This window comes from Capra hircus, chromosome 13 (genome assembly GCF_001704415.2).
Source record: "Capra hircus breed San Clemente chromosome 13, ASM170441v1, whole genome shotgun sequence".
Classification (NCBI taxonomy): domain Eukaryota; kingdom Metazoa; phylum Chordata; class Mammalia; order Artiodactyla; family Bovidae; genus Capra; species Capra hircus.
In genome coordinates, this window is record NC_030820.1 from 18567981 (window position 1) to 18640069 (window position 72089).

Consider the following 72089-nt stretch of genomic DNA (forward strand, 5'->3'; position numbering starts at 1 on the left):
TCTACGGCTAAATGGAAGCATCTATACCAAGTCACTTGAAGGGCAACAGGATCTCCATACAGCTCCAGGGAACACCACTCAATTTGTTGTGCAGTGCGGAACATATACAACTGTACACAGCAACCCTGCTTACACCAATGTTAACTCCAGCTTAGTTCTCTGAGAGGACGTGAGCTTCTGTTTTTCAAGATAAAGATATTGTGCCTTATCATAGAAAATATATTTTTTGGTTTGGCTTCAGCCCCCGATTTCTGGGACAGAGGTTTTAAAACTCTTGTAATTTCCTAAGTGATAAGAGCACCAGGATCACCTTTTGTTCTAATGTTTGGTCCTTGACACCAGTTCCTAACACTGAGCTCCTAAATCCCTGGGGATTTCCTGGGTGATAGGAGTGTTTTTTGTTCCACTGGGGCTATTCTAGGTAGACTCCTGACTCAGGGGGCAGTCACCAAAAAGATCAAATCATGATGAGAGGCTTGGAATTTTTAGCCCTACCCCCGTCCTCCAGAGGGGAGAGAAGCTGGAGAGGGAGAGCATAGTGAACTGTATGTGATGGAACCTCCACAATATCCCAAAGGTGTGGAGTTCTGGGAGTATCTAGGTTGATGAACACATCCACGGACCAGGGGGTGACACAGCCCAAGTCCACGGGCCTGAAGAGCCCGCCCTCTGGGCCCTTGCAGAACCGCGCCGTGAATCTGCGCATCTGGCTCTTCTTCAGCATCCTTTTCTCTATCGTTTTGGTGGTTGTTTAGTCGCTCAGTCGTGTCTGACTCTGTGACCCCATGGGTCGTAGCCCACCAGCTTCCCCTGTCCATGGGATTTCCCAGGCAAGAATACTGGAGTGGGTTGCCATTTCCTTCTCCAGGGGATCTTCCCGCCCCAGGGATCGAACTCACATCTCTTGCGTTGGCAGGAGGATTCTTTACTGAGCCACCGGGGAAGCCCGCTCCATCCTTTAATAAACTGCGAATATAAGTTCTGTTTCCCTGAGTTCTGTGACCTACTCTGGCAATTTAATAGAACCCGAGGAGGACATTGTGGGAACCTCTGAATTGTAGCCAAGTCAGATGGAAGTTGCAGATAATCTGGGGACCTGCTCTTTGTGACTGGCATCCCAAGTGGGGCTGAGCCCTTAACCTGTGAGATGTGGTGCTACCTCCAGGTAAATAGTATCAGAATTGAGTTAAATCGTAAAGAATCCACCTGCCAATGCAGGAGACACAAGAGATGCAGGTTTGATCCCTGGGTCGGGAAGATCTCCTGAAGGAGGAAATGGCAGTCCACTCCAGTATTCTTGCCTGGAGAACCCCACAGACAGAGGAGCCTGGCAGGCTGCAGTCCATAGGGTGCAATGAGTTGGACACAAATAAGCCTGGAGCATGTATTGAATCAAATTCTAGGACACGCTGCTGGTGTCACAGAGTTGCCCGGTGTGGGGGAAACACCCACACATGGGGTCTGGAGTAGTCCTTTCCACGGACTGTATAGTCCATTGAATTCTCCAGGCCAGAATACTGGAGAGAGTAGCCTTTCTCTTCTCCAGGGGACCTTCCCAACTCAGGGATCGAACCCAGGTCTCCTGCATTGCAGGTGGATTCTTTACCAGCTGAGCCACAAGCGAAGCCCAAGAATATTGGAGTGGGTATCTTATCCCTTCTCCAGCAGATCTTCCCGCCCCAGGAATCAAACTGGGGTTGCCTGCTTTGCAGGTGGACTCTTTACCAGCTGAGCCACCAGGGAAGCCGTGGCTACAGCAGTTTATTAAACAGTTAGCCGTAGCTCACCAGGTCACTTTGCTGGCTCCTGAGACGCCAGTACAGCAGCAGATGACAGAGGCAGCCCACACGTATTTAGGGGATCCTGCCCTGTCCTCTCCCAAGGGACTCAAGGGACTTTAGCCAAAGGTAAAAAGCCAGCCTTAGGAAGAGATGGGCATCTTGGTTTCCTGGAAACTAGTCACAAGGCAGTATAATCTTCTTCAATTCCATGACAATAATTTGCAGAACATTTTCCTGTTTTTTTAGATTAAGTTAAAATGATAGTACAAATTCAGTTCTTTCCTGTAATAATAAGACTGTTATTTCAAAATGCAGCCAACATGGTTAGACTAGTTCCAGAGTCATTGATTGCTATTTCCATTAAAGAAAGAGTACAACTGAAATAATTATTATTTTTTCTGTTAAAATGAAAATTGGTTACCTATAAGAAAAGAGACTGATCTTTCAACTCTGAAGCCTATTACAAGGGGTTGGTACAAGACACATGTAAAGAACTTGGTCACTGATAGTCTTAAACTGAGCAGAAAGGTAGATAACAAAATTGATCAGAAGACTTTAATTCGTAAGAAAAATATAAAAAATTATTTTGAGGTGTCGGAATGGTGTGATTGCAGTATCATTTGGAAGAGGCAAGCCAGCTCCACCAGGCATGCTAAAATTATTTTACCAAAATGATTTTAAAATCTTCCATGTATTTTAAATGGCCTAAGTTTTATTAACTTCATTCACAGATATAATAAAGGCAATACAAACAATGTTAAGAGATGTTATGTGGCAAGAAATGATATAATACAGATAAGGAAAATGAAATTATGGTCTTGTAAGATTCGATCCCCGGTACCTCAGAGAATTGGCTCTCGGACTGGTTATCAGGCCTAAGAAAGGATGAAATTGCTTTTAAGGGGTTGTACTGCATGGAAACCAAAATGACATCAAGCTTCCATAATTCAATTCCAGGGAAGGCTGAGTGGGATGGCTTTGTTTCCAATAGGGCGCGAGAGAGTTCTGGTCAGTGTCTTAATTGCTGTTTTAGAGTAATGAAGAGAACTGAAACATTTCTCCTCCTATTTGTCCAAAAAAAGCAAAGTCGAATGTAAGTATTTGACAACTGACACAAGGATGCTTTGTTCGGGAAAAACATCAGAACATAGGCTAATAAGAGCTGGAATAATACCAAAGGGCTTCATAGAAAGAGAAATCACGAGAAATAAATAGGTAGAATTGAACTGAGACCAGATAGTGCCAAGGTGTGCCAGACACAATGGTCCTTTTCTTCCCCTGGGGCATTTGAGATTCTAATGAGGAGAACAAGTCCATCCGGCTTATAGCACAGCACGGTCTGGAACATGACTCCAGGGAGAATGTGCAATGGCAGGGAATCTTCCGCAAAGAAGTTGCGTGGGCAGTGCCTTCCATGCTGCTGAGAGTCCCAAGATCCACGGGGAAGGTCTGCTTCTGAGCAGGAAAACCTCAGCTCCTGTTTGCAGCCTCTAATGCTCCCTCTCCCAACGACTCCAATAGACTGAAGGGAAGACAGTAAGTCTTGAAGCATGTTTCCCAAAGCCTCAGGCATTGCCTCCCCTATTAACGACATCTGGAGTGGTTTGATTTTTAGACTGAATTTGACTACACTGTTAAAATGTCTAGCAGATACAGCTCCATTGTGACTTTGGAAACACGGGATCTTCTGAGCCCAGGCTCTAACCCTCTGTCTGGGATTAAAGGGGTTGTGGAGTAAGGGAGGCGTGGAGTGAGGAGACTTCTGATCAGCAGCTGTTTCTTGAGCTCAGGCCATGCATTCGGTTCCGTGGCACAGACAACATAGAAGTATGGTACTTATTTTCAGGAAGTTTGTCACCGGGTAGAATTAGCCTTGCTTTATTGTTCTGGGAAGCATGTTGCCGGCCAAATGGTTGGAATGTTCATGTCAGAAATTTAACCACAAGATCCACCACCCGCTTCAATGGAAAGTATAAATGGATGGTTGATGTCCTAACATTCTTTGAATCCTTAGTCTGAAAACCCTCACCTCACTCTTCATTTATCTGGACTGCTGTACTGTAATCCTAACTTGATTTGAATCAGGGCTCAGCTTTTGTAAAACTTACCTTTGAAACTAAACTTCAAATCCTCAGTAGGATCCAATCTTCTCTTTTTCTTCCCAAGATGCTTCCAGAACTGTTTGGAGGTGGTACTGTCCATCAAGGCAATAAGTACCAAACTCATCTTTGTCTCATAAGATGTGTTGGCAACTGGATAGACTCACAAATAAATGGCAGCTAGGCGGTAGGACCAGAATTTCACCCCTGTGAACACTGGTGTGTCTGATTTGAACACTCATTCCCTTAACAGCTACACACAGTGCTTCTTCTGAGTGGGGTTGGGACTCCGATTTCTCTGGGATGGATTTGAACAGAAAGGAAACTTTGGGACCAAAAAGCAAATGGAAACCCCCAAGAGTCAAACCAACACCTGAAAGTTATTCCACCCAGGCAATTTTCTGTTGCATTAGACACAAGTCTGTGTGATTATATAACAGAAAATTGACTCTGCAAAATAACTGTAATTGTACCATCTGACAAGTAAACGACATGAGAGAATAGCGAATTCCTTTTAAATGAATACCTTGTCAAGGGATAGAGGGAACAACTATGTCCATATAGGCCCCACTTCTGTGCTTTTTTTTTTTTTTTTGCTGACAAATACCCTTTGTCAATATTCTCTGACCAGCTATTCATTTTACAAGGCGTTGCTGTTCTCTTTGTTTGTGTCCTGTTTGCCGTCTGGTACAATTACAGAGTAAATTAAGCTGGGTACCATAATATGCATTATGCTCGTCACTCTAGTGGAAGCTGTAGTTAGGTTTGTAAGAAATTTCTATTGTAACCCCAAGTTTCAGTCCATTGAAACTTTCCAAAACATTATCCTTTGGGGTTAAATTCTTCCTTGCTTCTTTCTTTAGGCCAATTTTTTTTTTCTTTTCTTTTTGAAACATAAGAGAAAGATTGCCTGCAGCTGCTTCTGAGTTATTGGTGAATTAAATCAAAATGGCTATTTCCATTGTAAAATACTTTGTTTTATAATCTCTGCAAAACTCAACAAAGAAAGTTACCTGAACAGAAATCCTCATAACACTCTAAGAGTTATGTAAAAGGCACATTTATTACTATTTGTTGGTCAGTCTGATTTCCAGGTTAAAAACAAAACAAAACAATCCTACCTCAGTAAGATAATAAAGTAAATGACCAATTCAGTAAATTCAAACACTTGGCTTATGTTAAAAAGGCAGCATTCTTCTCTTACTGACAAATATTAACTAAGTGCTTACTTTGCACTAAACACATTTAATTTCTCCAACAACCCCTATGGGCCAGATACTGTTTTGCAGCTGAAAATACAGAAGCATAGAGTGATATAAATTAGAAAAACAAGATAAAATGAATATTTAGTAGATTAATGGAAATTAATGTTATTCATTCAATGAGCATTTATTGAGCACCTGCTCTGCGCCATTGGCACTGCAAAGGTAAGGAAGACAGACATGGTTTCTGCCCTCATAGACCTTGTCCCACGTAGTGATTTTAATTCTTGGGCTTGTTAAGAGAATTCCATAAAGCAACCGACATTTAAAAAAAAACATTTGATCTGTAGGGGGCGAAATATCTATAAACTGAAAAACATAGTGTATCTCGTTCTATGCTTGGTTCTATGGAAGATACAGTTTTACTAGGGCAACTCAGGGAATGGACACCTTACATGATACAGTGAAAGAACAAGTAACATTGTGATGGGAGCAGTAGTTATAATCTGCACCAAAATTCACATTCGAAATATCTTGAAACAGTCATTTTGGAGAGACATGACCGTGATAAGGCTGAGACTGACCTTGGAATCAATGATGTTAACTTTAGAGCTAGGCGTGATTGCAGACATAGATAGTCTAGTTTTCTCATTTTCAAACTACTTCTAGATGTTCACATAGACCCTTCCCAAAGTTGCACATAATGGGAAAGAGTGTAGACAGAGGAAAGGAAAGCGTGTAGACAGAAGAAAGGAAAGCAGGGGCAAGATGGAGAAGGTTCTGTACTCTGTTTCAATAAGAACAATTCTATGATCTTTTTATATATGCATTTATAATACTGTTGGAATAAAGGACACTACTGCAAAAAAAAAAAAAAAAAGAGGATGCAATTTAAAAATCACTTATCTGATCTAAATACCTCCCAGACAGACCCTTCTAACTACTCTATTGTTTCCTTCTGTTTTAGGTTGACGACAAAAATGAGAATAATTTGATTAGTGAACGGTCAAGACAAGAATTTCAGATGTGATCATAATTAATGCAAATTGTCCTCCTACAGATCTTACTTAAGAATTCATTTCAATATTGAAGAAGCCAAGAGGATCCTACAGATCAAGAGCCGAAGGTTTATTCACATCATTCACAAGGAATTTCAAATTAGAGATGGATCTGTAAGATAAAACTTCATTTAGGGAAGGCCTGGGAAGAAAGAAACTCCCTACTACAAAGGAGGGTCTCCCACACATGCGAATCACTGGACCCAGGATAATCATCTGTCTTGTTCAAAAACATCAAAGGAAACCAACCAGATCACCTTTCTCCATTTTCCAGAGAAAATCATCCACCCATTCTGGTTCAGAAGCCCCTCTGCTGCCAGATAAAAAGATGTTATCAAACCTGCGTATAAAATAACAAAGACCAAGGGACAATTTATCAAAATTAGGAATGTTCTTTAATCATCCAAACCCAGATGCTTAGAAGAATCCACACTCTTCAAGAAACACCAGCCCTTCTGGCAACAGAGGAAGTAGTACTTTCTGCAGCACTCTTTGCAGCTCTGGAAATGAGCACTAACTCTTTATCAGCTTCATCCATGCTTGCTTACTGTTACCTAGTCCAAGCCCATAGTGCTCGCCACACAACAGACTGATAAATTGAGAGATGAGGAGTTTGGGCAAGGAATAGTGACTTTATTTGAAAAGCCAGCAGACAGAGAAAATGGTGGACTAGAGCCACAAATTACTATTTTATCTGAGCTAGAATTCAGGCTTCTTTTCTAGTCAAAGGGGAGGGGCTGTGGCTGGTTCTTGCAAACTTCTCCATGCTAGAATCCTTTGTTCTTGCACCTGTCCAGATAGATCTGTTCACGTTTCTGTGAACCTCCAAGACGGCAATAGTTATTCTCTGTTCTGCAATTTTTAAACTTCTATCTGAATGGAAAAGTGTTGTACCTTTAAAGGCCAGAACCTCAAGGATGGGCTTTCCTGGTTGTGGGCAACATTCTTTTAGGAAAGGTGCAGAGCCAGCATGGCTAAGCTCAGGCAACAGAGTACAGAGTTAGAGCTAAAGGAATACATCCAATATGGAGTCAGGTTTGTTCTTCTCTGTTGCACTATGCCTAGCAGAGACCTATTGAGCTAGTTCTGGGTAACATGCTCTATGTCTGATCTGTACCAACCAAGGCAATCAGGAGTAAGAGATTAGAACCCTTGGGAAGTCTATGTCTTCCTCACTGTCCCGTGTTCATGATGCTGAACACATAGGAAATAAATACTTATTAATAAATCAGTGAACACATAGGAGTATTACAGACCCAGGAAGTTTGAGACACAAGATGAAGGCTGTGGTGGGGAAGGACAGAACAGATAGGGGAGCAGAGGCTCATGCAGTGCACTGAACGCAAGAAACTGGAAGATGAGATAAAGTTCATCTCCCTTGGGCAGTCACACTACACAGTGCGGGACAGGGGTGGGAGGAGCCTTAACAGGCTTCCCGGGTCTTCGCCAACCCAGGCCAGAGGATTCAGAGGCTGTCTTGATGCAGCACTTCCCTGCATTACCAAACTGTCCCCAGTACGAAATAAATCCCCTGTTTGGGGCCACTCAATTAACCTAAACTCTCACTCTACTCTGGTGATGATTTATAGAGTTTTTATCTGGGATACTATTTAAGTCATGCAGTGAAGAGTCATGGGTTAAGAGACTGTACTTGGATTTGGGAAAGCAATATATATTAAAAAAAGGCTGAGTAACACTTAGAAGAAATATGGTCTTGAAGTTAGCCAGGTGAACAGGTGATGGGAATAGAGGTGGACGAGAAGGACGCCTTTATAAAACAATCTCTCCCCTATCTTTGGTCACATATTCTGAAAGTTCATACCTAAGCAGTGTGGTAAAGTGGTGTGAGCACTGGATTTGGCATTCAACTTACCTGATTCCAAATCCTGGATTTGCCACTGATGAGAGGTTGCCATTGGACAAATTCCTCACCTCTCCAAGGCTTCATTTGGAACATCTGAGAATGATTCCTCTTCAGTAGGGTTATTGTGAAGTTTAAGCAACAGCGTGTGTGAAGCCCCTGACCCATGGTAGAAACTCCAGACTTTTTGATACTGTTGTTATTAATTCATTGCCTTGAATTATGATGACAATTTGGTCCATAAAGGCCAAAGTTGAAGAGAGATCAGTGCTTGAACCTTGGTTGGCACCTTGGCCAAGATTAGTCTTTAGTAACTAGGAAGAAGATGTGCCATGGAACCAGGGGTGGGAATGGGGAGCTAAGAAAGACGTTGCTCTTTGCTGTTTATGGGTTTCCTCTATTATTTTCCTCCGCTTTGCAGGAGCCAGCCCCTTCTCTAGGCCAATTTGCATCCTCCAAGGCAGCAAGGCATTGCGCAGATTACATGGGAAGACACTGCCTCTGGCTCTCAAGCTGCCCTTCCCTCTGCTCGGTGTGTTCCTGTGAAAATATGGCCACCAGGGTCTGTGCACACCTCAGGGGCTGCAGTTCTCTTCATGGGAATCTCTGAAACATGACTGGATCTCCTAGACCCGAATGAACTTCATTTCCATTTCAGCATTTACAAAACGTAATAGAAATTCTGAACAACCTCCTAGTTTTTCTAGGGGAATTAGAGTGTACAAAAGCTCTGCTAATAACACGGGGTAAATAAAAATAGAACGGTCATATGTTTCCATTGTGCTAATCACAGGAAAAGCCTGTTTTGCTCCCTATTCCCCTAATATCAATATCTTATCAAGACTTCCTCTTCTGTAAGTTTGGGATACGAACTCTGTAAACCTCCTCAGGAGTCATGCCAGCTCTTTAAGACTGTAAACACGTTCTGAGAGCACGTTTCCTGACAGTGTTACTCTGTAGAAATCCGACTAGATAGGACTCCTGAAATGCTGGTCAGAAAGCTCCTAGAGTTTTCATGTGAGGTGGCTGCCACCTCAAATGCGAACTCAGGAATCTTCTATGACTAATTAAATACAAGATGAGTCAAGTACTACAAACAGTGATCTTGCTTACATGTTCTACATCAGAAAAAAAAAAAATTCCGTAATGAAATAAATATTACTTTTCTTGCATGGACTCTGTCCAAAGAATTTTGACTCTGTTTGGAGAAATGTTTGAAGTACAATCTGATCATTATGCTTAAGGAGAAGCTGAAATTTTATCTCAGGACCCTAAATGTAATTTATAGCCTTATCTTACTTAAAAATAATGTAAAATAGGATAATCTTAGAGTACAGATTTTCTGAATAGCTATTAGAGGATGGAACTGGAGGGAATATATCTAAGTAATATCTAAGATAAACCATATCTTTTCTGAGTTTTTGAATTTATAAAAGTAAATGACATTTATAAAATTCCATAGGAATGATATACCAAAAATAGATAGCTTATCCTTTAATTAAACTGTGGAAATGTTAGAAATGAAGATTAATAAGGCAGATCTCTGGACATTTTTCAGTTGCTGGTTCGATATTTCCATGTGTACTTTTATCACGCATTGTGTGCCGTGCGAGACTATGAATAAATTTATGAATATCTTCAATTTAATAGCTTTTATATCTGTTTATATTTTCACCTGAGAATTGTTTTACCAAGAATGATTGTGATTAATTGAGACTGGAAGTTAACAATGACTATGCGGTTGTCTACATTCTGTTCCATCATTTTATTGTATAAATGTTCATTATTTCATTAGAGGCTTACGAAGAGTAATGATGTATCATTTTATAGTGTGGCTTTTTAAAATTTATATTTGTTTGATTTCAGAAATGGTCTTTTCCACAAGGCTATTTTTTGAGCAGGTGTTCATTTAAGTGGGCTTCATTGTTTTTTGGGTGGTTTTTTTTGCATAAAATTAAACTGCCAAAGCAATAGACTCTAAAAATGTTTGGCCTCAACATCCTATTTTGAATTATACCTTTTAAATAGGTTTAGATGCAGTTAGCTCACATTTGACCAAAACAAATGTTTAAAGAATAAACATTAACTCAAACTCTGAAAGTCCCCATACCAGTTTCTACTGGAAATTAAAATCCTCCCAAAGCCCAAGTAAGATGCTTGCTTGCTTAGTCGCTCAGTCGTGCCTGCCTCTTTGCGACCCCATGGACTGTAGCCAACCAGGCTCCTCTGTCCGTGGAATGTTTCAGGCAAGAATATTGGAGTGGGTTGCCATTTCCTCCTCCAGGGGGCTTTCCTGACCCAGGGATCGAGCCCGCATTCATTGCATCTCCTGCACTGGCAGCCGGATTATTTGCCCAGTGGCCCACTGGGGAAGAGCCCTTGTGTGTGAACAAAGAAATAACATTTCCTACTATTTACGGAGAGAAAGCGATTTCTTTTAAAAGTAAGGTCTTCGAAAGGGATTCTTTGTTTGGTCTTTGAATCAAAATTTTATATCCACAAAGTCTAACTGCAGTGTATCTCCAACCATATCACAGTGATGTCTTTATAACATTGACAGTAAAACGAGAAGTTCAGAATGTTTGATTAATCCTTGAGGGCTCTCATAATCCATTTTCTGTATGTGCTTCTTGAGCCTGCAAATCCTTTAATCCACTCATCAGACTTGCCTATAAATGTGAAAGTTGGGTCTCAGTGAGGTCTGATTATTCTAGAAGGTAACTGGGTATTTGCCTCTTGACCTGAGAAATACACTTGCTTTTTGTGGTGGGTGACCTGTAGCTCCTTCGTCTCAGGCTAGAATGCCTTCCAGGAATTTGATTGACCTGTTTTCGAGAAATGACCCAACTTAAGAGTTGATCTCTGTCTCATACTGGTAAGAGAATCAGAAGGTTTATTGCAATGGTGTTTGTCACAGTGTAAACATTTCCTTGAACTTCTATGAAACACATTTTAACATCTGCAAGTCATTTGTAACCAAGCGATCAGCATCAGGATTTCATGTATCTTCTGCCATTCTTTAACCCATGACAAATACATTGATTTACCGTGACAAACTTCCAAAAAAGTTTCTCCCTTTGGCAATGATTTACAATAAGTTCAACTAACAAAATGCATTCTTGCGGCTCTCAGCTTGAGAGGGGAAAGAAAAAGTTCTTCTCCATCTTTCTGTCCCATGGAATACGGTTCAAGTAGGGACCTAAAAAGTTATGTTAACAGGAATAAATACTAAACAATTTGCCAAATTAGAAAGATCCCTTTTCAATGGTCTTCAGTTAATGGTTTATTATGTTCTTACTTATATCTTTCACTACTCTGTTTAAAAAAAAAACACAAAAAATTGTGGGGTTTATTTTTCATTCTAATAACTTAAAATTTTCTCTTAAGTGTATGTCTAACCAACTTTGTGGTTTGGGAGTGAGAATAAACTAATCAAATCGGGTAAAATGGTAGAAACCAGATGCTTTTCCAAACAATCCTTTGGGAAGTGTAAGCCTGGAGGTTGAAGCTTTTGCCACACAGTTGGGCAATTTTCTTTGAAGCAATGCTCTTCACACAACCTGTATCCAAGTGCATCATGGTTTTCAATGTAGTTCTAGAGTTAAAGATCCCAGAAGATGAGAAAAAACATGGAAAATATGCACTTCTATATATATGCAGTCAAGTTCAGTCGCTTAGTCGTTTCCAACTCTACAACCTCATGGACTGCAGCACTCCAGGCCTCCCTGTCCATCACCAACTCCTGGAGTTTACTCAAACCCATGCCCATTGAGTCGGTGATGCCATCCAACCATCTCAACCTCTGTCGTCCCCTTCTCCTCCTGCCTTCAATCTTGCCCAGCATTAAGGTCTTTCCCAATGAGTCGGTTCTTCACATCAGGTAGCCAAAGTATTGGAGTTTCAGCATCAGCATCAGTCCTTACAATGAATATTCAGGATTGATTTCCTTTAGGACGGACTGGTTGGATCTCCTTGCTGTCCGAGGGACTCTCAAGAGTCTTCTCCAACACCACAGTTCAAAAGCATCAATTCTTTGGTGCTCAGCTTTCTTTATAGTCAAACTCTCACATCCATACACGACTATTGGAAAAACCATCACTTTGACTAGATGGACCTTTGTTGCAAAGTAAGGTCTCTGCTTGTTAAGATGCTGTCTAGGTTGGTCATAACTTTTCTTTCAAGGAGCAAGTGTCTTTTAATTTTATGGCTGAAATCACCATCTGCAGTGATTTTGGAGCCCCCCAAAATAAAGTTTGTCACTATTTTCACTGTTTCCCCATCTATTTGCTATGAAGTGATGAGACCAGATGCCATGATCTTAGTTTTCTGAATGGTGAGTTTTAAGCCAATTTTTTCCACTCTCATCTTTCACTTTCATCAAGAGGCTTTTTAGTTCTTCTTCACTTTCTGCCATAAGGGTGGTGTCATCTGCATATCTGAGGTTACTGATATTTCTCCCGGCAATCTCGATTTCAGCTTGTGCTTCATCTAGCCCAGCATTTCTCATGATGGTCTCCGCATATAAGTTATATAAGCAGGGTGACAATATACAGCCTTGACGTATTCCTTTCCTGATTTGGAACCAATCTGTTGTTCCGTGTCCAATTCTAACTGTTGCTTTCTGACTTGCATACAGATTTCTCAAGAGGAAGGTCAGGTGGTCTGGTATTCCCATCTCTTGAAGAATTTTCCACAGCTTGTGGCGATCCACACAACCATAAGTTTTGGCATTTTAGGAATCAGCAAATTAAAATGTACTGGAATGGGTGAATTTAACTCAGATGACCATTATATCTACTTCTGTGGGCAAGAATCCCTTAGAAGAAATGGAGTAGCCATCACAGTCAACAAGAGTCCAAAAAGCAGTACTTGGATGCAATCTCAAAAATGACAGAATGATCTCTGTTCATTTCCAAGGCAAACCATTTGATATCACAGTAGTCCAAGTCTATGCCCTGACCAGTAATGCTGAAGAAGCTGAAGCTGAACAGTTCTATGAAGACTTACAAGACCTTCTAGAACTAATACCCCCAAAAGATGTCATTTTCACTATAGGGGACTGGAATGCAAAAATAGAAAGTCAAGAAATACCTGGAGTAACAGGGAAATTTGGCCTTGGAGTACAGAATGAAGCAGGGCAAAGGCTAATAGAGTTTTGCCAAGAGAATACACTGATCATAGCAAACACTCTCTTCCAACAACACAAGAGAAGTCTCTACACATGGACATCACCAGATGGTCAATAACAAAATCAGATTGATTATATTCTTTGCAGTCAAAGATGGAGAAGCTCTATACTATATATATAGAATAGATAACTAATAAAGACCCACTTATAGCACAGGAAACCTTATTCAGTACTCTGTATTCACCTATATGGAAAATAATCTGAAAAAGAATGGATATATGTATGTGAAAGTGTTAGTTTCTCAGTCATGTCCAACACTTTGCAATCCCATGGACTATAGCTGTGACCCACTAGGTTCCTCTGTCCATGGAATTTTTCAGGCAAGAATAATGGAATGGGTAGCCATTCCCTTCTCCAGGGGTTTTCCAGACCCATGGGTTAAACTCAGGTCTCCTGCATATCAGGCAGATTCTTTACTATCTGAGCCACCGTATGTATGACTGATTTGCTCTCTGTACATCTGAAACTTACTCAACACTGGAAATCAACTATACTCCAGTAAAAAAAAAAAAAAAAAAGGAAAATAGGTAACAGAGAAGGAAAGCACTGACAAGTAAATAATTATAGCTGAAGCTGAGCAAGTAAGGCAACAAAAGAACTGTGAATTTCTTTGCAGGGGAGTGAACTTAAAAAGTTCAAGTATCTAAGGTGATACGTCTTTTTATACAGGGTTTTGAAAAGGCCAAGCATTAATTGGTGAGAAAAACATAAAGGGAGACACTTAAATCAGAGATGAAGTTTGGTCAAAATAAATCAATGGTTAATGTCCAGAATAATGAGAAGGATTCATCTAACTTTGAATGTGAGGAGGGAGGAGACCTCGTGTTTGGTGGGATGGTGAGACATCTAAGGTGTCACATGGGAACCAGGTGGTCCAAACCTGGAGGCAACAGGAAACTGGGGATCTACATGGGGGTTTAGATGGGAATGTAAAACAGAGGCCCCAGTTCTTAGTCATATTATATATCTAAGTTGCACCTCTGATATGCCCCCAAAGACTTTGCTTTTTGCTGAACAATTTCATCCATTGCTCTCAGGACCTCTAAAGTGGATTAATGTTCTTAACTTCCTTCATCTCCCTTTTCCATTTGGCTTTAGACAGAGGAAAATTAAGCCAAGGCAGTAAAAGGCAGGGGTTCCAAGTGCAGATCATGAGTATCTTTTGAAGCTGCCCATGATAAAGAACATATTTAGGCCTACAACTAGCCAGTTTCATCTCTTGAATGTTTGAATACATTATAAGTGAATTTTCCCTGTGATTAATATCTCACCTCAATTTTCGTGGTCATCCCAACTACAAATAAACTACAAATAAACAGAGTCTCACTGCTGATAGTAATTTTAGAGGTTTTTATTGGAGGATTGTAAATATACTATTTTTCAAATGCCCTGAACTAAACTGGAATTTTGCAAATATTTACATCGAGAAATTGTCATTTTTAACTACTCTAAGAATATGATGACTAAAAGCATAATCTTATGCATGAAAAGCCCCAAACTCATGAATTAAATTATAAAAATGTTTTCTCCCCTCTCTCTCACTATGTCAATAGATATCTCTATATACATATATATATATATATATATATATATGTAAACCAAATTTTTTCTCCAGTTGATTGGACCACACCAGTAGTATAAAAAATTCCAGCCAAGAAATAGTCACAGCATTTTTGTTAATAATTCCAAATGTTCTTGCCCAAGGGAGGGAAGAATGCTCTCCAGCCATAAATCTTTCTACTGTACAGTGAAGCTGAAATTGTTCCTTTTGTCATGACAGTACCAAATGCAAGGAGTCTGATTTCATCCATCTTGACAAAATAAAGGTGCTGCATCTACTTCTTTTATGTTTTTTGAAGTAATCTATTTCAGTGGGTCAGTGTTATCTACAGGGGTGTGAAAAAAAGTCGTGCAGTGGTGCCATGATTTCTAATGGTTTCACATCCTGTTGAAAAATGTGTGGACCACCCCCTACCCCCAAGCTCTTAGAATGAACAAGGGCTCTTTGGATATGACCCCGACATTTATTGCTTCTCTGTGGTCTCCAAAAGAGAGGAAGTGTGAGGATTAGAGAGGATTTGTAAACTATATATTACAGGAATCCACTTGGAATCTCCTATCTAAACTTGAGAGAACTAACGCAACATTTTTCTATGGGTCAGATTTTTGTACATTAAACCTAATACATCAAGAATTATTCTGACCGTCTCTGATATCTCAGTTCATTTCCAGTGTCTCTATTTAGGTACAAAGAAAGATAGCAGGTGGTGTTCACATGTAGTGTGTGAAAATTTCTGCAACCAAAACAGTCAAGACTTACCTTCTGCCCATTCCATCAAACGATCGTTAATCAAATTTCCCTCTTATCTGTGCCAGAATTTGCTGATCTTTGCTTATGATTCTGGCCAAACTGAAACCTGGATTGTCGTGTTGCCCAGACTCATCAGAGGTCAAAGCTAAATTCCAATTCTTGCCACTGGTTGTTGATTGAATAAGTAGGCATGAATTCACCCCAGCCAAGACACTCAGAGATGAAGAAGGGAGGAGAGCATAGGAGGGAAAGCAGAAGTGGAAACGATTATGAAACTTCCTTTCAGTGTGAAGTTATCCACACCTTGCCATTTTTGGAAAGTACAGGTTTATTTTGTAAACCACTCTCAGTGTGTGTTTATGTGATGTTTCCTTGTGAATAGATTCAAGTTATGAATTTTTGGTAGTAATACTACAAAAAATGAAGCCATATCTTTCTTAGTGCATCACATGGGGAGACGTGTATCCATGGTCCCATGCTTGGTGATGTTAACTTGGGTTACTTGGTCTTGGAGATGGCTACCAGATCTCTACTTGCTGTTTCCTAGGGGGTCTTAATTACCAAATGTAAAATTTAAAGATATAACCAAGGAAATTGACACCAAACCCGATTGAAACTTTACATGAAAAAAACAAAATTGTTGCATGATGGTTCCATTTCTCTTTAATTCTTTAGTGCAAATACTGATCTAAGGTTATAATAAAAACATTCTGATCTTCCATGGTTACTTTATAATGACTTTTCAAACATTTACTTAAACAAAACATACAGTTGGTATTGCCATTTTATTTGAGAAAAATGATGAGTTGGAAGGAATTGTTCCAAGGAGTTTGCTGTTTAAGTTTATTCAACTGTGGTTTCCTTTGGCCAGATTGTACTCATGCATGCTTAGGTAATAATGTGTGTCCCACCAGCTGAGGGAGTTTCCCAGTGGAGGAACGAAGGGGCCCTTCCATGCAAGATTTTTTTCTTTTAGCTTAGTATGTGAGTATTTTAAATCATCCCAAGATTTCTAGGGATGGAAAGCACTCAAGAGGTCTGAAGCTTGTTGCCATATTTTAGGTAAGGATTATACTCAAATCATCTGAAGAAGATCCCAGCTTATCCTTAAAATAAAAAGTGTAGAGCAATCTAGCATTACTCACCGTCCCTTTGCTGCTCAGCTCTTGTTGCTGACCAAATAAACAAGAACTGGATTCCTTCCTCAAATTTCTCTCTGGCCAAGAACAGCCACAGGCAGGGATACAGAGTCAGACTTGGCCTTGGCAACTTACTGATGGGGGAGAGATTCTCTGAAACACATCTTTTCTGTAGGGAGGCATTTGCTGAGACCATCCAGGGAATTCTAGAGCTCAGGCAATATAGAGCAGTATTTGATTTTATAATCTGAGTTCTGCCTCTCCTCATGGGCGTATTGGTCCTTGCCGGTTGATCTGGATATTCTTGGTGGTCAAGTAAAAACCTGAATGTCCTTGACATGCTATTTGTGAATTCTGATTGCTGCTAAGTCGCTTCAGTCGCGTTCGACTCTGTGCAGCCCCATAGATGGCAGCCCACCAGGCTGCCCCATCCCTAGGATTCTCCAGGCAAGAATACTGGAGTGGGTTGCCATTTCCTTCTCCAATACTAATTGGTGGTCTGAAATAGATTTCTCTATTTCTTGGGGGAAGGAAAAGACAAAGTATTGAATATCTGCTCTGTACCAGGAACAGTCATCTCATTTAATTCTTAACCCAAGCCTGTAAAGTAGATTTCTTAAATTCCTCCATTGATCCATTAATTGAAGTGTTTAGTGAGTACTTACTATGTGCTGGGCATTGTGAAAAGTGCTGGAACTCAGTGTTCCATGCCTTCTAGGACCTTCTAATACTGTGTATTTCATTTATATGACATGAATCAATTTTTAATTTAACTTGGTGATTAAAATATTTCTGTAATAATTAACATACAGGAAGATAATAAAAATATGTAGCAAGTAGGGTGGAATAAGAAGAGCAAATGACCTGTTTTCTCCACGTTTTTATATGACAAAGGAAGGGAATGTGAACAAAAGAACAGAAACCCACTTCCCTGATTTATTTTTAAAATTTTACTCATTTTCTGAAACGAAATACATTTCACATACATAGCAACTTCTCTGATTTTTTAACTGCTCACAGTAGGCCTGGCAGTCACCTCTGTTACCTGATAATCCTTGGCTTCTGAGATTTTCCCTTAATCATACTCCAATGAACTTTATTTCAAGAGCAGCCTATCTGTTTCACAGGACTGATCTCCTTCCAGACTTCAGATGGGAAATGTCAGCCCTCCTGTCAACATCCCTAAGGTTTAAATTCCTGGGATACCAGAGATACTCAGAGAGAACAGTCCAGAGTCGGCTATGGGCACACACCACTCTCCCCAATGCCACTGGTAAGAGCCGAGGAGAGGTCTTCTCAACTGTTTTTTTAATAGAAAAATAGGCCAATAAAGAGATTCTACAAACCTGGAACCACTGATCAGGGGAGATTCTTTGGAACACATCATTTCTATATAGGGAGGCATTTGCTGAGACCATCCAGGGGTAGGGGGGTGGTTCTAGAGCTGAGGCAATGGAGGGCAGTATCTGGTTTTATAATCTGAGTTCCACCTCTCCTCATGGGCATATTGGGCCTTGTCTACTGACCTGGATATTCTTGGTGGACCAGTCGAGTAGTGATCTGAACATCCTTGACCTGCTATTTGTGAAACTGAATGGCGGTTTCCTTGCTGAAAAGTTTAGTGGGCATATATGAAAAAGAAAGAAGTAAGGTTGATAATTCATTTGATAATTTTTATTGATAACTTATCAATATTGTAAAATACTTACAGAAACAGTCATTGCACTGTTTTTCAATCCAAAAGCTTAAGGAAGACCTCTTTGTGGTCACACATGGGAGGGATTGACTGGGCATTCTGGGCCTCTTCATCAAAAGGACATCAAATTTACTCCTAGGACACAGTTACCTGAGTGGGGGTGTTTTGAGATGGACTAAGCTCCAAAGAACCATTTCCACAGAAGCACATCCTTCAGCCTGGCCTATGGGGCAGCTAGCATACCAGCCTGACTTTCAAATCAAATGATCCTCCCCATCATTAGGTTTGAACGTGTGAACTTGCCCTGTGATTTCACATGCCTGAGCACCCCACAGCTGACTCAGAAGAAATTCTCGAGGTTGTTTGCTGTGTCTGAAGAATTATCCCCACTCTGGCCAGCAAGCAGATGCTTTGATCTGATGACAGGACTTACTGTAATTGGTGGAGCGCTAAAATTAAGCCTGGCAGCCACCTACAGGGGCAGCAGGATATGTCTTGTGGACCAAGAAGCTGCCCAGAGACACACTGACAGGCAGGAAGCAGGTGAAGCAGAATATGAGCAAAGATGCCATCTCAGAATAGACGTGAAAAACGGGCCAGATGAGCTTGTGAAGGATTTGGGGGCAGGAGGATGGTGGCGATCTGAGGGTGTGGTATTATGAGAAGGCTCAGAGAGGAGGGAACTGTTTTCCCAGGAGACCGGGATCTGAAGAGACTGCTGAAGAGATTGTGTGTTTGTCACAGCGAGAATAATCAGGACGTTGGCATTTGGACTCCGGTGACGGGGATGAAAATGAGATTCTGTGAAAGATGCATCAGAGTCAACAGGCAGGGGCTTGGCTGTGGCAGGAGGGATGAAACCCAGTGGAGACAATTTGCTGCAGAAAGTGAGATGGCCGTAACTGTCTCGATCCGAGTGGACAACCGCGGTGGGAGCGTGGGGTGCTCAGCAGAGAGCAGGGTGAGCTCTGAGCACCTGGCCAGGCTCCTGGAGGGGACAGTGGGGCATGGTGTGAAGATCACTGCCCAGAGCGAGACAGTGACACCGGGCTGTGTATGGCCGTTGATCCCCACACCAGGCTCAGTTTTTGTTGTATACCTTAACGTGGCTCAGCGTGACCTCCTTATTCTACTCAGCTATTATGTGTGACCCAGACGAACCACGGGTGAGGAGGCTTGTACTCAGCACCATATTTCAGCACAGCTCTATTTACTAAAAATAGAGCATGAGCTGTGGTTTACCCGAGGCCAGCCCGTGTGGGAGTCCTGGATTCCTATTTATCAACAGGCTGTGCCTTGGTGCGTCGAAAACAATTCAGATCCAATTCTGATGGCGCGTGAGCCAAAAAAATGCCCATCTCACATGGGACCATTGGTAAGTGTAGTACCCATCATTCTTCCAGCCCCCAAGGCAAGGACACCGAAGAACTCCGAAAGCGCCATGTCACTGCCCACAGGAGGTTCTCACAAGGTGGGGAGGGGAATTAGTTTGGTTCCCTCTGCTTTCTGCAGGGGTGAAGACACAGGCTCAGTGCATCGCCCAGGATCAAGCAAGAGTGACGGCTTGCTTCCCTCCCACCTATCGCAAAACTGGGCCTTCTCAGCCCTGATTTTATTTTCTGTATGAATAATGTGGATTGAAACCTGTACACTGAGACTGCCTGCTCAACCCAGGAGCTTCTAACAGGCACTAAATGGGAATAGAGCCTCTTGCAAGGGACAGGAACATCACTTCTTAGCAGAAAATAAATCCTTAATGGGAAATGCAGCCTGAGGCCACTGGGGTCTGGGGAAGAAAGGGTCCCTGGGAGCTGCTAGGATTAGTACACACAGACACCTTTCTTCAAAAATGTTTAAAAGATCACACAGAGCTCTCAGAGCTGGCAGCCATGAGGAGAGCCTGGGGTTCTGATTTTATGAGCTACCTTCAAGATCATTTGAGAGTCAATTAAAAAAAACCCTGCCAAAGGACAGGGCATGTTGGTGGAGTAAGGAGAGAAAAGTGGAAAGCCTATCACCAGACAGACATGTGAAGGCGGAATGTGTGAGAGAGAGGATGGCCGAGTGCCAGTGCTTAAAAGAACAAATGATGCCTCTTAGGCCGCAGAAGCCTCGGGCAGAGCTGACGGGTTATGGAAAGGCCAAGCTGCTAGTAGTGGCTGTGGTCAAAATTGGGTTCGGTTTCGGAGTAACACAGTAACTAAATGCTGTGGTCGTTTTTGAGCATAAAGTTTACCTACATTCGAAGACCAGATCATTATCCCCAAACCTCCTTAGAAAAAAAGTGCTGCCTGATGAGAAAGGAAGATCGCATTTCCATCATTCTAAATTTGTTTTCAAATATTGTTTAGGCTTCTCTCTTTAAATAGCTTCCTTTCAGCCTTCCTAGCTTCTGCCCTGCCTACAATTCTACACGAACAGCAGATGCCGAGACCTGTCTAAACGGACTACATGTTTGGCTTATCTCAGAAGGCCTGTCAATGACACTCAGGGGCAAAGCTACTTGTTTGAGGTGACAGTAGCTCAGTTTTTCTAGGAAAATAGATCCATAGGTTAAAAAATTTAAAAAAAAAAAGAAAGAAAACAACATCATCTAATATAGCTGGTATTTCCAGTCCTCATTTTCTCCCTGGGGAGAAAATCTCTTGTTGATTATTGCAAAAATATGCCAGAGATAACAGAAATCCTGCATGTATTTAGCTTCCAGAGAGAAACCTTGAAGCTGTTCCTAAGCTTTTGTGTGTTTTTGGTCCCTTTTGTTGCTGTTGTTGTTTTAGTCTGTTTATGACAAACAGGGATTCTATCACCTCGAAATGCCAAGAGTGGAAGAAAAGTGAAAACTTGGAGTTTTCCAAGAAAGTGAAAACTTCTAGTTTTCCACACCTTGACTTGGCATATGATACAGCACAGATGCGGGTCATTCGCATGAACTTCTGATTTTACACCTCGGTCCCTGCCCCCCCAGGGTTAGATGCTCTTCTGCAGAAAGGCAGGGCTATAAGACCTCCAGGATGACTTGGTCCAAGTGTATCACTCACATCTCAAGAAGGTAAGGACGCAGCTGCCTGGGTTTATATCTCGATGACCCTGGACAACTTAGTATTCCTGTACCTGGGTGTCTCCATCCATGAAAGAGGGGTAATATGAGTACCCACCTCCTGTGGTTGTTGCTGGGACAGTTCATGGGTTAACAAGTACACTAATGTAGAGGTTGGAGATGGCTGCTATCACTGCCATCATTTTAAGTAAATTAGTGTCTCACTTACCTTTCCCATTTATGGCCTCTCTTCCTGTAGCTTTCTGGAGCTCTGAGCTCCTTTTTGGGCTATGGTTCTTTTTATTTTCCTTGGGAGTGTGTGTTGTACAGAATGTAAGTGCTGCTGTGGAAATAAAAGAGAACTTCAGAGCCTAAAAACAGCTGCTTGTTTAATATGTAGCATAAACTGTTTCAACAAATAATCACAGTTCCCCCATCCAGGCCAAACTTTGCTCTTCACTATCGTGAATGAGGACTTCCCAGATAAACCCCAGCTAAGTCAGAACGTGGATATTTCCGTAAATACACTTGGCCCCACTCATATGTAAAGATGGCTTCTGAGTGCTGCAAGAGCGTCTACATAAACTTTCTAGAGCAAGTGGACCACAGCCGCTGTGACAGCATCTGTGTCCTCCCACCTCAGGCCTCATGCAGGGGTTGTGGGAACTACAGTTCATTCTTTCTTGGCCACGAAACAGCTTTATGTAGAGTGGATTATAACGGCCCAGGTCCTGAAAGTCAACACAGTCAAGGCAGAGTGCTGGAGACCGGAGCATCCTTGGAGGCAGTTCTGGGAGTGTCTGGAAAGTAGAGGGCTTGCTCTGGCCTCTCTGGGCCCTGGACCAGCTTCTTCGGCTCCCCTTCTGTGCTTCTTGGTACCCCACCCGATGGCCACCCAGCAAGTGCCCAGGCTCTGCATCTGCTCTGATCTCATTTTCCGTCTAAACAGATTTCCTTTCCTGCCCGCCTTCTTTGGACTCTGCACTTGGCTAAGAATAACCTGATAAACTCAGTCTAGTTGCCATGAACTGCCTGAGCACGTGTGTGTGTGTGTGTGTGTGTGTGTGTGTGTGTGTGTCTTTTTCTCTGTGTCCGTATGCATGTGGGTGTGTCCATGTATGCGTGTGTGTGTATATGCATAGAAGCACAAGCGCAGGCTTGCAAAAGATGTTAGTGGTTGAGCTTGTTAAACTCCCAGATTCAGTTTAAATTTTAGCAAACATTGGTGAGGCACTAACGCCAAAAAATGAGTCTTGGGAAGGAGCACGGAGTCCGGACCAGTAGGGAAAGTTGTCCAAGAAAGTCGTTTCCTCTCTCTCTCAGGTTCTGCTATGATAGCCCGAATATTATGTTGGCTTTGAAAATAATATTAGAGATAAAATGATACAGAGGCCAAATCCAAAGGTCCTGATGCTTCATGACTAGCGATTTAAAATTTTTAATGTTTATTGTTGGAAGAGGACTTTAAGATGTCAGGGAGACACATAGTGGCAGAGTTTTGAAAGCTTTCCCTCTTGCTTTGTATGTTAACATTACTGAAGAAGATTCTAGTGGCCACAGTGACTGAGCTGTCTTGCCCCCCAGACTCCCAGGGCGTCTTGCTAGGGGGGTAGCTTGAAAAGATACTAGGTCTTCTGCCAGCTTCTCCATCTCTGGTTGAGAGCCGACCCACACCTAAACCGGAGGGTGTTGAGTTCTAGTTCTGCAACTCACCAGCCAAGGGACTGTAGACAGGTTACTGAACTTTTCTTAGTTTCCTAAATTTATAAGACAGGGACTGCTGCTGCTAAGTCGCTTCAGTCATGTCCGACTCTGTGCGACCCCATAAATGGCAGCCCACCAGGCTCCCCGTCCCTGGGATTCTCCAGGCAAGAACGCTGGAGTGGGTTGCCATTTCCTTCTCCAATGAATGAAAGTGGAAAGTGAAAATTGAAAGTGAAGTTGCTCCGTTGTGTCCAACTCTTAGCGATCCCATGGATTGCAGTCTACCAGGCTCCTCCGTCCATGGGATTTTCCAGGCAAGAGTACTGGAGTGGGGTGCCATTGCCTTCTCAAGACAGGGACAATACTAATTCACGGTGTCACTGAGATTAGTTGACATAACACAGGTAAATTGCCGGATACATTGCAGGCTTACCTACAATGTTAATTTCACTTTCCAAATGGTCAATTTCCTCTTGGAAGAAATGAGGCTTTGATTTAATCCAGATTTACTCCAGATCAGCACTGACAGAATATTATCAATGATGGCTGATTGACAAAGTTAATCCTCAATAAACTCCATTTATCATCCCTGCTTTTCCTGGAAAGGCAGTGCGGGCAGGATTCACAGTATCAGGGTAGATGTGAGCTTTCAGGCCATCAGGTTGCAACAAATTATGTCCAACACAAGTATGGTAATTTTGTGACAACTGTTACTCTGCAGGAAGTTGAGATGAGATGACCAAATATATAATTTTCGTGTTTCAACTTTTCTGTACCGCCTTATTATCTTTAAATAGAAAATAATGTACAAAAAAAATGGTCAGGTACTCTTGTTTTGTTTCCTCTCTTTATCTGTGAGGTCTTTTCAAAATCTTTCAGTCTTCAAGCTGTCTACAAAGTGCTGCTTTCAAATATTAAGGGCCAAAGTTTCAATTGGCCTTCTTTCTCTTGCCTCCTGTTATTTACAGGTGCCGATTCTAAATGCAAAAGTTCCAATTTACTAGTATAATTACCCAATTTATATGCATAAAGGTGGGTGCCACTCACAAAAATTAATGCAGCCCCAAATACCACAGGTAAGGCCAATTCAAATGTGATTCTCACTTAATGTATTTAGATTGGGCGGGGAGCTCCACTGGCTAGGTTATTTTAGTCTCGCCACATCTCCTACTGGGCTTCCCCTGTGGTTCAGAGGTAAAAAAAAATCTGCCTGCCAATGCAGGAGACTCAGGTTCAATCCCTGGATCAAGAAGATCCCTTGGAGGAGGAAATGGCAACCCCACTCCAGTACTCTTGCCTAGAGAATCCCATGGACAGAGGAGCCTGCTGTACTACAGTCCATAGGGCTGCAGAGAGTCAGACATGACTGAGCAGCTTAGCACATCTCCTAATTTTGCATTGGTGCCATAACGGGGTTCCGTCTGAGTGCCCAGGGAGGAATCCAGATTGGATCTTGGTGGGGAGCTTCAGTGGGTTCTTCAGGAAGGTGATATAACGGAACTGGAATTTTTGCAAGATGAATCCGTTCACCTGTGCAGGGTGATTGGCGGATCTTGAGATCTGGAGACATAGGAGAAGACCATCACCAGTGAGGCCAGGTGGGCTGGGAACCACGACCTGGGGTGTGGGAAACACATCTGATGGGTGGAGGGTGGATAAAGAAGGTTGGCGATGGCTTAATATTCTTACCGACTGAGATGACTCAGAGTCTCAAGTTGCTCAAGAAAATAATAAATGTCTTTGACTGGAAGGGGAGGTGATTTGGGAATTCCTGCTATGAAATAGATAGCAAGCTTGGTACGGACATGGTCTTTGATGGCAGAGATCTCATCTCCATTCCCATGATCTCTGTAGTATTTATACAGTGTTATGACCTGAGTGCATAGATGCTCAGTTAAAAACTCTGATGGGTAATCGACTGAGTGACCTGTGAACATTTGAATAATACAGTCACAAGACAAAGCAGGTCCAGGATGGCTGTTCTACTCAAGTTTATACAACTGACAATTTCCACTGGATAAGATGTCCAGTTAATAGAAGACATGCTAACACAGCTTGTTCCAGAAATCTGGTAGATTTTCACCTCTCTGGCTTCCTCAATCTGCCATCTGTATGTGTTGCAGTCTTTCCCTCACCATGCTGTTAGGCAAACTGCAAAAGTAGAACTCAGGGTCCCTAAACCTGGTTTGGTACAACTGTGTTAGTAGGCAGGGGGGAGCCCGTGTCATCTGGGCGCCACATGGATTGAAAGTTGCAAAGTCACACTCATGAAGCCCCATTAAAGCAGAAGCATTGTGTCCCCTGAACGCTGCTCAGCATCTGGACTGTACATGTTCGTGGCCAGTGATGACAGGAACCCCGGCACCTCACCAGATGACAAGCAAGTGGACGTCGTAAGCCCCAAAGTTATGCAACACTCGTATCGGCGCTGAGTTCACATCTATTAAAAGCTGCCTGAAACTAGAGTAAGCTCTATCTTTGGACCTGGGAAGCTCTTTCAAACTTTTAAAACAACTTGCCATTTAGGAAGGCAAGAGTCCAAAGACTGGGGCTTGAAATGACCATGAAGGTTGGGTTTGCTTTTTCAGTTGCCTGCGAAGAGGAAATGTTTTATTTCTTCCCTCTCCTTTCTCTCGTCTCCCTCTTTCTTTCTTTCTTTTTTTTTCCTTTTGGTTCACCACCATGTGGGCCTACTGCCGCTCATTTATTCAACGATCTGTATAATTTTAACATTGAATGATTAATGATTTCCCTGCCAAATTTAAGGAGACAATTGCACTCAAACCCCTCTGATATCAATGGCATATTTAAAAGTCTAATTTAACAGTAACATACTTGGCGTTTTGATTCCTTTTGATTTGCCTTATCTTTTTTCATCAACTTAGGAGATTTTTCAGCTACAGTCGTTTTAGATCCTTTTTGACTCTCAGGGTATGTGAGGGCCCTGGGCTCCTTCATTCTTTTTTCTTTTTTTAAGATTTCATAAAATTGAAATATAGCTGATTTACAATGTTATGTTAGTTTCAGGTGTACAGAAAAGTGATTTAGTTATATATATGTGTGTGTGTGTGTGTATGTATAAAATTCTTCGTTTATACATGCACACATAAATTTATTCTTTTTCAGAATCTTTTCCCTTACAGGTTATTATAAACTCTTGCATATAGTTCCCTGTGCTATACAGTAGGTCTTGTTGCTTATCTATTTTATATATAGCAGTGTGTATCTGTTAACTCCCCAGTGCCTTCCAGGTGGTGCTGGTGGTCAAGCACCTGCCTTCCAATTCAGGAGATGCAGGTTCAGTCCCTGGGTCAGGAAGAGCCCCTGGAGCAGGACATGGCAACTCACTCCAGTATTCTTGCCTGGAGAATCCCCAAGGACATAGGAGCCTGGAGGGCTGCAGTCCAGTGGGTCGCAAGGAGTCGGACATGACTGAAGTGACTTAGCCTGCACGCACACATGTTAACCCCCAAATCCTAGCTTGTCCCTCTGACCCCCTTTCCACTTTGGTAGCTATAAGTTTCTTGTTTCTGTTTGTGAGTCTATCTCTGTTTTGTAAGTTCATTTGCATAATTTTTTTTTATTTCACATATAAGTGACATCATATGATATCTGTCTTTCTCTGTCTGCCTTACTTCAGTTAGTGAGATAATCTCCAAGTCCATCCATGTTGCTGCAAAGGCATTATTTCATTCTTTTTCACAGCTGAGTCCCTGGGCTCCTTCAGAAGGGAACGTGGTAAGGAGAAGGTCAGAATATGCCCTTTCTGCTCTGGCAAGACAAAGATGTTCGCATGACTGGCGTTGCTGAAAGCAGGCTCCTCAACTGGCCTGTTTATCTTCACGGGTCACGTTTGAGGAATTCTTTCTATCCTAGTCTCCTGATAGGGAAAGTGAATTCCAAACCCGAGGCCAATACTTTGAAAGGTTATGGGAAAAATAAATACTTTAGTGTCTGCAAATAATCCCTTCTTGCTACAAGAAAAATATATCTATTAATAAAAAAAATTGTTGGGCAAATATTTCTTCAAAGAAAGGCAATAAAAATGACAAGGTGCTTTACACGAAGGCCTCCAGCCCATGGTAAATGTCCTGAGTTGCTACAAATGCTATGTTAACCCCGGAGTAAAGTGCTTGTCGGACATGAGACCATCAGTCGTGGCTCTGGGACGCAGGGCTTGAGTGGAGGGGTTTCCAGAGAATCAAGCCAAACCAGAGGCGAGTTTTCTCTGCATTTGCCTGATGCCTAACTCCTGTACTTCTGGAAGGTCCGAATGAGAGTGGAATGGAATAAAACCGTTGGAGGATCCTGGTTGCACCTAGTAGGTAAATAAAACTCAGGGTTGTCAGTACCTCTGGCATCTTTTTAGGTTCCAACAATCAGTAAGCTTGTTTAAAGATCTATAAGTGAGAAAATATGAGATGTTAAACATCTTCTCTCTCTCTCTCTCTCTTTTTTTGTATTTGGACCGTTTTTAGTCTTTATTGAATTTCTTACAATACTGCTTCTGTTTCATGTTTTGATTTTTTGGCCCCGAGGCATGTGGGATCTTAATTCCCCAACCAGGGGTTGAACCTGCATGCCTTGCATTGGAAGAAAGTCTTAATCCCCGGACAGCCAGGGAAATAACTTAAATATCTACTCTTCATTTTTAAAAAAATTTTCCTTTTAGCCCCCACCCATCTCCTTCAGGTAGAGGAATATTTGAAACTGCTAAATATTTCAAAGACAGTATCAAGGGATTAATAGACTGGAATTTCAAAGTCCATAGGTCTAGAAGTATCTAGAAGACTTAGGGTGGTTTGAGACAACTGGGTTAGCACTTCTTAAAATAATACAGTTAGGAATCCAGTAAATGTCTTTAGGAGATTTTGAATGATAAAGACAAACTTCAACTGTAAACCTAAGAATTTTAAATACATATTTATTTTCTAATATAATATGTTTGGGCTTCCCTCATAGCTCAGTTGGTAAAGAAGCTGCCTGCAATGCAGGAGACCTGGGTTCGATTCCTGGGATGGGAAGATCCCCTGAAGAAGGAAATGACAACCCACTTCAGTATTCTTGCCTGGAAAATCCCATGGACAGGAAGCCTGGCAGGCTACAGTCCATGGGGTCGCAAGAGTCAGACACGACTTAGCGACTAAACCACCAAACCATAATATGTTTATGGTAAAAATGGGAAATACAGAAAAAAATAAAGAGCCTCTCAATAGAACTGTTCATAATCCTACCACCTTTAAATACTTTGGGAGTCTGGCAGGGAAATACACACCTATACACACAAAGGAACAATACATACATACATACATACATACTCACTACAGGGAACAATATTGGCCGTGGGATCAGTGGAGACATCTCTTCCCAGATTTTATCCCTAGGATGAATCTGAATGCCATGAGGAGTATCTATTATGTTAAGGCCCTTTCCCTGCCACAGTGTGGGCTCAGTCACATGCTGGGCTCTGAAAATGGATATGGAGGATACTCTGGCCATCTCTCCTTGCAAAGAATGCACATCCAGAATCCATCAGCTTCCAGTTCAAACCACAGAGAGACTGACTTGCTGAGGCAAAGCCATGCTGCCTGTACAGCGTAGATGGTCCCGTGAGTGATCCAAGCTTGAACATGATTATCAAACACCCGCACATTCTTTATACAGATGTGTCAACTGCTTCACTCCCAAACACATCCTTTCCCTTGTTCATGTGTGGCCAATAAACCCGGATTCTGCACTGGCTGCCATTTCAGAGCTGCTGTTTGAGGGCAGCCTGGGGAACCCACGGTGGCTGGGACTCCATTCTCAGGGACTCCCTGAAGCCCTGAGAATGATGCAATAATTGAAAACAGGGAGGCTATGTGTCTTTGTTACCCAGAGGAAAGCAGATGTTTGCACAAAGTGACCGATGACCCTGGGTCACTGCCCTCCTTTAAACTTTAAGCTAACCTAAGGTAAGATAACCATGTTTTTAACTTTGAAAATCCAAGGAAAACCGACTCCTCTTTGTTGTAAGGATACATTACAGGCACCAACTTTATAAGTGAGCATATTACTTAAATCGGTACTTAGGTACTGACTCAATTAAATTCACAGGTGGTAAAATCTGAATGTGCTGTAGACAGAGCAATTTATCTATAGATGCTCACGTTTTGCCGAAAATAGAATACAGCGTCTTCTACAGATGCTCTTCCCACGTTAGTTCTTATTTTTTCTAAAGATTAATTGCTTCATATAGCAGACATTCGTTATCCTTCTCCCTCATACAGAGAGGAAGGACGTTTGAGGGGGGAGCAGTTCACGTAGCTCTCCAGAGGCGGCTGGTGAGCTGAAGGGGAGAGGCAGCTGTCTGCACAAAGTTGACATCTCCCGCCAGCATCTCAATGGCCGCCATTGTTCTCTCTGCCCATGAGGAGCTCATTGTGGATGGATGAGCCTTCCTCCAGGGTCCATAATGAACTCTGGGCAGGTGGAGGTAACAATCAGCCTTGGATGGAACCCATTGCTGCCAAGCTCACGGAGGCTTGAGTCTGCCAACTGGTATGATACCCATGATAAATTAAAACTGTCCATTAGGATGGTCCACCCCTCGCCAAAGGAAACTGGCCCCAAATCAGCAGCTCCTGGCACAGATGACTCTGAAAGGCTGACCTGGGATCCAAACTTGGATTGCAAAAACTCTCATCATCTTTGACCTAGTCGGTCTTCTATTAGGCCTTATTCTAAGAAAATGATCTATTTATCCAGCTATCTACACACAAACACATATGCAATTGTCCATTGAAGTAACCCTTTATAATAACTAAAAATTAGAAACTCTAAGTGGCATACAATGAAGTAATATTAATTTGGGGTACACACACACAAAAAAAAACCTTTTAAAAAATGTGCCATTCCAGGTAATCTTCCTGTAGAACATCATGCAGAATCCTTTTACTCATCGTCATTGAATCAAGGAGTTACTGTGGACCTTGAGGGATCTTCTCTCTGACTTTCTGTCTTTCAGCAAGTGAATGACAAAGTCACCCAGGACAGACCAGGCTTACACTTTCTTTTTAAAGGACCCAATAATGACACCAAGTGTTGGCAAGTGTGGGAAGAAATGTGTTCTCTATACATTGCTGCCTGTAAGTTGATACTTTCACCATTGTCTGCAAAAAAAATTAAGAATAGCTTAAATATCTATAATAAGGAAATTAACTCGTTAGATCCATATCATGGAATACTTTGCAAAATGTGGCTCAGTATACACTGACATGGAAAGATAAGCAAAATGAATATTTTTGAAATGAAAAATATAGAATAACATGTGTATAAGATAGTATCTATCATGTGTGAATAGAATACTCCCTACAAGAATATGTACTGGGTATGTGCATGTGTGTGTGTGTAAGAAAAAGATCTGGAAAAGGACAGAGAAGATTACCTATTGCATAACACATATTTTGAAACAGAAATCAGGTCTGGGGAAGAGCATGGTCTGGGGGAAGCTCAGCTTTATTTGCAATGTTTATAATTTGTATAAGTGAAAGTGAAGTCGCTCAGTCATGTCCGACTCTTTTCGACCTCATGGACGGTAGCCTACCAGGCTCCTCGATCCATGGGATTTTCCAGGCAAGAATACTGGAGTGGGCTGCCATTTCCTTCTCCATATAATTTGTATAACTAGTGTTTATTACTTATGTATTTTATTCATGTATTATTACTTTACTCTTGATATTACACTATGCTTCATTGTAGGATTTACATGTTTTATATTTATTTATTAAGTATTATTTATTTTTAATATTTATTTATAATTGATTGATGATTGCTTTACACTATTGGTTTGATTTCTGTCATACGTTAAAATGAATTAACCACAGATGGACACAAATCCCCTTCTTCTTAAATCTCTTTCCCACTTCCTGCCCATTCTTACCCCTTATTTTTAAAAAAGTAGAAGAAAATCTCCTTAGAGCAGGATAGTTGGTGGTCATGCGTGCATGCATGCTGAGTCGCTTGAGTCGTATATGACTCTTTGCTGCCCTATGGACTAACCAGTGTAGCCTGCTCGGCTTCTCTCTCTGTGGGGACTCTTTGGGCAAGAATACTGGAGTGGGTTGCCATACTCTTTTCCAGGGGATCTTCCTGACCCAGGGATTGACACTGCATCTCTAAAGTTTCCTGCATTGGCAGGTGGATTCTTTACCACTAGCATCACCTGGGAAGCCCCTGTGTTGTCTTGCTGCTAATGCTACTGCTACTGCTAAATCGCTTTAGTCGTGTCCGACTCTGTGCGAACCCAGAGACGGCAGCCCACCAGGCTCCCCCGTCCCTGGGATTCTCCAGGCAAGAACACTGGAGTGGGTTGCCATTTCCTTCTCCAATGCATGAAAGTGAAAAGTGAAAGTGAAGTCGCTCAGCCATGTCCAACTCTTAGCGACCCCATGGACTACAGCCTACCAGGCTCCTCCATCCATGGGATTTGCCAGGCAAGAGTACTGGAGTGGGGTGCCATCGCCAAATGTGGTATGCCATTTAAGCATCTCATATCTTGGAGCACAGACCTTCCTTCTGGTAAGTTGAGATCTTCCCCTTTTTGATTGAGCTGATGCTTATTTTTCTGGGTTTCTCTTCCTGTTGGGCATTTCCCTTCCTGCTGGGCATTTTGAAAATTCAGAGAATGCAGTCAGTGCTTTCTGCCTGTTGCAAGGCCTCCAACTGGCCTGCCTTCAACCAAGCCAGCTTCCCCTTCCCCCTGGAGGGGGACAGTCCTCAGTTCCACTCTCAGGGCTGCTGGACAGCCGCTCTTCTCACTGACTGTGCTTGCTTGAACACGAGCATAGACACCTGTGTGGTCTTAGCCTCAGGACTCCTGGACCAGGTCTGTCCACGTCTTGTCAACGGCACACAGGAAATGTCCCTGTTGGTTGAGAGGAAAACGTTAAGATTTATTTTTCTTTTTGAAGGTGATTGACCCTAGGAAAGAGTGCTTGTTTGGAACATGAGCTCTCAGACTATGCTGTGGACGATTAGTTCTCTGCAGCTCATCACATATCAATACATATGTGCAAATTCAGAGATTCAACAACTCAAGCCAAACATAGTTATCTACACACAGTGGGGGAAAATGTTCACAGAAGATTATGCGAACTGTCGATTCAAGTTCTTCTTAACGCATGAAAACAGCTGTCTTACTTTCCTCACAAGTCAGCAGCCTGTAGAATTCTATTACCTGAGTCAAATTTAACACAATTTTCTTTTTTTAAAGTGATGAGCTTTATGAAGAGAGACAAATAGAAAATACCATCTTCGGTTGGTGGTAAGAAGTCAAGGGCAGCAGATTGAATCTATGGGAAATGGTACAACCATTCACAGAGAAGGTGGGGTGCCCCAGTATTTAATTTCATTCCTTGGACCTATTAGATTTCTCATATCAAATAATGATGTTGGTCTCACCCCATCCTTGCCAACTGAACCCCAGCGTGATATTAAAGTGAAAGCCAGCACTGACAAGTTCTAGAAGCTTTCTCTTCTTCAGTAGTTTCTGAATATTTTTTAAAATGCCTTTCATAGGTGGTTTCCATCCACACAAATTGATGAAGAGCATATGCTGAACAGAACACAGCATCAGAGAGTGCAGATCTTGTGAATGAAGCATCAATCATTTGGTCCTATTGCCTGTGAAATTCTGGATGGACTTCTAGCCCATCGGCTCATCTACCAGCCTCTTGCGTCCCCACAGGAGCTCTACCCCCTGAGTGGGTGGCTGGGTGTAGTGAGAGCAGGGCCACCTGCAGCCTGGGATCTGCCTTCATTCCATCTGTTTCAGGTCCCAACAGAGGGATTCCTAAATGGAACTGGCACCTTCTCTCTCATGCCTGGTGGCTCTGCTGATAAAGAAATCTGCCTGCAATGCAGGAGACTTGGGTTCAATCCCTGAGTTGGGAAGATCCCCTGGAGAAGGAAACAGCTATCCGCTCCAGTATTTTGGACTGGAGAATTCCATGGACTGTAAAGTCCATGGGGTCACAAAGAGTTGGACACGACTGAGCGACTTTCGCTTTCACTCGCATGCCTTCCTCCATCCCAAGGGAGTCTTGAGAAGACACATGCCCACCTCTTCCCAAGTCAGGGTCATCTGAACACTGAAGGACTCCTTCTGCCTGTGAGTTTTTCAGGGGTGTAGAGTTACTTACAAGTAAATTCCTCCCCCTATCAGTTGGAAATATCCTGCTGTCTATGTCTTTCAAGATACTGCACTATAAACATGCAGCCAATTGTAGATTTGATGTGGCAGGAACGGTCTGTTAGGTCCAAGCCCTGGACCTGGGCTGTGTGTGGGATGTCCTGTTCACAGAGCAGGCAAACAGAAGGGGTTTGTGGCTTCTCCTCCCCTCTTCAAGCTGGGCCACTGCTCCTGCCACACCTCCATGTCTGAGCTGCCACAACGGCCTCTGTCTAGATCTCTAGGATTCTCCTCTCTTGTTATGTCTCCCATGTCTTTCCTCCACTCTCTTGTGCCGACTACTGAATAATATTAAACTATATGTAATAATATTAAAACTATATGTAAATATCCAGTTCATTTTATCCCCCACCCTTGCCATATCCACATTTCTGCTCTCTATGTCTGCATCTCTATTCCTGCCCTGCAAATAGGTTCACCTGCTCATTTTCCTAGTTCTGCCTATATATGTCAATACATGATATTTGTTTTTCTCTTTCTGACATTTCATTCTGTATGACAGTCTCTAGGTCCATCCATGTCTCTACAAATGAGCCGATTCCATTCTCTTTAATACCTGAGTAATACATATAGCTGATTCACTTCACTGTGCAGCGGAAATCAACACAATATTGTAAAGCAACTATACCCTAATGAAAAAGCATTATACTTGATTTTAGTATACAGAGGCCCTTGAGTATGACATGACTTGCCATTTATTGTGGGCTGAACTGTGTGCCACAGTGAGATTCAAATCCTATTTTTGATACCTGTGAATGTGGCTCTTTTTGGAAACAGGGTCTTTGCAGATAAAATTAGTTCAAATGAAGCCACCGACAAAGGTCTGTCTAGTCAAAGTTATGTTTTTTCTAGTAGTCATGTATGGATGTTAGAGGTGGACCATAAAGAAAGCTGAGTGCTGAAGAACTCATGCTTTTGAACTGTGATGTTGGAGAAGGCTCTTGAGAGTCTCTCGGGCTGCAAGGAGATCCAACAAGTCCATTCTAAAGGAAATCAGTCCTGAATATTCAGTGGAAGGATTGATGCTGAAGCTGAAGCTCCAATACTTTGGCCACCTGATGCGAAGATCTGACTCATTGGAAAAGACCCTGATGCTGGGAAAGATTGAAGGCAGGAGAAGAAGGGGAATGACAGAGGATGAAATGGTTGGATGGCATCACTGATTCGATGGATGTGAGTTTGATTAAGCTCTGGGAGTTGGTGATGGACAGAGAAGCCTGGCGTGCTGCAGTCCATGGGGTTACAAAGAGTCAGACATGACTGAGTGACTGAACTGAACTGAACTGAGGTCATCCTGGATAGTAGGGTAGGTCACTAATTGAACATGACTCGTATAAAGATGGAAAAAAAGACAGGGACATTTATGCAGACAGATGAAAGTCATGTGACTACAGAAACGTGAAAGAACCACAAGGCAAGGGGAGCTGGCAGAGCTAAGACAGGAGCATGGAACAGACTCTTCCTCAGAGCCTCCAGAAGAGCCAGTGCTGCCAGCACCTTGATTTGGACTTCTGATTCCCAGAACCACGAAACAATACATTCCTGTTGTTTTACATCACCCAGTTTGTAGTAGTTTCTACAAGCAGCCCTAGGAAACTAACGCATCACCTCACCTCCCTCCCTATCAATGAATGCAGGGGAATTAGTGGGTATGCGTGTCATAAGACAGGGAGCCCCAGAGGAAAGACATCCTCATAGGAAGCCCATCCCTGGTCAGGTTACCTAGGAGTGGACTCATTGACACCCCAGCTGGAGGAAACCCTCACAATAGATAAACTGCTCATGGCTCTACCGTGGGCACCAGACCAAGCCCATGGTCAAACATGGCTTTAATCTTGAAGGTCAGACTAGCTGCAAGGGAACTATAGGAGATGTGAATACATTTCCTTCAGTTTCTTTCTTTCGCTCTCTTTATCCATAGATACTTTCTCTGACTTCAGTTCAAGGACATGCTGTGAAGTTTAAGTCTTTCCCCCCCATCACCTTTGTAATGCAAGTGGCACTGAGGATGTAACAGAGAACAAATCTGAGAGAAGAACAGACTTCCATACTGAATGTATTCCTTTAGCTCTAACGCTGTGCTCTGTTGTCTGGGCTTAGCCATGCTGGCTCTGTACCTTTTATAAAAGAATGTTGCCTACACCCTGAAATACATAGTAGAGCCCATTCTCAAGGCTCTGCCCTTTAAAGGTATAACATTTTCCCATTCGCATAGACATAAAAAGTTGCAGAACAGAGAATAGCAATTGTCTTGTTACAGAAACATTGTGACCAGACCTACTTGGACAGCTGTAAGAACAAAGGATTCCAGCATCAAGAAGTTTACAGTAATCAGCCACAAGCCCTCCCTTTTAGTATAAAAGAAGTCTGAATTCTAACTCTGGTAAGATTGTTCTCTGGGACACTAGTCCACCATCTTCTCTGTCTGCTGACTTTCCAAATAGCAGTACTGTTCCTTTCTTCGACACCCTATCTCTTGATTAATCAGCCTGCCTTGAGATAAGCAGTATGAGCTTGAACTTGGTAGCCAGGAGGCATCTATAGACTTACATAGATGGAAAGAGCTGATATACAATTGAATGAATGAATAAGTGAAGAGAAGTCTTTCAAACCCTAAATTACCATGCTGAAGCTTCTCAACCAGGTTTCTTTTGCAGGGTGAAAGAGCAGGAGAGAAGATACTCGGGTGGGTGGTGCTTCCCTAGAGAGCAGGCATGCCCTCTGGGATCTGAGAGGAACAGCATTGCTCCCTCACTCAGCAAGAACAGCTGGTCCATCTTCCCCTGCTTGGTTAGGCAGAAATCATGAAGGGTTTGTCTTTATTAAATTACGGATATTTTTCACATTTGCGTTTTTTTTTTTTAAACTCAAGGCTATATCCATGGGATTTGTGAGACTAATTGGAAACAAAATTTCTGATATTTAATCCAGTCAGCCTTTCCCCACATGCTTGCTTCTTCAGAGGGACTAGAGCTTTCTCCAGCTTGTGGACAGTGCAAACTGCAACTTCACTTTAAAATCAGAACTAAATATGGGGTTCCAATTGGCTCTGTCAGCCCCAGACACAACTGAGTACACTACCTTTGCACCCACCTCTTTAAGACTGTTCCTTAGCTATTTCTGAACATTGCGGAAACAGCTGCCAGCATGTGTACACGCAGGCACGTATGCCACATACACGGACACACATACAGAGGTGTGCACAAGCCACCATGCTGGTTTTCTATAAGGAAATCATTTACTCCCCTTCATGGAATGAGGCGTAATCCACAAGTGAGCAAGCTGAACCCCGTTTTAGCACCAGGCAGCAGGCAAGGCTGCACAACTGAGCAGCCCAAGTATTTACTGTTGTATTTGTTGTTGATTTAGAAAACAAACAAATGTGTATTGACGCAAAGCGATCTAAAAATTCAATTCAGGCATACTGACTTTTTCACACTTAGGCATCAGAGAGTAGCTGAGAAATGAGAGACTCAACCAATGATGGATGTGTGCCAGCCCCTGGTTGTAAAGCGCATTTGAAGGCTTCTCGTCTTAAGCGTCTATCACAGTATTTAGCACAAAATGAGCGCTCTGGTGGGTGATTTGATGTCTTAAGGGGAGTGAATGAGCACAAATGCTTGTGTTTGGTTTTTTTTTTTTTTTTCCCTTCTTCAACCCCTTCACTCTATCAGGATATACACAGAGGGATCTTTACAAGAAATCCATCCTCTCTACCTCTGTGCTTCACCAGACCCCCTCAGAGACAGGTGAACTACTGCCTCCACTGACCCTAAAGTATAGCCCATAATTCAGGGTAAATTGGAAATGGTGAGAAATCTGAGAAGCCACTGTCTGGTGCAGATTTCCCAAATACAGATGATGCTCCTTATTAAAAAAAAATTTTTTTTTATGTGTACCATTTAAAAAGTCTTTATTGAATCTGTTACAATATTGCTTCTGTTTTAGGTTTTGGTTTACTGGCTGTTGAGGCATGTGGGATTTTAGTTTCCCAACCAGGAATCCACCCCATAGCCCCCGCCTTGGAAGGCAAAATCTTAACCACTGGACTGCTAGGGAAGTCTTGATGCTCCTTTTCTGATAGACGAATTACCCGGGGAATTCCCAACGTTTGGGTAACTACCACACTTTGTCACTGGGGTTCTGCAGGCCTTGTCTTCTAAAAGCATATATTTTAGACCCACGAGCTAGGGTGTCAGGAAAATTAAAATTATTGTTATCTCTTGAGATAGTTTATGAAAGGGTGCGAGTTTCTGTTGCATTCACTGCAATCGTCCCGTCCAGGGTCCACATCCAGGGAGCCAAGCGCTGTCATCTTTTAGTGCAGGAAGACCTTTGTTGTTGTCGTCTTGTTGCTCAGCCATGTGCGACTGTTTGTGACCCCACGGACTCTAGCCCGCCAGGCTCCTCCATCCATGGGATTCTCCAGGCAAGAATGCTGGAGTGGTTTGCCATTCCCTTCTCCGGGGGATCTTCCTGACCCAGGAGTCGAACCCACATCTCCTGCGTCTCCTGCATGGCAGGCGGACTCTTTACCACTGAGCCACCAAGAGCTGACATTCTGTAAAATGGGGTATCATTTGACACAAGTGTTTCTTTACATGTATAAGAGAAAGCATGGTCCCCAAATTATAAGCAATTCTTATTTTGTGCACTGAGTACACGGAGTAATTACAGGTTCTGATGAGACAGGGATTGTGGATTGAAGCTGTCTCAGGCTGGGCTTTCTTTTTGTGGAAGTGTTTTAATTATGTCTTTGATGGCTTCGAATTCACAAGAAACTGAAAAGGCAATACACTGATACTCTTCTCGGGGGTGTATTGGCTGACTGTATTTGTTTTGTTAAGTGATATGAGGAAATGGTGAAAAGGCTAAAACTCTTAAAGGAGATGCTTATCTCCCTCTGAAACTGGCAGATTTCTAACCTCAGGATGAACCCTGATGGGTAGCATTTTAGGTTGTTTATGGAGAGGGGCACAGTACCCTTTTTCATTTTTCAGGGTCTAAAAGATGGATTTCTCACTTTGGTCTTCTCACAAATATCGATTGCAGTCATCTTGCGTAGCTTCAGTAAGTCTAAGCTATAAAATATAACAAGTAGGTTTGTACTATTGGCATTTTCATAATGAAAAATAGTTGAAAAGCATTATCTTTTACCCAGACTTGAACTTTTAGAAAGAAGCTTAGGAGAAGTTTTTAAAAAGTTTAGAAGGATATCATATTCTTTTAAAGGTTATAAACATGTTCCCTATTTTTGAGCCATATGGATCGCATGATTAAACGAACTGAGAAAACATATAACATTGCCTACAAAATTATTTTTATTGTATTTGATGCATTAAAAAAGAAAGGATATTTTTAAAGGGAGGCTGGTGATGACTTCCTTCTGGAGTCTCCTGTTAGTGTGCTTATCAAATGCCAACCAACCAAGGCAATCTATGAATCAGTCATGTTGGTGGGAAAAAGTGAATCAAACCAATTACTTGGCCTTATATAGCTAAAAAGGCTGGTTAAATGCCTAATTTTTTTTGCTGGCCAATAGGTTAGTATGATGTCTTGTTATCATCTAAATTAGTTTTGCTGGCAGAGTAGAGAAAAGATTGAAAAGACTATCTGATTAGCTCCTTTGCTTTTTGATGTTTAGTATTAGTATATTTTACTTGCTCTTCTCTTTGTTGTAAACAATGTGATTCTCCCAAACTTCAGAGGGACGGGCTACCTCCTGACACTCTCCCATAGTCTCATCCATGACAAGAGAACAGAAGAAAAAGTGAAATTATTCCTCTTTACAGATTTATGGAATCTCTTTTTTATTTGCAGTAGAATCATCTAACACCCGCTAGACTTTCTCGCTGGAGATTTGGTATTAGTTTATATAAAAGTGAAACTCAAGGGTGTATAGAAATACTGTTCTCTTCAATTCTTAGCACTGTGACATGGGGCCCAGTTTGGTGACAGTGTCCTGAGGGTGCTGACATCACTGTTGGGTGTCTAGTTGCGTGACGACGGGGAATCCTCCTGGGGAAGGTCTCGGCCTGAGTATGTATTGAGGTACGTGGAAGAACATGATTAAGGGCCCTGTAACAACTGTCTCTGTAATATCTTTCATCCAAACCCCCAAGGACTCAGACAGCAGCCCTAGGAAGAGGAAGTAATGACAAAGACCTCAATGTCACAGAAAAGTGCTGTTTCCCTGAGAGCCCTGTATCACATGCGAGGAGCCACAGCATCCTGGCTGGCATGACAGCACAGCGCCAGTGTGGACGGAGGGAATGCTTTCCCTTCCAGCTTGTTGCTGGGACGTGACACACCTCCAGCAAGGGCCTTTGCCCCAGTAGCCACACAGGTGTTTCTGGGTTGGTGCATTTCCATAAGCATTGCAGGCTCTGGTGCCGTCTCAGAAGTACCACAGTGGCCCTGGACACTTAAGGTGCTGGTGGAAGGATCAGGCTGCTGGCATCACTGTGACAAGTTGAGTGTCAGTAGCGACTGGAGGCATCTCAGCAAGAAGCCAGATCAAAGGGCCATGGAGGGTGCCACTGAGTACCTGAGAGGCCTCAGGCACAAAGGACTAACCTCCAGGGTCCCCTGGGATGGAGCATGAGGAGTAGAGGGGTAAGCCATTCTGCCCGTGTGTGGCCAGAGGGGAGTGAGACAGAAAAGTACCATTTTGTCACGATGCAAAGGACCTTCCTGCTGTTCTTAGGCTGGAGTGGTCTCACCAAACACCAGCCATGGTTCAACAGCTCAGACTAAGTTGCTCGGAAAGACTATGGATTTCTCATATCCCAACCTCTGGGCGAGAACTTCTTGAAAATCGGAAGAGAAATGCTTTTAGTGCAGAGTTGTTGTCAAAACTGTGTTATCTTGTCAACCAGGGTGTCAGTTAAACTGGGCTTGAAGAAGCATGTTTGAAGCTCCTCATCAAGCATGGCTCTCGGAGTTTCAGGCGGCAATCCCGCACATAGAGTGCACGCAGCGTTTCTGTCATAATGTGAGAATGGGAATCATATGCTCTGCCTTCCTGAGGGGGAGAAAAATATTCTCTAATGTTTTCCAGAAATGACACTGTTTCTCATTATCTGGTGCGTTTTGTGTCTGTCGTTCAGCTCAGAACGTTGGATTCGCATCACAGTGGTTGCTTCTAGGGGCTGCGCTGGGGTACAAGCGTTTTCCTCGTCTATGAGTTAGTCAAGTATATATCCATTTCTCTTGAGAAAACAAGACTGAATTCCTCTTCCCTGTCTCTCCCCCTTACCCTCCGCCACCTCATTTATGCTACGACAAGTGTGTTAGCTCTGACTTAAAAACATATCCCCAGAAATACAAAATCGACATCGAAATAATGGACACGGCTAAGGCATCACAAGAATCTTCTTTGCCATAATTTACTGTTTAGACACAGTTCTTGAAGGGATTTTCACAAAATATAATTCTGTATGTTTCAAGGCAGAAGGGGGCCATATGGTCTATACAAACCCATCCACCTGTCTGTCTGATGTTTATACCGTGGAACTTTCGTCATCCTTGTCGAGCTCTTCTTCAAATACACTCACAGAGCATGCTGCATTATTGCCTTAGGTGGATAGCTCTGCACAATAATTATTCTCTGTATAAAGAAGGTAGGTACCTTTTTTTATTCTTCCTAAAAGCTGAAGGGGAAAAGGCTGACCACGCCAAACCAGAATCGTATACTAGCAGGTGGGCATTTAATTGGGAAATGAAAGCAACCTAACACTAGTTTGCAGGCGTGTTCAGATTTCGTGAGTAATTGCCATGGAGAAGGTAACTTGGGGGCAGGCTCAGTGGAGCTGAACAACAGACACGTCTAAATATGGCTGTGGCATTTGTGACATACGCTCTTCGCCTAGAGGTGTGAGCAAAAGAGAAGGGTTGTTCCCGGAGGTAAACTCTGAATCAGGAGATAAAGGATATCTTTCAAAGGGGAGTAGAAGCAAAGGGGGCTGCAGATCATTGCTGGAGACAGACGTCCTCTCTGAGGGGCTGGGTGCTGTATTGCAGTGCTGGATTGACGGAGGTGCTGTTGCCTGAGGCTGAATCTCTCCCACCAAAGCCACGAGAAAGCCTGTGCCTGCAATCTTGAGGGGAGAGTCTGCATTTTACCATCAAATAGTGTATGCAAGACCTATGAACATGGCTTGCACCTAACACGTGCTCAACAAACAGGTTTGGTGGAAATATGGAAGTTGTGGAGGCTTGCCTGATAGCTCAGTTGGTAAAGAATCCACCCGCAATGCAGAAGATCCTGGTTCAATTCCTGAGTCGCGAAGATCCCCTGGAGAAGGGAAAGCCTACCCACTCCAGTATTCAGTCCTGAAAAATTCCATGGCCTCTATAGTCCACGGGGTCACAAATAGTCGGACACGACTGAGCAACTTTCACTTTCACTTTCATGGAAGTTGTGGGCTTGCAAGGTTGTCTTGAAGGCAGTGTCCAGATGGAAACTTTTGAGGGACCTGGTGTTCTAACCCAGCACTGGATGCCTTGATGAATGGTAAACAATGTATTCACTTTTGAATTTGTTTCCCCCTACATATCTATCCTCTTTACTATCGAACTTTCACCCCAGTTTGTGTTTCTTTTAAACTGAAGTACAGTTGATTTACAGTATCATGTTAGTTTCAAGGTGTACACCAAAGCGATTCAGTCATATATATATATATTTATTCATATACATTCAGCCATATATATTTATATAAGAGTATATATATTCTTTTTCAGATTCTTTTCCCTTATAGGTTATTATTAAATTTGAGTATAATTCTTTGTGCTATATAGTTCAGTTCAGTTCAGTCACTCAGTCGTGTCTGACCCCATGAATTGCAGCACGCCAGGCCTCCCTGTCCATCACCATCTCCCAGAGTTCACTCAGACTCACGTTCATCGAGTCGGTGATGCCATCCAGCCATCTCATCCTCTGTCGTCCCCTTCTCCTCCTGCCCCCAATCCCTCCCAACATGAGGGTCTTTTCCAATGAGTCAACTCTAAACATGAGGTGGCCAAAGTATTGGAGCTTCAGCTTTAGCTTTAGTTCATCAGTCCCTCCAATGAACACCCAGGACTGGTCTCCTTTAGAATGGACTGGTTGGATCTCCTTGCAGTCCAAGGGACTCTCAAGAGTCTTTTCCAACACCACAGTTCAAAAGCATCAATTCTTCGGTGTTCAGCTTTCTTCACAGTGATATTTATTTTATATTTTGTAGTGTGTATGTTAATCCCAATTTATACCCCACTCCACCTTTCTCCTTTGCTAACCATGAGTTTGCTTTCTATGTCTATGTGTCTATTTCTGATTTATAAATAAGCTCATTTGTATCTTTTTTCCAGATTCCACATATAAGCAATATCATATGACATTTGTCTGTCTCAGTCTTACTAACTTGCTTAGTATGATAATCTCTAGGTCCGTCCAAGTTGCTGCAAATGGTATTATTCCATTCTTTTTTGATGGCCGGGTAATACTCCACTGTATATGTTTAACCACATCTTCTTTATCTACTCATCTGTCAGTGAACGCTTAGGTTGCTTCCACGTCTTGGCTATTGTAAACAGTGCTGCTGTGAACATTGGGATGCATGCATCTTTTTGAATTAGCTTTTTCTCTGGATATATGCCTAGAGTGGGATTACTGGATCATATGGCAGTCCATGGGCTCACAAAGAGTCAGACACTACTGAACAACTGAACCACAACACACGGTAACTCTACGGAGAACAATGTGGAGGCTCCTTCCACACCAATTTGAATCCTGGATATTTGCATGCTCTCACCCAAAATGGAACTTCATCTTTGACTTGTTCTTGAGGTAACCATGAACCAGAAAGAGTTTTACTGAATTCTTGACCAAGAGCTGCCTCCTGTATAAGACAGCTTAAAAAATAAGCTAGAAGATCTGGGATGATAGCCCTGGGGTGGGACTCCTTTAGAAGGAATATCTACTTGAACACAGTTTGGACCAGAAGCCCACAACTTAGGGGCTCACATGGTCAGATGGCCCAGAGGCCTGTCTTACATCCACAGACACATCCCTGCGGATGGAGAGGTGGGGTTTGTAACTCACTGAGCCCTAAACACAACTGTTGTGTTTGGCTGGTGTTACAACCTCGAATTCTGTCACATAGGGTCAGAGGCTCCTGACTAAGTCACAGCCGAGAGAGGGGCATAGCAGCCTCAAGGAGAGTTTCTTTCATGAGTCAGGAAGGTGGTCACTAAGACCAACAGAATATGTGTAGACCGAGGAAATTCACTTTAATGGGAGTATTTAAGTCATATGGGGAAGCATTTGGAAGAATCACAATTTACTCCTGGCTCCCCAAGTCCCTAAGGAAAAGAAATTCAGGAAAGGTTTCTTTACCATTTGTGAATTGTGAAATAAACGCATCTCCAGGGGGGTGCGTGGGTGTGTGTACATATTAATATTCCAGGGATGTGGGCAATATTGACACTGATGATTTTCTAAGTTATTTGCGATTCCTCCCCGACGGATTCATCTGAAATCGGTGCGCTGCAGATCTTTAAGGCTGCCAGATTCCTTTGGAAAGGAACTGTTTCTTCCCATTACCTTTCAAATCAGCTCTCTTGGGTTTAGCCAAGCGCTGTATTCCAGCGTGGAAAGGAGAGGAAGAGGAAGTCTGCCTCTCGGAGAGGAGGAGCGGGGAGGCCAGGAGAGTAACTGCAGCCACATTAGAGAGGAAATGCGCCTGATGACTTCGCTGGGGCCCTTGTATCCCCACCATTTACCAACAATTTGCTAAATGCCTTCATTAAACTGCATCTTCTTCTGCTGCCATTGTTCCACGGAACTGAAACAAGCCAGCATAGCATTGTCATCTGTGTCAATAATGGTCACAAAATGGCTTTTCCTCCTTCTGCAGCAGACTGCCTGCGAAACATAAAAGAGTGTAGTGATGCACCCGAGCAAATTACCCTCCCAAGCTCATTTAAATAACGTTTTCCCCTCATCTATGCAAAATTCAGATGAATATTTACAACATCCAGGAATAGGTACCACAGGAAGAAAAAGAAAACGACGACACACTACCAACCCACCCCAACCCGCAAGTGCAATCATTCGCAAAATGCTCCCCAAACAAATTGTTCTGGCTGCTGTTGCCCGGCAACAATCCCACGGCGGTGTTCAGCCCAAGCGCATGTAAAGCGGGCGTCCTCTCTGCTCAGAGGGTGTACAGTCAGAATGGCAGCAGAGATGGAAAGTGAGATGTGAGGGGGGTCAAAGTCAGGGTCAGCAGTGCAGATGGCCATGACCCCAAAATCAATCTGAAGCACTATTTGCGGCATTTCCCCCCTGTGTTCCAGTGCTTGATGTCAGTCTTGCAATGAACCAGCTAATCAGACTTCGGGAACCACGGGACCTTGGGGTTTTTGGAGTGTCAGGTCAATTTCTACCCATCAGTGTATTGCCCCTCAATGAGGCAGACCATTATCTTGACTTTGGAGAATCTCAAAGCTGTAAAGATCTGAGTGGAGAGAGGAGAACCTGGCAGAGCTCATCCAGGGCTTTGACTGGAACCAGAGCAACCCGCTCATGGAGGGCAGCCCCTTTAGACAAAGTCTGCCCTGCATGCAGGGCATTTTTCCTAAGGCATTCTTCCAAAGGTACAAGAATGTGCTTTTATTCTTCTTTCTAACAGATGCGCATGTACAGAAGGAAAAGGGAGGGATTGTGTAAAATAAGCTATCACCATATGGCACTAATCATTAGTCTTAGGAGAGTTATGGATGTATGTAGGGGTGGGCTATAGTGGGCTCAGGCCAAATCAGGCTTTTACCTAAAGACTGGGGTGATTTCAAATATCGTTGGACCTTTAGTTTTATCTCTAGATATTTCTTAGGTGGTATGATAGAGCTAAGCAACAGATGACTTTATAATTGAGATTTTCCCTTTCTTATCATTATTAATTTGTGATAAAATTAAGGCATTTTATTCAGTATAAATCATTTAGGGAAGCAATTAATTCATAATTGTTTAATCTAAGACTGATCTGAGCAAAATATTGACAGTTCATCTGAAAACTACCACAGAAATATTTCCCCAATACCTGTTTGGTTAGGAAGACTCTCCTGCTCAAAGTTCTTTAGTGAATCCTCATTCCTTAGAATAACAGTTAAAACCCCTACTTTAGTATCTTTTCAGCATCACCTGGACTTATCTCGCTAAACCTGATCTCCTATGTTTTTCCTTTGGCGAAACTGGGTTCCATTAACCCAAGGTGCAGGCTGACAGAGCAGAGACAGCATAGCAAGAAGTCCAGGATCTAAGTTCTGGTCTTGGCTCCCTCCTAACTGGCTGTATGATTAACAAGTGCTTTAATTTTCCTTGGTCTTTGTTTCCTTATAACAGCTGCTGCTGCTGCTGCTAAGTCGCTTCAGTTGTGTCAGACTCTGTGCAACCCCAGAGACAGTAGCCCACCAGGCTCCCTCGTCCCTGGGATTCTCCAGACAAGAGCACTGGAGTGGGTTGCCATTTTCTTCTCCAATGCATGAAAGTGGAAAGTGAAAAGGAATTCGCTCAGTCGTGTCCGACTCTTCGAGACCCCATGGACTGCTGCCCACCAGGCTCCTCCTTCCATGGGATTTTCCAGGCAAGAGTTCTGGAGTGGGGTGCCATCACCTTCTCCGCCTTATAAGAGCACTGCAGGCATAAGGCCACAGGGTCTGAAGACCCCACGCACTCAGACCTTACTCCCCAGAGCACTTGCCACTGCTGTCTACACTCTCATTGTAATAGGTCCTTCTTTTGCCTTTCACGATACCGCTCCCTCCTTGTTTTTCTTTCTTCTGTTCTTTGTGTTTCCCATGAAATTCTTCTCCTGTTCCACTCTGGAAAATTGCAGGTACCTGTCTTTAGCAAGCCCCTCCTTCAGTTTCCTGAATGGGCTCAACTCTGACCACGACTTCCTTTAATGCCCCACCCTGACCTCTGCTGCCTCCATCTCCAGCCCAGAAGGCCCCTGAGCCCCAGTTCCATGTTTGCAACTCTATCAGACTCTGCATGGGGGGGACACTGCACCCCTCCCAACATTTCCATTCCCAAGGAACTTATCATCTTCCTCCTCAAGTCAGTTTCTCCTTGACTTTGCACATAATATTCAAATTGGAAGACTTTCTTCTTTCCTTCCCTAAGTCTTCTTCAATTATCCTCACTTCAAAAATCAAGTCCATTTTCAGAAAGAACTTATCGTACCTTATTTCGTTTATGACGTGCCTCATATTCTTATCTCTTACTCTGCAAGTAAGGTATTAGAAGGACTTACTTTTAAATTTTTATTCTATATTGGAGTCTAGTTGATTAACAATGCTGTGTTGCTTTCAGATGTACACCAATGTGTTTCAGTTATATATATCCATGCACTTATTTTATATTGTCTGCGATTATTAGCCAAATGAGTATGATAAGCCTGTATATTGTCACCCTGTTTATTTAACTTAAATGCAGAGTACATCATGCAAAATGTCGGGCTGGATAAGTCACATGCTGGAGTCTCAGATACGCTGATGATACCACTCTTATGGCAGAAAGTGAAGAGGAACTAAAGAGTCTCTTGATGAGGGTGAAAGAGGAGAGTGAAAAAGCTGGCATAAAACTCAACATTAAAAAAGCTAAGATCAGGGCATCAGGTCCCATCACTTCATGGTGAATAGAAGGGGAAAAAGTAGAAGCAGTGACAGATTTTCTTTTCTTGGGCTCCAAAATCACTGCAGGTGGTGACTGCAGCCATTAAATTAGATGATGCTGGCTTCTTGGAAGGAGAGCTATGACAAACCGAGACAGCATATTAAAAAGCAAAGACATCACTTGGCCAACAAAGGTCAATATAGACAAAGCTATGGTTTTTCCAGTAGTCATGTATGGATGTGAGAGTTGGACCATAAAAAAGGCTGAGGGCTGAAAAACTGATGCTTTCAAATTGTCATGCTGGAGAAGACTCTTGAGAGTCCCTTGGACAGCAAGGAAACCAAACCAGTCAATCCTAAAGAAAATCAACCCTGAATATTCATTGGAAGGACTGATGCTATAGCTGAAGCTCCTATACTTTGATCACCTGACGTAAAGAGCTGATTCACTGAAAAAGACCTTAATGCTGGGATAGACAGAAGGCAAAAGGGGAAGAGGGCAGCAGAGGATGAGATATTTAGATAGCATTACCAACTCAATCAACATGAGTTTGAGCAAACTCCAGGAGATAGTGAAGGACAGGGAAGTCTGGTGTGATGCAGACCATGGGGTTGCAAAGAGTCAGACAAGACTTAACAACTGAAAAACAACAAATTTGCCAAACACTGGTCTTCAGAAAGCATTTCTCTCTGTATTGATTATTGCTAATAATCTTCTTATTAATGCCAAATTTGTCTCTTTGTTTTTTCTAATGCAACTTTTATCTAACTGGAGAGAAGAGAGAACTCTTAACCCTTATTCCTTTATGTTTGTGATAAGAAATGGGGTTGACATAATTTTTTTTCTTTTATTGCAAGTCTTCCTCCCTTATTTGTTTTTTTCATATTTAAAGAAATAAAGCAAGATGTCAGACTGACATTATAGCAAATGTTGTCATGACAAGCACTGATAGTGAAGAAATTCTAGTTTTGTTTGTGCTTCCACAACATGTCCATTCTAATTAATCTTGCAAGAGAAACTCATTTTGTTCTCAAAGCAACAATATGAAAAGACAGGCTCCTAATGCCTTGGAATGGTTTTGGAAAGTTTGTGGGGGGAGATTTGTTATTAAGATGAACTGGTTACTTAAGAGCTGTTATAATTCAAGATTCTGCTTCAGATGTCTAATATTTTCTGCAGAGGCTCAAGCAAAGATTATTGCTGCATTTCTGTGGTCGGTGGAAAAGCCCAGTGTGAAACCCAAAACTAGGAATAAATGAATCTTTTTAAAAAAACAAGGTTTGGGTTGGGATAAATATCCTATAGTGGGCAGGAAATGTCATAGAACTTCCCTCACCTGCTCTCAGAAGACTTTCAGAACTTCCTGCCATGTTGCAAATACCAAGAGGATGGATTTTCTGGGGATATTTCTGTGCTTCACTTAGGACTCTGACAAAACGAAAAAGTGCAAATGAAAAATTGTTCATCAGTTTCCTTTGGGCCAGGACAGCGTCTGGACTGAAGTTTAGGGTATGCTGTTTATTTAGCACTTAAAGTTATAGAACTAAATCATAGTCCTCAGTGAAAATTATAATTATAGGAACCTACTGAAATGAAAATAGTTGCTTATCATTTTAAGAATTAACCACTTCTCTAAATGCTTTTAGCATGGTGAGAAATTATTTTTTAAGGAAAGCATTTACTCACTGGGTCAGTGAGCCCTGAAGCAAATTACTAATACTATTAGATTTTGATAGCCAATGTCAAGTTTTCTGGAGGCATAATTTGTTCTCATATGGTAAAATTTGGGAAGTCATGGGCTTTTTAAAAGATTTTCATTGGACTATAGTTGCTTTACAATGTTATGTTAGTTTCTGCTGTACAGCAAATTGAATTGGCTATATGTATACATATATCCCTCTGTTTTGGATTTCCTTCCCATTTAGGTCACCAGAGAGCAGTGAGTAGAGTTCTCTGTGCAATGCACAGTCGGTTCTCATTAGTTATCTGGTATATATATATAGTGTTAGATATATGTCAATCCCAATCTCCCCATTCATCCCATGCTCCTTACCCCCTTGGTGTTCATACATTTGTTCTCTACATCTGTGTTTCTATCTCTGCTTTGCAAGTAAATTCACTTGTACCATTTTCTAAATTCCACATATAAGCAATTTTGTTTGATACTAATATTTGTTTTTTTCTTTCTGACTTATTTCACTCTGTGTGACAGTCTCTAGGTCTGTCCACATCTCTGTTGATGGCACGATTTCATGCCTTTTTATGACTGAATAATAGTTCATCGTACCACATCTTTATCCATTCCTCTGTTGATGAACATTTAGGTTGCTTCTATGCCCTGGCTACTATAAATAGAGCTCCAATGAGCACTAGGGTGCATGTGTCTTTTTGAATTATGTTTTCTCTGGATATATAGCCAGGAGTGGTGTTGCTGGGTCATATGGTAGCTCCATTCTTAGTTTTTTAAGTAACCTCCATACTGCCCCCTACACTGTTCTCCAAAGTAAACTGTACTGATTTACTACATCAGCCTCAGCTTTTAATTGAAGAAGATCCAATTGGTCAAATACATTCAGTCATCACTCTCAAAATTACCTTTTAGTCTCTGACACCTCTTGCTAAGAAAATTTACTGGAAGGGTTCAAAGGACATATTGGAAGACATTGAATAGAAGATGTGATGGAAACAGATTTAGCCAAAAAAAACACACTGCATTCTGATTTCTTGGGATTTTGGTATGCATGAACTTGGTTCAGGAAAACTGGACTTTGGAACTAAATTTTTTAAGCAAAATATATCTAACTTTGCTTTCACTATGTTAAATAAGTAAAATTGATAAAAGCCTCTCATGCTTCTCTGGGCTGACAGGGCTAGGGAAATGAATCCGAAAGCTGCAGCAGTGGATGAGGATCTGAGGAAACCAGACCCATGATGGGCTGTGAAGTCACAATTGCTGTTCCTGAGCGGACCACTTCCTCATGCTGACACTTAGATGGGCTGGACCCACCCACCCTCAAGGGCCAGCAAAGAGCTTGGTCTGCATCTTCCAAAATAAAAAACTCAAATCAAGTAATCTTCCTCAACTGTGTCAGTGTATGGCTCCAGGAGATCTCTCCTGCCAACAGGATGTTGCATTTGATCATGACTGCCTCAACCAGTCCTTGGGCAGGTCTAGTCACCATAGTGTGGAAGGCCTTGGCCAAACCCCAGGTAATCCCACGTTGCAGGTGGGGTTTAGCTGTCCTGTGACAGCCACCAGGGTCACTCATCCCTCAAAATGCATGAGATTTGAAGTTCTATTTAAGATATTCCTTGTTAAATGTCCTTTCATATAGCCATATCAGTGCTATGATATGCCAAACCACTGCACAAAGTTACTGTGACATGAACCTGTAAAATGGAATGTTGCTTCATAAAGTCCCAGATCGAAGGAACAACAACAACAAAAGAAACTCTTAAATTTTACCTAGGTATCTGGCCAGCCTCCTCCATCACAATTATCTTCTCTTGACTGTTGGGATGGAGCCCATGGTTCCCCTGGCAACAGAGCTCTCCTCCTCACTCCCAGTCTCCCAATTGACTCCAGGCTATGTTTTCCATGTCATTTAGTCCACTCCTTCACTTTGAGTCGCTTTGTTTCACTCTAATGTACTACAAAAAAAAAAAAAAAATGTTTCTTTCTATATCCAGCTTTGCATATTTGCTTTCTTTCCAGTTTCAGCTCACTTAGTTCTGGCTATGCTGATTCTTAGAGTCATCTAGCTGCACTTCTGAAGTGCTAAAATTTCGTTTGGTTGCACTTAGTAGAAACCACCTCTGAGGAAATCAAGAGAAGGAATTCATTGAAAGGATATAATAGAATTCCAGGAGAAAATGAACAAATAAAACTTCAGAAGGGAAGAAAGAAGGGCAGCTCTAGTGACTTCAGGGACCAAACAGCACAAACTTCCTCTCTTGAGTACCAGTGCCAACAGTATTCAGCTGCAAGGAGACACTTGGGAAATTCTGACTTCCCACAGAGAAGAATCTGATAGAGCCAGTTTAGCTTTGGTTGCCCAACGGTCCAGTCCTGCATGAAGGGCTTAGAGCCAAGAGGATGGGTGTTTTGCAGAGACATATCTGCTTTCTCTGGAGAAAGATCTGGACATCAGAAAGAAGAATCCTTGTGAACTAAGAATAGGTCCCAAGCATAATAAATTCTCTGTAGAGTGAGATCTCAGTCACGCTTGTTTGGTATCCCAGTGTAGTATCACTGTGTATGTGAGTGCTCACTCTTGTCCGACTCTTTGTGACCCTGTGGACTGTAGCCTGCCAGGCTCTTCTATCCATGGGATTTTCCAGGCAAAAATACTGGAGTGGGTTGCCATTTCCTTCTCCAAGAAATCTTCCTGACCCAGGGATCGAACCTGCATCTCCTGCATTGGCAGGCAGATTCTTTACCCCTGAGCCACTTGGGAAGCCCCTTCTGTGTAGTATACACTTAAAAAAAAAAATATGTTATTTTCCCTGAGCCAGACTGTTAAGCCCTTGGCTGGGGAAATGGGCTGTGTCCTTGCTCTAGTCCCAATTAAATGGCAAGCTTCCAGTGAAGGTTTGACTGGCCAAGTCAGCTAACATGATGCCAGTTCTTGAAGGGTAGGTTTCACATGGCTGATCTTCCTTTCTAAACCCGACACTTAATAAACAGCCACCACAGCAAGATACCTTCAGAGGCGGGGGTGGGGGAGCGGGGGAGCGGGGGAGTGGAGGGAGGGGAAGGGAGGAGGAATGGGGACTTAGTGTTTAAAGGACACAGAGTTTCCTTTTAGGAAACTGAAGAATTCAGGAGATGGAAGATGGTGAGAGTTTCACAACAATGTGAATGTACTTAGTTACACTGAAATATACAGCTTAAAATGGTTCAAAGAGTATATTTTATATTATGTGACTTTTCCCACAAATTTTTAAAAAATAAATAAAAAATAAAGATAAATTAGACATGACCTCTGTTGTTAAAACAGATAATCTAATAGATTTTCTGTATGATTAATTTTTAGGAGGGAATTGAATCAACAAATTCTTTCCTTTTTTTAAGCATTTATTTATTTATTTTAATTTAAATTTTATTTTTTTTACTTTACAATACTGTATTGGTTTTGCCATACCCTGACATGAATCCACCACAGGTGTACATGAGTTCCCAACCCTGAACCCCCCTCCCACCACCCTCCCCATATCATCTCTCTGGGTCATCCCAGTGCACCAGCCCCAAGCATCCTGTATCCTGTATCGAACCTAGACTAGCGATTCGTTTCTTATATGATATTATACATGTTTCAATGCCATTCTCCCAAATCATCCCACCCTCTCCCTCTCCCTCAGAGTCCAAAAGTCCGTTATACACATCTGTGTCTCTTTTGCTGTCTCGCATATAGGGTTATCATTACCATCTTTCTAAATTCCATATATATACGTTAGTATACTGTATTGGTGTTTTTCTTTCTGGCTTACTTCACTCTGTATAATAGGCTCCAGTTTCACCCACCTCATTAGAACTGATTCAAATGTATTCTTTTTAATGGCTGAGTAATACTCCATAGTGTATATGTAGCACAGATTTCTTATCCATTCGTCTGCTGATGGACATCTAGGTTGCTTCCAGGTCCTGGCTATTATAAACAGTGCTGCGATGAACACTGGGGTACATGTGTCTCTTTCAATTCTGGTTTCCTCGGTGTGTATGCCCAGCAGTGGGATTGCTGGGTCATAAGGCAGTTCTATTTGTAGTTTTTTAAGGAATCTCCACACTGTTCTTCATAGTGGCTGTACTAGTTTGCATTCCCACCAACAGTGTAAGAGGGTTCCCTTTTCTCCACACCCTCTCCAGCATTTATTGCTTGTAGACTTTTGGATCACAGCTGTTCTGACTGGTGTGAAATGGTACCTCAATGTGGTCTTGATTTGCATTTCTCTGATAATGAGTGATGTTGAGCATCTTTTCATGTGTTTGTTAGCCATCTGTATGTTTTCTTTGGAGAAATGTCTATTTAGTTCTTTGGCCCATTCTTTGATTGGGTCGTTTATTTTTCTGGAATTGAGCTGCATAAGTTGCTTGTATATTTTTGAGATTAGTTGTTTGTCAGTTGCTTCATTTGCTATTATTTTCTCCCATTCAGAAGGCTGTCTTTTCACCTTGCTTATATTTTCCTTTGTTGTGCAGAAGCTTTTAATTTTAATTAGATCCCATTTGTTTATTTTTGCTTTTATTTCCAGTATTCTGGGAGGTGGATCATAGAAGATCCTGTTGGCAACCCACTCCAGTATACCTGCCTGGGAAAATCCCAAGGGGTGGAGGAGCCTGGTGGGCTACAGCCTATGGGGTCACAAAGAGTCAGACACAACTGAGCACATATAGGCACATACCCAGAAGCTGGGCAGTTTCTACCTGGGTCATCACACGGGTTCCACTTTAGGCAGATGTTCAGGGGATTGCCATCAAGGGCAGGATTCCAATGGACTGTGTTTTCCAGTTTCCACCCTTAACATAGTATTTTTGTTATCATTCACCAAACCTGCCATTCGGAGCCTATATCTATATCTATAGGTATGTATATCTCTATCTAGCTAGCTATCTATGGGCTTCCCTAACGGCTCAGATGGTGAAGGATCTGCCTGCAATTCAGGAGACCCAGGTTCAATTTCTGGGTTAGGAAGATCCCCTGGAGAAGGGAATGGCAACCCACTCCAGTATTCTTGCCTGGAGAATCTCATGGACTGAGAAGTCTGGCAGGCTACAGTCTGCAGAATCACGAAGAGTCAGACACGATGGGATTCTCCAGGCAAGGATACTGGAGCTTGTTGCCATGCCTTCCTCCTGGGATCTTCCTTACCCAGGGATCAAATCCATGTCTCTTTCATCTAATCTGCATTGGCAGGTGGGTTCTTTACCGCTAGTTCCACCTGGGAAGCCTATAGATAAAATAATCAAAAAGGGGTTTTCTCCCCCCTCTAACTATCTGAGATAATGCTTGGAAGACTATGTGTATTTCTCCACTTTGTTATTTGTATTTTCACACTGTACTTATTCGGGCTATTTTAGAGTTGTTATGCTGCTTCTGTATTATGTATATAAGTGCACTTCTATGATTTAGAGATCTTACTGAGTTTACATGAAAACTGTTAAAGCAGAAAGAGACTCCGGAGTAAGCCAGACTTGGGTGGAAAGCCTGGTTTCATAGCCTAATAGCTCTCTGAACTTGGGTCAAGCTACTTTCGGATCCTTGGTTGTTTCATCAACACAGTGGGATAATACCTACTTCACATGCTTGTGGGAAATAAATGAGATAATTTGTGTGAAAGTGAAAGTTGCTCAGTCATGTCCAACTCTATGTGACCCCATGGACTATAGAGTCCATGGAATTTTCCAGGCCAGAATACTGGAGTGGGTAGCTATTCCCTTCTCCAGGGGATCTTCCCAACCCAGGGATTGAACCCAGGTCTCCAGCACTGCAGGCAGATTCTTTACCACCTGAACCACAGGGAAGCCCAATTTGTGTGGAGGGGCCTGACAAATAGAGGAATATCAGTGTGCATTCTCTCTCCTCCCACAAAGTGAAACCATGAGCTTTCCTCCCGGGGCCTGCCTCCTACCACAGAGGCTGCCTTCTGTGATTCCTAGCCTGCAATGACCAGCTGCCCAAGGTGGGGTGGCCAGGTGGGCTTCTGTTACTCCCAGGACAGCCCAGCTTGATTTCTGAGGGTGTATTGCCACAGGCAGCCAAACTCTGACTATCCCAAACAAAAGGCTAAACCTGCAGAACAATCTCCCTGTCACTGCTGGCACAGTTTTGCGTGTTCTGTAGAGGCTTACTGTTACTAAACTCAGGTCCAGCTTCTTGCTGCTCAAAAATCAACACAAAGAGATGCAAGTGTTTGTAGCAAGGAAAGTTGCTTTTGATTAGAAAGCTGGCAATATCAGGAGGAGGTGGAATCATGTCCTCCAAAACCAGCTCCGAACATTCTGCTCAGCCATGACAGTTGTTAAAGAGAAACAGGGATGTACGCCCAGTTAGTTACTCATTGAGATAGGGGGTCAACATCGTCAGCATCCCTCCACTGCGTGCAAGCTTGTCCGCTTCTTGTGATCTATCTTCAGATGTTATCTTGTTCACACAGTTTGTTCATGAGATGACTGAAGAGGAAGCTAGGGAAGAGATCTGGTCCCCTGTTAAAAACTTATTCTTCATTTCTACTTCTTTGATCTATGGATATAGCCAACAGGTTAGGCAAGGTATTGTGTGATCAAAGATTAGAAAAATGTGCTGGGGCCAGAGCTTGGGGGTGCCTTATTTAAAAGTTAGTTACAATGTACCTTTGCTAAATTGACAAGAAAAGGGGTTTCTGGCTAAGGGCAGTTTCCTGCAAAAAATAAAAAGGCAATAGTTTTCACTATTGTGTATTTTGTTTCAATATGGAGATAAAGATGCTAATATAAAAAACGGGCACAGGCTTCCCAGGTGGAGATAGTGGTGAAGAACCCGCCTGTCAATGCAGGAGATGTAAGAGACGAGGGTTCGATCCCTGGGTCGGGAAGATCCCCTGGAGGAGGGCATGGCAACCCACTCCAGTACTCTTGCATGGAGAATCCCCATGGAAAGAGGAGCCTGGTGGGCTACAGTCAGTGGGTTCACAGAGTCAACATGACTAAAACAACTTAGCACGCAATCAGTTGATGGCTCACCTAGTAGTTTTTGCTTCTTGAAACAAGTGGAAGAATGAACATATTGGCCTTGGGATGCCATTCAGCTCAAAGCTGGTGGTGATCACAAATGGCTTTAATAAATGAAAGAGCTATTTTGGCAGCACCCATTGAGGCAAATAAAGATTAAGGTCCTTGCCAACATCACAGAGTATATTAGATCCTCTACTTTAATTGCATCTTATGAATGGAAAGGATGCAGGAAATGGAATTTTAATTTGTACATCCAAGTTATGTTATTGAAGGAGAAGGTCTTTGTGACCTTATGGATTTGAGGGAAAAAAAAAAAAAAAACTTTATAGGGCATAGCCGAAACTAGCATAAAAGTTATGTCTCATGGCTGACATTGCTGCTGTTTGATGCTTGCTGCTAAACTGTAGAAAAGCAGGACATGAATCCCTGGTTGATTTTTCTGGACATGCATTTGCAGCAAACAAGGATGAGTCTGGCTGGAACCATGTGATGTTCAGAAACAGTAGAAACACAGTTTGTGTCCGGGCCCCCCATCGAGTTCTAGGGCTGGTGGTGGCTTTAATTGTTTACATATCTCTTGCTTGATAATCAGACACAAGCTACATATTTCTGTGGACAGACTAATATATTCTATGTCAAGACCTGCAACAGGAATGAAGAAAGCCCTCGAATGGCATTGGCATTCATTTTCAGAACAGCAGGGAGAAGGCATGAAGAGCAAGGCTGGGATGCAGGCTGGGGCAACTCCTTCACTCTGGCCCTGTTATCATTTCCACAGCCCTTTGTTTCCTGCCACGCCCCCAAGTGCGTTCTTTGATGACAGAGACTCACCTCCATTTGACTCTGGGTGTTCATGACTTAGTCTGTGAATGGCCTCAGCTCATCAGTCCCCCTGAACCACAGCTGTGGTGCAGTCACATCTCTGCCTTTGCTCACATAATTCTCAGACCATCTTGGCTACCCGAAGATAAGCAGCTTGATTTGAGTTATCAGGCAATCTAATCTTCTCTGCTTGCATCCCTAATTTCCCAAAATGAGTTCGTTCCTCATAGTATATAAATAGATATTTGATATATATCTGACATGTGCCTGAAAAATCCGATACACACAGCCACATGAGAAGCCACATGGTACAATGGGAAAAAAAAAAAAAAAAGCATTAAGCGAAAGAGAAAGCCAAAGGACAGAGGACTTGGCTTCTAACTAATTATGTGATCTTGAATAAATAAATAATGTATTCTCGTCGAACTTCTCCTTTCTCATCATTGGAATTCACTAACAAGATATTATAAAAATCAAATGAGATAATCTATAAAAGCGTTTGGAAACTACTAAGATTTGTATAAATGGGAGGCAATATTTTACTACATACTTTAACCCCAGCACATTGATAGTCATTAGGAAAAATCAAGAAATAAAAAGAGGTGGATGAACCTAGAGCCTCTTACACAGAGTGAAGTAAATCAGAAAGAGAAAAACGAATATCATACATTAATGGATATATATGGAATCTAGAAATTGGTAAAGATGAACCCAGTTGCAGGAAGGGACAGAGACGCAGGTACAGAGAACGGACTAATCCCCCCCCAGTGGGGGAAGGAAAGAGTAGGATGAACGGAGAAAGCAGCATCAACATATATACACTACCATGTGTAAAATAGATAGTTGGGAAAAGTTATTACATAAAACAGGGGGCCCAGCTTGATGCTCTGTGATGACCTAGAGGGCTGAGTTGGGAGGACGGGAGGGAGGTGATATACGGATAATTACAGCTGATTTGCATTGCTGTAAGGCAGAGGCCAACACAACATTGTAAAGCAATTTTCCTCCAATTAAAAAATAAATTTAAAAAGTCAGCTAATAAATAAATGAAAAGCACACGACCTGCCTTTGTGGAATTTACAACCTACTCAGGAAGATCACACATATACACGTGTACAATAATTAGTCTCATAAGTCACTATAAACTGATATATATATATAATATGTAGACAGATGGCATACCACATGATAAGAGTTTAAACAATTGAAATACTATGCGTGTAAAATTAGTGCACAAGCATCATGCTATTACTAATAACGAGCATAATCATTATCTTTACCACTTTCTCATCACGCAGATTACTTTACGGATGGTCTCTGTCCTTCTTTGCATCCTAGTTTAGGTTTGAGATGAGTTTACATTTATATATACTATTTATTTAGTGCCTTTCTATGTCTCATTTACCAATATACCCCAACACCTAGGGCAATATCTCAATAAATGCCATTGAATGAATGGATGAATCAGTTAATCAATGCAGGAGAAAAGAAGCCACTTGCCATTTGGATCCACACATGGTATTTTCTACTTCTGGATAAAGAATAAAAACGGTGGAAAAAAGACTGACCTGTGCACACATGTGCACACACACTCACATACACTAGCTTAATCTTATGGAAACACATCGGAATTGAAGAGAGCAAGCGTGAGGTTGGTGGACAGACTGGAAAAGTCACCCAGACAGCTCTGTCCATCTCTCCCGTCCACTGAGAACTGCGATCTAACATTTTTAGGGTTCTATCTCTCTAACATGGGGTTCCAACAAAATGGGAACCTTTCTTGGACAGTCTACTGCCTTTTTTCTAATCCTTTCAGCTGTTTAGAACCTCATGCTATTAAAACATTTCCTTAATGTTAGTGTGTGAATTCAAGTCTGATTGGATAATCAACTCTTGGATAATATTCTGAGCATAGTTGGAGGTGCATAAAGCAAGCTCTTAACCCATTGATGTTTACCTATTGCGGGTAATGATCTGTTCAGATGGAGCTGTTTTCCATGAAGATAAACTACTCTAATCAGTTTCAGTGTAACAGTTAACCCCTCAGGCCAGAGCATATGGTTGTCATTGTGCAGCTGTGCTGATAGAATAGCTGGGCCCTTCCGAATGTTTGTTCCATTTTTATATAATTGCTGACCACCCATTATCTGTAGAGGATAATCATTTTTCTTCTTTCCTTCTCAGTTTCTAAGAAACAAAAGCTTCCCTCCCTTTCTTATTGTAAACAGTTTGAGAAAAAGCAAAAGGTGAAGTAAGTAAGAATGCCTCATTGTCCCCTGCCTACCCCAGTGCTGAGCTCCCTATCCTGGACTGTTTTCAAGTATTTCTGCAAAAAACAAAAGGCATTTTCCTAAACCAAGATGTTTTACATGGAAGCCAAACAAATCCTAGCCTTCATGGATAAGGCACTGTAAAATGGCTCACATCTCCAAATGAGAAGAGGCATGGTTGGAAATTATAATGATCTTCTTATTTTAAATGGAAATACCAGCAGATGTCACAAGAAATGTATAGAACTAGGCACAGACAAATAGAGAACACTTTGGGGGTGTGAAGTAGAGAAGAGGCGCATCCACCTTGGACTGTGGAGGAGGGGGACAGTGGACCAGGAGTTCAGCAAGGAGTTTGCTGGGTCTGAACAGTATTAACCATCTTGGAAATTTAAACATTTCTTGTCAGGCACTTTTAGGACGCTATCCATAATTATATTTATTTCACAATAGGTTGATCCCAGACATCTTTTCAAACGTGCTCACCATTGAATTTGCATGTTGTCATAGGTTCCCTCTTTGAGTTTCGGAGAGAAACAGAAGAGACAGCCAGCAAAATTGGGACAGGGAGACGGTGTCCGTCAGCAGGTCCCCCTGCAGAGGTCTCCTAACCCTGTGCCAGCTTGTTAATTTCTTGCTCTTGCCTGTCTCTCAAAAGAATGGAGATGGTATTTGACAGCCCACACATTTTTTTTAAAGCTAAATTTTTATACATTTCCCTGATTTCCAAAAATATGACCAATGTTATTCTGGCAGAGATGTTTTTCTCCCCAAGAATGGGAGTAACAGAGTAGATGTTCTCTCACTCATGTGATACACTGAATCGTGCTCTCCTGGGATACCGAGAAGACAATCACAAGCTGTCTTTCCTTAAGTGGTATTTATCCTTCCCAAACAGAGGTCTTCCCCAGTGGCTCAGACAATAAAGCATCTGCCTGCAATGTGGGAGACCTGAGTTTGATCCCTGGGTTGGGTAGATCTCCTGGAGAAGGGAATGGCAACTCACCCAGTATTCTGGCCTGGAGAATTCCATGGACAGAGGAGCTTGGCAGGCTGTAGTCCATAGGGTCGCAAAGAGTCAGACACAACTGAGCAACTACCACACACACAGACACACACATACACACATCTTTCCCAAATAGTTCACTGGTAGGGGCTGCAAGGGTTTCTAAACTCACAAGTTTTGTTTTTAAGGATGAGAGAGCCCTGAAACCCTGACTGACATTCAAGTTGGAGGTACTATGAATCTGTGGAAAAATAGGATTTTACACACTGACACCACCAATAAGAGTTCTGAAAGGCATGCTTGTCATGAAAGAGTTCCATTTGAAACAGCCCAGACTGGACTAAAACGGTCTCCATGTGGCAGAGGATGTTTGTGAATGAAGTGCCTTTCAATGAGGAGAAATCGATTTTAACAGCTCATTTATTGATGAAACCAAGCCTAGTCTCAGCAGTTAGAGAGCTTTCTTGGAACAAGGACTAGAGGATTCATCTGTCTCACCTGAATGGATCAAAGAAAAAGCTTCTCATAAAAGATGTTTATGGTCCCTCTGCTCCTGGAGTTTGGATGAGCTAGTATTTGATAATGAGTTACTAGGGAATTGGGGCGACTAGAATGCCTACTAACATTTCCCATTCCTGTTGGACTCTGTGGAGTTAAGATTATTCAAATACACTTAAAGATGAACCCTCCAATGGCCGAATCGTGGATTCATTTAATGTCTCAATTCCACTAAGCTTCCTTAGCACTACCCTTTGCTTTGGGCTATGCTGGCTCATTTCCTGTTCCAACACAGTGCCTGTCATTTCTCCACCTCTAAGTCTGATCTTACACACAGCCAGGTGGAGTCAGAATCCTTTCTTTCTGCAGCTGTCCACTGCAGGTCAGGTCATGATGTTCCTGTAAGACACATGCAAACCAGAAGATCTAAGGTAGATCTCTTGAAAATACAGGCGCAATCACTTTAGTGACATTATATTGACTGCTAACATCGAGGTGCTCCTGAAAAAACTGTACTTGGACTTCATATCACTAAGTGGGAGCCTCTTTGGGTCTGAGAGATAATATATACAATGTCTGCATGCCCCACTCTAATCCATTTATTAATACAAGGTGAACTACAAGACTGGGGGGAAGCTACAGAAAAATGTTTTCTGGTCAGTGCAAGCTGAGGATGAGCCATTTATTCAGTTCTCCTGGCCTAGCAGAATTCTGGTGCTTTCAGTTCAGTTCAGTCGCTCAGTCGTGTCCGACTCTTTGCAACCCTATGAATCGTAGCATGCCAGGCCTCCCTGTCCATCACTAACTCCCGGAGTTCACTCAGACTCACGTCCATCGAGTCGGTGATGCCATCCAGCCATCTCATCCTCTGTTGTCCCCTTCTCCTCTTGCCCCCAATCCCTCCCAGCATCAGAGTCTTTTCCAATGAGTCAACTCTTCGCATGAGGTGGCCAAAGTATTGGAGTTTCAGCTTTAGCATCAGTCCTTCCAAAGAATGTCTAGGACTGATCTCCTTTAGAATGGACTGGTTGGATCTCCTTGCAGTCCAAGGGACTCTCAAGAGTCTTCTCCAACACCACAGTTCAAAAGCACCAATTCTTTGGTGCTCAGCTTTCTTCACGGTCCAACTCTCACATCCATACATGACCACAAGAAAAACCATAGCCTTGACTAGACGGACCTTTGTTGGCAAAGTAATGTCTCTGCTTTTGAATATGGTATATCTAGGTTGGTCATAACTTTCCTTCCAAGGAGTAAGTGTCTTTTAATTTCATGGCTGCAGTCACCATCTGCAGTGATTTGGGAGCCCCCCAAAATAGTCTGACACTGTTTCCACTGTTTCCCCATCTATTTCCCATGAAGTGATGGGACCAGATGCCATGATCTTCGTTTTCTGAATGTTGAGCTTTAAGCCAACTTTTTCACTCTTCTCTTTCACTTTCATCAAGAGGGTTTTTAGTTCCTCTTCACTTTCTGCCATAAGGGTGGTGTCATCTGTATATCTGAGGTTATTAATATTTCTCCCAGCAATCTTGATTCCAGCTTGTGCTTCTTCCAGCCCAGCATTTCTCATGATGTACTCTGCATATAAGTTAAATAAGCAGGGTGACAATATACAGCCTTGATGTACTCCTTTTCCTATTTGGAACCAATCTGTTGTTCCATGTCCAGTTCTAACTGTTGCTTCCTGACCTGTATACAGGTTTCTCAAGAGGCAGGTCAGGTGGTCTGGTATTCCCAACTCTTTCTGAATTTTCCACAGTTTATTGTGATCCACAAAGTCAAAGACTTTCGCATAGTTAATAAAGCAGAAGTGGATGTTTTTCTGGAACTCTCTTTCTTTTTCCATGATCCAGCGGGTGTTGGCAATTTGATCTCTGGTTCCTCTGCCTTTTCTAAAACCAGCTTGAACATCTGGAAGTTCACGGTTCACGTATTGCTGGTGCTTTAAGATTCTTAAAAAATAAAATGCCCACATGAAACACAAAGCATCTAATGGGATATCGCCAGAATTGGGGAGGAAAACATATTTTGAAGAACATATTCTTCTTTTGAAAGAAAGCTTTTCTATACCTGGCTTTAGTATCACAAACTCCAAGCCACCATGTGACTCACATTGCCCATGATGGAGTAAGAATTATCCGAGAATTATCTGATTCCTGTTGGCAGAAAATCAGACATCCCCAGCAGGCCTTCATCACATGGAAGCAATGTCTGTGAGGCAGAAATCAGCAGGTTGTGAGGGTACAAGTCAGTTATATAAGCGCATGGCTCACATTCCCAGGGTAACTGCCCTCCTCATCTGCCCCACCCTCCTGAATCTGCCCTGCAACCTCCTAGGAGGTCCCATGAAAAGATAGCTACAGAGGCATCATTTTTAAGCCTGGTTTCCAGATGGCTCTGCTAAGTGCAAGTGTGCCGGTCCCACTGGGAAGGGACTGCTGTGTTATTACAGCTGCATTTATCACAGGTGGTCCTGAGGGGAGGGGAGAAAGGAAGTTTTTCCAGAGCAAATAACCGAATAGGAATATCTCAAAGCCACACTGTCAGAAAGGAGAGAGAGCCTGAGATCAGAATCTGTACCAGCTTATGCTCTGGGGATAGTTAATGATGTGGCTCTATAGTTGGATACATGGAGGAAAGATACTGAAAGACTCGCCAGACGATGAGGGAGGGAGAGCGTCATGTGGATGGACCTATTGGAGTGGGTCCAGACTGAGATATTCTTGATGCACACAAATGCTCACCAAAAGGATTCCATGACAGAAATATGTCTTGGCTGTTAGATTTTCAAGATGAGTTATCTCTATGGATGGGGGCTTCCCACGTGGCTCAAAGGTAGGGAATCTGCCTGCCAAGGCAGGAGATGTGGGTTCAATCTCTGGGTCAGGAAGATCCCCTGGAGAAGAAAATGGCAACCAACTCCAGTATTTTTGTCCAGCAAGTCCCATAAGCAGAGGAGCCTGACGGGCTACAGCCCCTGGGTTCACGAAGAGTCAGACTCCACTGAGCGACTAAAGAACAACAATCCTTGTAGATAGTAGCCAACCTCATTGTCCAGCTATTTTAGACTCCTCCGTGGGTGTATGAGCAAAGTGGCCCTGGTGACAGAGGTGAGGCTCAGCATAGCTTCAGCAGCTTGGGTGTTTCGTCAGTAGAGTTTATCTGATACTGCCCTCCCTAAGAGACTTATCGGCATCAGTAACCCTGATACAGTATATTCCTAGGGTGAGGGTATGGGTGCTAAGTCACTTCAGTTGTGTCTGACTCTGTGCGACCCCATGGACTGCAGCCTACTAGGCTCATCTGTCCATAGGATTTTCCAGGCAAGAGTACTGGAGTGGGGTGCCATTGCCTTCTCCAGAGGGTATGGGTAGACAGCAGTAAATCAGTGGCAGCCTTTCCATCTTAGCAAGGAAACTATCATTAAGGTCTAATGCACAGTGTTGCTTCTGATCCAGAAATTCACCTATATACAAAATAAAAGCCTGGTGTTCCTTGCAGTCTCTCATATGTACCCTTATTGCTGCAGGCACCTGGGTTTGTAGGATGAAGTGTCATCTCCATGGAGAGATTTCACTGACTACCCAAGTAACTGACTACCCAATAAGATACCCAAGTATCTTCTTCCTCTGTTTTATCTTCATCCCCCTATGTATTTCTATCCAGTTTTAAACATCAGTTTCCCACTAGAAATTAAACTAGATGCAATTGAACTAGCTCATTTGTTCATTGCCATATCTGTAGCACCTAGAACAGTCCTAGGAGCAAAGCCAATGTTTAATAAATATTTGTTTAATGAGTATATGAATAAATTATTTGTTAGAATGTATAGTTAAGACCCAAGACATATTTGATTAACCATTAAGAACTTAAGGCCCAAATTACTTAATAAACAGGTAATGATACAATTTCCATTTTAATTGGCTGATTTGGTCCCTGGTCAGGGATCTTATAATTACAGAAATTTTAATGCTGGGGAAGAAATTCAAGGATAAATCAAATCTACATTCATTCTCTGAGTCCATTATTTGCAAGCCATAATGCTAGATCGTAGGGAACATACTATGGATGTAACATGACCCTATACTCAAGGAGTTTAAAATTGGGAAACACAGAAAATAATAAATAACAGACAGAAATAGGACACTTAAGGAACTCGTGTGTTTGTATATGTGTGTGTGTGTTTGAGTGTGTGTGTGTACACATGCATGCATGCACATGAAGAGGAAGTAGCCATTTATTCATCTGTCCTAGGGAAATCAGAAAGGTTTTGCGGCAGCAGTAACCTAAGAGCTGGGCTTCCCCAGTGGGCCAGCGGTAAAGAATCCGCCTGCCAATGCTGGAGACGCAGGTTCAATCCCTGGTTCAGGAAGATCCCTTGGACAAGGAAATGGCAACCCACTCCAGTATTCTTGCCTAGGAAATCCATGGACAGAGGAGTCTGGTAGGCTATAATCCATGGGGTTGCAAAAGAGTCAGATACAACTTAGCAACTAAAAAACAAGAGCAACCTATGAGCTAGGACTTAAAAAATCAGCAGGAGTTCAACAGGTAAATCTGGAGGAAAAGGTCCAGGCTTGGAGAACAAAGGATTCGGAAATCACAGAGGGCTTGCTTAATGGAGGTTTGGGTGGATCCTTCCAAGATGCTGGATGTCATATTCAGGTGGTGGCCTTTACTGCGTAGCAGTGTGGAGAGATCAGCAAAGGTTTGTGAGAAAAAGTCTAACACCTTCTGATCTGTGATTTTGGCCACACGTTGAAGGATAGATTAGCGAGGGAAGAGACTGGAGGCAAGGACACTGATCAGGAGCTTCATCTGATGGTCCAGGGGTGATAAGAAGCTAGTGGGCTTGAAACAGGCCCACAGTAAAGGGGATTAAGTGAATGGGGTGGATGCAGAGATATTAAGAGAGGATTTGTAACAGGATTTGACCAGATGTTTTATTTTGATGGATTGAGAGGAAACATAGCCTAAAATAACTTCTGTAGTTCCTGTCTGGGTGATTTGGAGAATGGAGGTGATGTCAAGTGATGGGAAGACAGAATAAATAAGGGAGATTTTGGAAGAGAAATTTGGCTCTGTCCAGTCTGAAGATCAATTGCATATCTATCTTCATATGCCAAACTTGCATTTGAAGATCAATGGCATATCTATCTTCATATGCCAAGTTGGCATTTGAAAATTTGGGACAAAAGCTCAGGATGAAAGTCCAGTACAGTGATGTAGTTTTGAAGTGATATTTAAATATTGCAAAGAAGTTAAAGAGAGAAGACTGTCAACATTTAACAACAAACAGGAAATGCCAAGGTAGATAAAGAAAATGAATGTTTTCCCCAAACAGCATGACAAAGTAGAAATATGTACCACTGAGGCTCCCAGTCCTGTTTTCCACCCTTTCCCCAATATTCTTCATCCTTTTTTTTTCTTTTTAAAAATCAATTTTCTTTCTTATTTCAAATTTATTTTTATTTTTCTTTATGGGCTGTGCTGGGTCTTCATTAAAGTGTACAAGCATCTCTGATTGTCGTGTGGGGGCTTCTCTCTAGTTGTGTTGTGTAGGTTCTGGAGGGTAAGGGCTTAGTAGTGTGGCATGCAGGCTCTCTAGTTGTGGTGTGTGGACCTCTTTAGTTGTGGCACTCGGGCTTAGTTGCCCCGAGGTATACGGAGTCTTAGTTCCCCGATCAGGGATTGAGCCCAGGTCCCCTGCACTGAAAGGCGGATTCTTTATCACTGGACCACCAGGGATGTCTCCCTCTTTTTTCCTTTCCCTTTTAATTACAGCTGTCCCATCTTTCCTATGGGGAGAAAAGAAACTCACCATGACAACTTGAAATTACAACTTTGATTAATGTAGTTTTCTACTCAAAAACCATTCATGACTCACAGTTTCTCCTACACCAATGTCCTGACTCTGTAGCGTTTGGCGTTTCTCCCATTGTGGCCACCCTCTTACCTTACACCCAGGACAGTCAGATACACCTAAGCTCCTTGTCAATTTTTCTACCTCGGGATCTCTGCTCCAGCAGTTCCCTGAAACCAGCATTTCCGTTGTTTCCTTCTCCACATACATGTCAAGGCTTTGAAACCCGCCCAGTTTTTTCCTACTCAGAATTCTCTCACTTTATCGACTCTTACAGAAGTCCCCCTTCACTTTGGTCATAGCCTTTGCCTCAGTGTTCTTTGCTGTTTCCATGCCTTAGTCCCTCAGTAGCCTGCAGCTGTAGAAGATTGCAACTTACTCCCTTTGTGCTTTATACTGGCTTTCTTGAGACTCTGAGCACAGCAGTGATTAGATGGATGTTTTGAAATGAGAGAGGAGAGAAAAATAATTGCAGCAAAGCCCATTCCTGCTCTGTGTGTTCCCTTTCTTAGCCTGACTGATTTGATGCGATGATAGGAGACATCATTGAACTCTCATAAACAGGTGTAAAGGTCTCTGGTATTCTCTGGGCTGATTACTTTCAGACAGAGAAAGAAAGAAAGAAACCCACAAAACGTATGAGGTCTGGGACTGGAGGGGACTTCATTATTTTTAATGTCTCAGTAAAACATCTTTTTTCTCTCTCTCTACATTTATCAGACTAATCCCAATAATGTCTTTTAAACAATTAATTCTAGTTTCAAAAGCATTCTACTCTGCAGTTTGTCCAGAATTAAGTGACCATTAGAAGGCATTAGCTTAGAAATGAGTGCCCTAATTACTTCTGAAAGTTAGCCATAAAAGACAGGAAAAAAAGTCCAGATTTCAGAGACATCAGCATCCTTGCAGCGTGGCTGCTTCCTGTGGACCTCTCTGTCTTCCCACCACGCAAAGTGTTGGGTAGAGGAAAACACTGGAGCATTTTGGCACCTGCCGATTTAAGTCTGTATTAGCAAACGTTTATCTTTCCCTGATTCTGGAAAATAAAATGTATGGAGAGATATTAAGATGGGGACCGTTTTTCTCTAGATGAACTTTCGGGAATGCCAGGAAGTGTGATGGTGTCGATGTGTACAGATGATGCGTGTCCAATTGTGCAGCCACGGAGTTTGTTACCACTTAAGAGCAATGCATATATATGGAATCTAGAAAAATGGTACTGATGAACCTATTTGCAGGGCAGGAATAGAGGCACTGACATAGAGAATGGAATTGTGGGCACAATGGGGGGAGAAGGGGGGGAGCGAATTGAGAGAGTAGCTTTGACTTATACACCCTTCTTTGTATAAAATTAGATAGCAAGTGGGAAGCTGCTGCATAACACAGGGAGCTCAGCTCAGTGCACTGTGATGGCCAAGACAGGTGGGGTGGGAGGGCAGGAGGGGAGTTCTGGAGGGAGGGGATATATGTATACATATGGCTGATTCACAATGTTGTACAGCAGAAACTAACACAACGTTGCAAAGCAATTACATTATAATTTTAAATAGCTTAAAAAGAGAATGTCACAGACACAGTAGTTCCCTGTGCCGTGTGTGCTTGTTTCAGCAACAACATCAATTCACTGTATGGGTTTAGACTTCACAGCTGTTTGCAGAGGCCTGGTGGATACTCTTTCCTACATCTAGGTGTAGGAGAGGTGCTAAGTTTCCAGCACAGTCTCTTTTAAAAGTGGGGGTGGTTTTCACCATGAAGCCCGGTCAAGGATCCACCTGCCAATGCAGGAGACTCGAGTTCCATCCCTGGGTCAGGAAGGTCCCCTGGAGAAGGAAATGGGAACCCACTCCAGTGTTCTTGCCTGGAAAATCCCATGGACAGAGGAGCCTGGGTGGCTACAATCCATGGCATTGCAAAGAGCTGGACATGACTGAGTGACTAAACACACACACACACACACACGCACACTCAGGGGAGCTGTGTCAGCTGTACTTGTGCGGCTCAGGAGACAGAGTTCTCCGGGTGGGTAAGTCCATGCATCGTATGTGCGATCAGTCAGCTCACGTTGGACGGGAGTGTTGGCAGTGCTCACAGCCTTGACATCCACTTTACAGGTGATTACTTTCAGCTTGCATGTCTGCCCATGGAAAGCAGGTGTTCTCAAAGAGGGTTCTTGTGCTGTGGGAGTGGAAGCTTCTTGTACTTACTGCTGCTCGCTTTCCCTCTGTTGGAGTGTAAGATCTTCACTGCTGTAACCCTTGCACGCTGAGTTGCTAAGTTGCGTCTGACTCATTGTGACCCTCCTCTGTCCACGGGATTTCCCAGGCAAGAATACTGAAGTGGGTTGCCATTTCTTTCTCCAGGGGATCTCTTCAACCCAGGGATCAAATCTGCGTCTCTTGCATTGGAAGACAGACTCTTTACCACTGAGCCACCAGGGAAGTCCTTTGTAACCCTGAGGGGACCAGGATAGGATTATGAGGGCTTCCCAGGTGGCTCAGTGGGTAAAAAATCCTCCAGAAATGCAGGAGACCCAGGTTCAATCCCTGGATCAGGGAGATCCACTGGAGGAGGGCATGACTACCCACTCCAGTATTCTTGCCTGGAGAATCCCATGGACGGAGGAGCCTTGTGGGCTATAGTCCACAGGTTTGCAAAGAGTCGTACCCGAAACGAGGGAGCAGAGTGCAGCACAGCACATGAGATTATGAATGCTTTAGGAAGGCAGAGTAGTTCTTGAGCTCATTTAGATTTCTTTGCAGAGGTTATGAGGTTTAGAAACAGAAAGAATCAAATGGGTGATTTTTTTCCCCTTAGCTTTGGCTCCAAAATAGAGCAGCCTCCAGTCAGGCTCATCTGCCTTTTCCGCAACTCCTCACTGATTAGGGGCCCTTGGAAAGAACCCTTGAATGAATTCACAGGCCAGTCTGCTCCGGATTTCTCCTTTCCGCTCCCCGAGTGGAAAGAAGGAAGTTGAAATGGGGACGCAGTCTAGGTAAGTGGGGCCCCCTGGGGCTCTGGCAGTGCATGTTCCTTGCTGAGAGATGTTAGACACCTTCCTTACCTGTAAAACCCATCTCACACTCTCAGTGGGAAGATGACGCGAGCTAACATGGCTGGAGTATTTGACACAGTGCTGAGTGTGTAAGCCAACAAATGTTGGCTGGCATCATAACGCCATCATCATAACGCCAGCAACAGCAATGGGAATTTTGTGGTCCAGCTACCCAGAGCTTCACCAAGGACACATGTCCATCCAAAGAAAGGAGTACAGAGGGGCAGCATCGCTGTCTCCATATCGCTGTTTCATCAGGAATCTGGACTTTTATCAAATGAAAGCATATTAGCTTCAGAGCCTCGCTGTAGTCAGACGCTAGGGACTGTACCTGCTGGCCTAATGAAGGCTTTGATGTGGCTTGTCCAGGTTGTATAGGTACCTACCTTTAATCATGGGAAACCAATGACAGATAGCAACTCACAAGGCTTCCTTTCATCTCAGAGTATTCTTCCAGCATGATTTCAGAAGTAAATATCTAGGCATATTATTTTTGCCTTTATCCCATATTAGAATCAGGTGAGAGGATGCTATTTTGTGGCCTTTGCCACAAGAAGATGAGCTGCCCAGGTTGGTGGGTGGGTGGGAGGGGGGCAGAATATGTGTTCTTCTTCAAAATTTATGTATTTCTCTGAACCTGTGTTTTATGAAAGAACTCAGGGCTAGGAATTCTGAAAGTTGTGGAAACTACATGTAGGCTTTGCATCCTGGAAACTGGTTCCCACTCATTCCAGAAAGGTCGTCAAAGGCAAGCAGGCTATGAATTCATCATGCATTCATCATTTAGCCACGCCAGGGGGTTTTCTATTCCTTGCCTTATCTGTCATTGAAAAAAAAATTCACAAGACCTACATTATTCCATTTATTTCATGGTTATAAATAATCAAGTACAATTTGCAACTCTGTGGTTTGTAATGCATTCAGATGGGCTGAGGACGTGATGGAAAAGAACAGGCTTGGTTTGTGCAGGAGGTTTGCTGAGGTCTGACTTCCCTGGGGAGTTCCCTCTCTTTGCAGAGAAGGGCTCAGTTATGTTGTAGGGACCTCTCCGGAAGCCAGGGCAAGGAAGGCCTCTGCTCCCAAAGCATGTCTCAGGGAGCACCCCTGGGTGATACTCTGCAGAGCTGCAGGCTGGGAGAAGAAGGATCATGATTTCCAACATGGAAATCTTTTGAGTCATCTTGGCTGGAGATTTCTTTGGATCTCAAAATCCTTCCATGCAAAAAAGAAAAAGAGGGTGAGAATTCGAAACTGAAGATTGTTGCTGTGAATTGCTAGTGACAACAATATGGTCACGGTCTGTTTTTCACAGTTCGGTTCACACTTATTTCAGGGCTGGGGGGAGGGGGGAAATGTGTTCTTGAAATAAATCGGAACTCATTCAGAGATTGTGAGCAGGAGATCTTAATGGAGATTTTTTTTTTCTTTCTTTCCAAATCATGAGCTTTATTCAGAGTCCAGCCTCCCTGCCTGCCTGCTGACGATCCTCCAGCGAACTAGAGGCAGATGCCTCTAGTTCTTATTCTCTCTGGCTTTTCCAAGATCAACTTCCAAACATCGTCCCACCTGCCCTGTTGGCTGGAGCGCCCAATTCTGATTAAGTTGTCGCACACTCCGGCTGTCTCCTCTGGTGACAGAGCCATGCCTAGGGAGATTTCTGAGCCTGTGGCAGTGTGTTCCTGAGGCCCCATCCCTGGCACTGAGCTGCTCTGCTCCTGGCATCCTGCCCCTCCTGTGAGCCCACGGGCTTTTTCAGATGTTGTTCACATGAGCCATCCATGAAAACTTCCACCCTCTTTAAAGCATCCGTAAAGTTTAAGGTCCCCATACCTGACCTCTATCGGGGTGTAGATACAGCTGCTAAATCTTTCCTCTGATAGGTACTGGCTACTCTCTCTGGTCAGACTAACAAGGTCAAAATTAGAGCTGGTCTTCTGAGTCTGCTAACCTTGCTCCAGGGAAGAAGAGAGCTTTGGCCCCTATATCCTTTATTCGGCCACAATCCCTGAACTGGTTGATCTCCTTAATCCCTATGCTTTGATTAGACACTATGAGTGTCCTGTCCCAAGAGACGTGGGGCCGGTAAAGTCCACCTCAAGCCTCTCTGCATCAATATCTGAAGGAGTGATCTCCACCTATACTGGGAAGATAAGGCTCAGTCATCTTCAGAAATTCCTCCTCTCTGCTTTTTCTTGTCCCTTGAAATCTGGGTCTTGAAATCCAGCACCATGATCATCTAAACCCAAATGCCCCAGACCTCACCAGCTTGTGGAGACAAAGAAGTCATGGAAACGTGGTATTTAAGTATTCTTGCCCTCCTCCTTGTGAAGCCGATCTCTCTTCCACCTCCCTCACCTGACACTCCCTCTGCACCTGTCCATCCAGCCCTGCTGGCAGGAGCCTGACTGAAGAGGTGTGAGGTCCTAGGCTGCCACTTTTCAGATCTACCTCGTACCAGGAATGATGGACTCTAAGCTCCCTTCAGCTTCGGTCACTAGCTTCCTGCCAGAGGACTCCAAGCCCTGCGCCACCGCCCCCCCTTCCCCAGCCTCGTGAAGTGTGCCTTGGGGCGGAATTAACCGCCCTCTTCTCAGGTTCTTATTTAGTCACTAAGTCATGACCAACCCTATGTGACCCCATGGACGGTTGCCTGCCAGCCTCCTCTGTCCTTGGGATTCTCCAGGCAAGAATCCTGGAGTGGGTTGCCATTTCCTACCCCATGTTCTCAGGTGGTTCTTTTCAAATTAATAAAACAGCAACGACATTAACAAAAACATCTCTCCCTCCATTTAAAACACAGTGCCCTCCTGCAGGTTGACTTACATTCATGGATACTGACTGGTCAGCAGTCCCCCTGTTCTGGAAGCAGTCAAAATAGAAGCCCCATGGCTTGGCTAGGAC